This window comes from Borostomias antarcticus (genome assembly GCF_949987555.1).
Source record: "Borostomias antarcticus genome assembly, chromosome: 22".
Classification (NCBI taxonomy): Eukaryota; Metazoa; Chordata; class Actinopteri; order Stomiiformes; family Stomiidae; genus Borostomias; species Borostomias antarcticus.
In genome coordinates, this window is record NC_140255.1 from 1186948 (window position 1) to 1259036 (window position 72089).

General features: G+C 46.7%; 1 pseudogene across 1 annotated transcript; it reads left to right on the top strand.

The window, feature by feature from the left end:
• Positions 1 to 31929: 31929 nt before the first annotated feature.
• LOC311324154 (peroxiredoxin-like 2C) lies at positions 31930 to 33288 on the top strand (annotated as a pseudogene). The gene is made up of 6 exons: positions 31930 to 31950; positions 32172 to 32240; positions 32369 to 32422; positions 32518 to 32623; positions 32758 to 32892; positions 33158 to 33288. The product of its transcript is annotated as a peroxiredoxin-like 2C (transcript).
• The last annotated feature ends 38801 nt before the right edge of the window (positions 33289 to 72089 follow it).

Below are 72089 nucleotides of genomic sequence, written 5' to 3' on the forward strand. Positions count from 1 at the left end.
TGCACTGACAACAGGCTACTTGTATAGTGTAGCGTTCCTACCTCATAAGGCCCGTTGGCAGCAGCGCCAGTGGGTTATCCCTCTTGGCGTTTTTGGTAACGCGGCTGCTTGAGGAGCGGGAGACCGGAGTTCGAATCCCGCTCAGGGCGTTCCTACCCCCCGTTCGTTACACTATTATTCCGCTGCACAGGTGTTCTAATGATCGTCGTAGCCTAATCTAAACATTCAATTAAAGAATTAAAGCGTGTCCTACAACTGAATTGCTTTTGACACAGTTTAATAGAGTACAGTAGCCTAATGCTCACGCCATATCTCGCATATAGCCTACAACCCTATTTCAATTAGGCTAAGACAATTACAATTATCAAGAGTACATTCCTGAAGTTTTCACCATACCCTTACATTAATTTAGAGTGACTAGACCATGAAGTGTAATTTCATTTTGCAGGCTATTCCATGCAGATGGTGCCGCAAACATGATGGCCTACTTGACCAGCTCAACCCACACTGTCAGAACTCATAAGCATAGTATGTGGAAACAAAGTGAAACCATAACCCATAAGGTTTTCACGTGTTCTAGTTCCCGCTGGCCACCTGTTCCCCCTGGCCACCTTATTCTATGCTTTTTCTTAAGCATAGAATAATAATGCTTGTTTTCTTTATTCCACTTAGAAAAAACCTTGGTGTCATATAGGCTATAGACTAGCATCATACCATCAGCACATTGAGGGTTGTCAGGTGCTCTGTTGAATATTGAAAGCGGGTTAATGCAACTCACAAACAGACTGAGCAGAGCCAGGAGAGGTGAAGTATCAAGTGTCCCGTTTCAGCATTCATTTAGAGTGACTAGATCATGGAGTTTAATTTAATTTTGCAGACGGCGCAGAAAACATGAAGGCCTACTCTCCCAAATCAGTCCAAACTAGTATCTTGACACCATAACCCATAATTGCCATATTTTCTTTCTAGAAAGACATGACGTCTACCCAGAATGACCTTATAGATCACGCATACCAATGGCCAAGCCGAGGTATGGACAGAGCAGGCCATTGATTTTGGAATGCTACAGTAGAATACTAGACAGTATGGATTGAGGGCTCGACAGTTGAAACAACTTGAATGAAATGGGGGAAAAAGCCATCTAGTAGCCTATACAACTCGGGGAGACAAGTGATGCATTGTAGGCTATAGCAGATCACCAGGCAAGGCCATTGATTCAAATGTCTGACATCAGGAGAAAAACGAGACTTAAATTACAACTTTTTCACCAGAATCGGTATGGTTTAAAAGAGGTGGACATTTAGGCCCACCTAACGTTAGCTGGTTGTGCTGGACACATAAGTAGGCTATACCAGCGATTTAAATGAGCTGTCACAGAAAGTAGACACAGCTGTTCAATTTGCTTGACTGACTTACCTCACTAGGTTATACATGACTCCATGCAACTCTAATTACAGTAAAGGATTTACACTGTAATCATTATCTTGTACAGTCATTCGTTTCGTAGACCTTCCAACAATGGACCTTTAAAATAACAGGTCAGCTGGCTCAATTAGTAGCCTACTTACAGTAGTGTAGGCCTATGTTAATATACAAGTAGCCTGTTGTCAATGCATATGGTAGGCTAGTAATCAGCAAATGTAGGCCTACCCAAAGAACTAACAATTAAAAAGCAAACAATCATTGAGTGAAGATTTCTTTAATTATATTTCCAGGCGAAAGAGACAGAGAAAAACAACCCCTTATCAATGGACAGACCGGGTGGAAATCTGTCGGCAGCGTTATCTCAACAGACAGCAGTCAGAACTGGAGAGGGCACTGCGTTAGCACAATGTACCCTAACACAGGGGGGTGCTGATTGCTAATCAAGCTTAAAGATCAACTATTATCTGGAATGTAATGCTGACTTTCTAGTCAGCTGATATGCTAACGTTAACATGCTATTGCCCATTCAAAATACTCCCAAAGCTAGTTCAACGTCATGATCCTATTCAATGCCGACAGCTCTGGTTAACAGGTTTAGCTGACGTTAGTTAGCCTAACGTAAAGATAAAGAGAACCAGCTCACAACACAACGTTACTCACAAATCAATACATGTCTTTCCCAGTTACAGTAGGCTACCGATCATCTGGTTGATGTTAAAATGGCAAACGTAATGTCATTCACACCAGATAGCGGCTAGCAAAAGTTATTCAGCAGACCGGCGTACCCTTGATAACTTTTCAAACAACCTCCACTTCCAGCCTAGAATGATTGGCAGTCACCGGCCAATCAGATAGCGCCTTATAATCAGCTAATGAATATTACGAGTTACGAATCGAGACGGCCAAACAGGGAAATGTTTCTCTCAAAAATACATACGTAAATCCAAGCAGAGCAAGCGTGTCTTGCCAGTTTGCAAGCAAAGCGTTTGGGGTGTTTGCGTGTGGATTCTCTTTGCATATGTACGAAGAGGGGTGTTGAGCACGAATCGAAAGATGTTTACGGGTGTATAGCAAAACACGGTTCACGAATGGAGAGATATTTGTGGGTCGATAGCAAAACACGCTTGCGTGTGGATCTGTTTATGCACGTATGACAAGGGGGTTTTGCGCGTGGATCTGTTCACGCACGCATTAATTCTTTTTACGACACACGACTCGAGAGATGTGTGCGGATGGATAGCAAAACACGGTTGCGTATTATACTTTTGTACGTGTGTATTTATGATATAAATCTACCTCCATAGCTACCTGCTACATAGCAGGCGAGAAATGTAGCATGAGTCAGGTGACGGGAATGCGTGGGTTACGTCGTTATGCTGAGGTGAAAAGGCGTTCAGTTACCCAGACCTCGAACCTGTGGTTAATTTATATTCTGGTTATATTCTGTCAAATATATCGTATATTTGACAGAATGGTGATTTGATGGCAGGTACTCGGCCATGACAAACTCCGCTATTAGCCGTGTTCCGGTACCGCAACAGGAGCATTCTGTTCCGGCCGCTCCTCTGCTATGGCTACGGTTTGTGGAGCTCTGTAGCCTGGCTGTACGGTCGCGAAGTTGTGAACAGAATAAATATCACATACGAGCAAATATAACCTACTCCGCTATAATTAAACTGTTAAAACTAAGATGCCTGGATAAAGAAATTATTTTTCGAAAGGACATATTTCACAGAATCGTAATTTGATGGCAGGTACTTAACAATGCTAATGCACTGCTTACTGGCGTCGGCCATGACACCTGTCCTGAAAATTTCACTGAACAGTGACGTACCATCCGGAATAGCATGCTCTGGACTTTGCTACGTTTTTTGCCGTTTTTTCCGACAATATAGCAGGCGAGAGGTAGCATGCAACATTTTTGAAGTAGCATGCTACTTCTCGCCTGCTATATAGCAAGTAGCAGGCATTTCGGACACGGCCCTAGTTTTATCAACGTTTTGATCTGAACCATTATATATGATCATAAGTTACCTTAAAACAGCGCTAAACATGCATTTTCCCTTAACTACTCCTTTAAGTTCCATCCAAAACCAATTAGCGCAGAGTGGAAGTGGCTTATAACATTCTCGGTAGCGAGTCTGCACAGCTGTGTTTATTGTCCGAAATGGAAAATACGCCGTACAAATTTAAGTTCCTCACAAATTTTATGACATTTGCATTGTATTTCGCATCGGTAGATTACAGATGTGGGAAGTTAGAAATGTCACATGCTGCAGCATTTCACCTTTGCGGTATTTGGCAGGGAAATCCCGTTGGAAATCTCGTGGGATTTCAGACGGGTGTTAATTTGTTTTAGTGATGCACCACTGCCAGGTGGCGTCTTTGAGTAGATTAAGAATTTGAATTGTATTAAAATAAGCTAAAATTAAATTTCCACATATTCTGATTCCTTCTAGTCCTATATCATTTTATTTTTATGTGTAGCCTAGGCTATAGGCTTCTGCGATGAACAAAACAGCCACAATGTAGCCTGCTTAGCGAGCGAGAGGGCAGTCTACCATAAAGTGTAGGCTATAGCCTAACCATAATGTAATATATCTGTACATGCATTGTGGTCTTTCTTTATATAGCCCAGCCTGCCTATCAATTGTTTCTCAATAAACAGTTATGCCATCCTCTTGAGTCTGAATAAGCAGGCTAATAGACCGGAAGCTCTAAATGCCTTCCCAATCAATGAGACATGGTTGTTAAATTGATGTTTTATTGATGAAAAGGGTAAAACTGAAAAAAAAACTGAAAAACATGTTAAGATCGATGTAGTCCGTTCATATAGGCATCAAAAGATAAAGGCCCATTTAAAATGACCAATTACAACTTCAAATCCCTTCTAATCTTGGCCTTTGATAGGGTTTGTGCTTATTGTTTGCCTTGTCCACGGCCGTGTCCGAATATCCATACTAAGGTATGCGATTGATCATCCCCCCCACGCTCTCTAAAAAAAAAATTCAGGCACATGATTTTTTCCTGCTTTAAGCCCTGAATTTAAAGGAGTAGTTAAAGGAAAATGCATGTTAATCGCTGTTTTAAGGTTACTTATGATCATATATAATGGTTCAGATCAAAACGTTGATAAAACTAGGGGCCGTGTCCGAAATGCCTGCTACTTGCTATATAGCAGGCGAGAAGTAGCATGCTACTTCAAAAATGTGCCTGCTACCTCTCGCCTGCTATATTGTCGGAAAAAACGGCGAAAAACGTAGCAAAGTCCAGAGCATGCTATTCCGGATGGTACGTCACTGTTCAGTGAAATTTTCAGGACAGCTGTCATGGCCGACGCCAGTAAGCAGTGCATTAGCATTGTTAAGTACCTGCCATCAAATTACGATTCTGTGAAATATGTCCTTTCGAAAAATTATTTCTTTATCCAGGCATCTTAGTTTTAACAGTTTCATTATAGCGGAGTAGGTTATATTTGCTCGTATGTGATATTTATTCTGTTCACAACTTCGCGATCGTACAGCCAGGCTACAGAGCTCCACAAACCGTAACCATAGCAGAGGAGCGGCCGGAACAGAATGCTCCTGTTGCGGTGCCGGAACACGGCTAATAGCGGAGTTTGTCATGGCCGAGTACCTGCCATCAAATCACCATTCTGTCAAATATACGATATATTTGACAGAATATAACCAGAATATAAACTAACCACAGGTTCGAGGTCTGGGTAACTGAACGCCTTTTCGCCTCAGCGTAACGACGTAACCCACGCATTCCCGTCACCTGACTCGAGTGTAGCATGCTACATTTCTCGCCTGCTATATCGCTTTCTTGGAGTAGTAGGTACTATATAGCATGCTACTTCTCGCCTGCTATGTAGCAGGTAGCAGGCATTTCGGACACAGCCTAGCACTTTTGATAAAGGCCCTCCCCACTCGCACTCAGTCACCAAGTGCACTCCGTTTTGTAGTCCCCTCACAGCTGAATGTAGTTCCCTTGTTTAGGGTGTAGGGTATAAAAACCTTAGGGACGCACTCCCCTCACTCCAGCGGAAACAGGAAACACAAACCACAACGGTTACCATGGTTTCGCGTCAACAGCACTTTACAGTGGTAGAGGCATCGTTCGTATCTTCCTTGTTACAGGTTATGAGGGTTGCTTATATCAGATAGCCTACCTAGGTCCTAAGTGGAAAGATCCAAATTACAATATGGCCAAGGTATTCAATTATATTTATACATCATTTTAAGAACTCTTACCTATTCATTTCACCGTTACCCTAATTCATTATTATTATTATTAGGACTATTGTCAATAAAATCATTGTCATTTTTCCACCGCTGCTGCTTCAGCACGATTATTTGTAGGCTAATAGTGTATTCTTTGTTTGTATTTTGGTTTTTATTTGCATTAAAACAAAGCAGGCCTGATTTTGTTTGTCCTGATTTTATGCTCATTTCATCTTCACTGTTATGAAGCACTTTGGGCTGCAATTCGTTTTGTGTTGAAAGTTGCTATACAGTTTATTCAAACAAGCCCATAAAAACTGCACAAGCTGGCCGTATGAACCTGTGTTTGTCCTCTTGTCATTTTCTGCAAATAATGTCTGACATTCTAAATTTTGGGGAAAAGTAGTATATAGAAAGTGCACTTACTCAAAAACATCTATAAATAGTAAACCATACATGGTAAACCAGGATGTTGCTGTGATCTCATCCTTTCCAGAGCTGTGTTCACCTGTGGTCTGAAGTATAGGCTAGTTTAGATTGCAGACCATACCACTAATATGACAACCAGAGATTTCACATATTTGTCTCCAGATCCTGTATAAAGGATACACAGGGATTTCCACAATTCTTATTTATTGAAAATAAAATAATATTGAAAACTGAAAATTGGGCATCACCGATCACAACTGAAAATTATTAATCCCCATCAATGGACCCCTGTCTTTCTTGGCAGGGGAGGGGGGGGTTCAAGAGAGGACGCCCTGGATGTGTCTGGGAGGGATGGTGTATCGGACGTGGATGTGCCTGCAAGGGATGGTTGATCAGACGTGGATGTGCCTGGGAGGGATGGTTGATCAGACGTGGATGTGCCTGGGAGGGATGGTTGATCAGACGTGGATGTGCCTGGGAGGGATGGTTGATCAGACGTGGATGTGCCTGGGATGGATGGTTGATCAGACGTGGATGTGTCTGGGAGGGATGGTTGATCAGACGTGGATGTGCCTGGGAGGGATGGTTGATCAGACGTGGATGTGCCTGGGATGGATGGTTGATCAGACGTGGATGTGCCTGGGAGGGATGGTTGATCAGACGTGGATGTGCCTGGGATGGATGGTTGATCAGACGTGGATGTGCCTGGGATGGATGGTTGATCAGATGTGGATGTGTCTGGGAGGGATGGTTGATCAGACGTGGATGTGCCTGGGATGGATGGTTGATCAGACGTGGATGTGCCTGGGATGGATGGTTGATCAGACGTGGATGTGTCTGGGAGGGATGGTGGATCAGACGTGGATGTGTCTGGGAGGGATGGTTGATCAGATGTGGATGTGTCTGGGAGGGATGGTTGATCAGACGTGGATGTGCCTGGGATGGATGGTTGATCAGATGTGGATGTGTCTGGGAGGAACGGTGGATTGGACCTGGATGTGCCCAGGAGGGAAGATGGATCTGGACTGGCCTTGATGGTGGGGTTCGACATGCATGAGGCAATGAGGACAGGTGGAGTCAAAGATTGTTTTGACCCCACTGCCTCATGCATGCCATCATAGAAGCTCCAAGTAGCAGGGGTTTCCTCTCCCTGGTCAGTCCCAGAGCCAGTTGGTGGAGCTCTCAGCTCCTAAAACAAACAGTGGCATGAGATATCTGCAGCATCTAGAAGGCTATATTCATGTTATGTGAAACACATTTACTGTGTACTTCTTTAAATTCACCCATTTCTTTGAGGGCTGTTTTGGACTTGCCTGACCCTCCAGGTTCATTTCTTTTATGATGAAGCTGTTAAGAAATATGTCCGGGAAGATGGTTAAAATGTTTTGGTCAGAATGAGTGCTGTGTGACTCCTCCAATCACTCCACATCTTACCAAGTAGTAGTCCTACACATCATTTATCAAGTCCTAATAATGGGATACAATCACACAATTAATCTTCTTTCAAAGAATCTTAAACATTAAAGTCCCAGTTAACCAAAATCAGAGATTTGCTTGAAAACACATTCTATGTGTTAGTGATGCATTGCTGATAACATGTAAAAATGGGATGAACCATGTGTAGTACTGAATTGTGAAGTTAGACCAGTTTTGTGTTTTTGACCAGTTTTGATTTCTGGATTTTCTGGGCAGGCTTAAAACGGTACCGGATGACGTAGAGCGGTGTTCTTAGCATATCCCCGCCCTAACACTATATAAAGCTAGAATGGATTTGAATCTTCGGTTCTCCTGCTCAATCTTGAGTCTAGAATTAGCTAGTTTTAACCAACAGTCTAGAATTAGCTAGTTTTTCTTAGTTAGCAATGCCTATGCATAAAACTAAACGAATATGCATCCTTCCTGGATGCCAGCAGGAATGGGATGATAAGGTCTCCTTCTTTCACTCCCGAGTAAAGCTGAAATGAGAAGCAAATGGTTAGCATTTTTGAAGAGCCATGGTGTTACAGAGGAGTCTGTCACCGCTAGCGCCCGCCTCTGCAGCAAACATTTCACTCCCGAAAGCTTCTGCAATTATAATATGAGGCTTTTGGGTTTCACGGACTCACGACTGGTCCTGGTGAATTCGGCGGAGCCAACCATCTCCCTCCCCGGCCTCCATTCTCCTCCTGTCAACCATCTCCCTCCCCGGCCTCCATTCTCCTCCTGTTGCATCAACCTTTGGTGCCGACACCGCTGCCTTGTGTGCTTATAGCTAATTAACGTTATAACGTTAGCTAGGTAACGTAAGCAATAGGGAAATACACTGCTACGTTAATCTACAAAATGTGTCTTGACATTTATGTGGTAATGTCAGCTATGATGAATTATATTATATCTTAGGAGGAATTATAGCTAACATTAGCTATGTAGCTTGCAGATGGGAGTGTGTATAGCCTATAACCTTAGTCTAGCTAACATAGCTAGCAGCACCGACCAGGCGACCACCCACCAAATAACGTTACGGATGATATATTATGACTATAAGCGTTAACTATACAGAAACTGCCTGCCATATTTGTGGCACCTGATGTGCGTATGGGTTCACCGGTAATGGTTACAATATATTTCTCCAGCGGGAGACCGGGAGGCGGGAGCGAGGGGGATGGTTAGGTAGACCAGCTGGAGAAAGACGCACCCTCTCCCAGTGAAGCGGTGCTCGGCGGCTACTGGCTGAACATTCCAGTTCTGTTGGATATGTTTCGGGAAAGTTGAAGCCGAGTGCTCGTTATTCTCACACATAACATTGCCAACGAGAGTGGATGAGTCTGTCCCGATTATCAACTCCGGTAGTGTACGCTTCTTCGCGCTATCAGCGCTGTTCAAGCCAGTGACTAAAAGGTACATTTTAAACAACTTTTTCCATTGATCCCAAGGGACGACAGGATCGCCTGGGAGGGATAGGAATGGGTCCGGAGGTGGCGGGGAGAAAATAGGGACAGACTCATACATTCCTCGTTGCCTGTTTTTGTATTTTGCATCTAAGGGCAGTAACACTTGCGCGTTGGTATAGAGTAGCTACAGTTTTACCTGTGTTGTTTGTCAGGAGGTAGGTTAGGAGGAAGCATCTGTGTGTTTGACTCATTAGACAAGTGTAATTTCAACTCCTCTCTGTTTTCACAAAGCTGTGCCTTCCTACCACAAAAGAGACGGCGTGCCAGTGTGACAATATGCAGACCAGAGAACGGTACTATTTGACAGGTTCTTCCCTCCACACCCCCTCCCCACGCAATTGGGTGTGGCTTCGGTGCCTTCAGCAGACACGCCCCCACAGTCTCAGACCAGAGAATGCTGCTGATTTTTAACCGATTTTGAAGCCTTATTTTATATACTTAGCGACATTTTTAATCACTCAGATTTGGCTGGGTGGTTAATGACATGTTTTCCTGTGGTGTGTGAAGCTCATAACAAAAATTTGAACTGGGTTAACCTGGACTTTAAGGTGTTTTTGGTTGTAGGCCTAATCAGTGAAATCTGCCAATGGAACAAGTGAAACTTTGCTTAATGTTTGGAAGAAGATGCATTTATCTAAAGACAAATCACTTGTCCTATATCTCACTGAAATGTTGCTTGTTGGTTGAGTGTCTACATTACGTGTAAAAAGATGTGTTTTGTGGTGAGTGGCAGGCCATGGACTAAACCTATGAAAAAACTTACTCCCAAGCTTCTTTAGTGCTGTTTCGTTTTTTTGGGGACAACTTTTTATTTTCCATTCTCAGTTTGATCAGCTGTTTAGTCTGAACAACAGTCCTGGTAAATATCCACCAGCCACCACTTTACATTACAATCAAATGAACATAATCTAGCGTTTTCTGAACTGGAGAACGGAATTTGATGCGAAATACAATGCAAATGTCGTATAATTTGTGAGGAACTTACATTTGTACGGCGCATTTTCCATTTCGGACAATAAAAACAGCTGCACATGTGAATCGAGCCTGCATCGGTGCAGACTCGCTACCGAGGGTGTTATAAGCCACTTCCACTCGGCGCGAATTGGTTTCGGATGGCACTTAATATGGCGCGGCCTCCGCGTGAACGCGCAAACCGAGGGGGAGTGCATAGGGCGAGGGAAGAGGAGCTGGATTCGAAAAGGGCCAAAGTCTGATAATTGCTCTACCACCATTTTGGTCATACAATGGATGTGGGTGGGCATCTTGAAAAATCTTTCAAAAACATGTTAAACCTTAAAACAGGGCTAAACATGCATTTTCCCTTTACTACTCCTTTAACATCGCAACCGGCAGTTTGAAACACCCTCTGACCGGTCGTCAGCGGTCTAGTTTTCGGAATAGCGGACCCAGGGCCGCTTTTCCGATGTATGGAAATCAATATTCGGAATAACGGACCTTCGGAATAGCCGTTGGTTACCCTATCAAAGCCACCAGCATTAGCATTAGCCGTGAGTCCAACACGCTGCACTGCTTCTCATTTACCGAATTTGAAACTTATGGTTCATGAGTTTCTGATGTTACCCCCTTTGACACAACTAAATGTTTACATAAATTGCATTTAGCACTGTTGGTAGATTTGGAGAAGAACCGTTTTTCCCTGTCCACCACTATGCCTACTTCCTCAATTGGCCTATTAGAGAGAGGCAAACAATGTGACATCATCGCCCGTCACCAGCAGCTTCGTCATGATTAGGGGACGGATATCAGCTGTGTAGGCTGAGTTATGAAACGAACGTGTTAAATACCTATAGCAGCACCGTTTGTCCATGAGCTTATCGATATTTCGGTACTGACCCAATGACGTACCGGTTACCTGTCGTTATTCCGAAATGTCTTTATTCCGAAGGTTCGCTATTCCAAAAAGCTCAGAAAGGTCGCTATTCTGAAAAAGCTCTAACCCTACTAACACAGTGGGTTGCAGCAACATTGCACATAAGTTGTGGTTTGGTAAGTTGCAACATTCAGGCGATGTGACAACGTCCAACTATGGTCGAAAATAAATTACCCTCCTTACACTTTATGGCAACGTTGCTGTAACAGTGAAAATGGTGGTGCCTACAACTACAATTAAATAACGTGGCAGTGATGTTGTATTACAGTCCTGTAGGGAGGGAAAGTGAAAACATGCGCCCCTAGCGGATTTATTCCTATCAGAGAGGAGTTTCAATGTAGTAAACTCCATAGACCGGATTTTCTAATAATTGCTACAAAGCCATTTCGGTTAAGTAAACAAAACAAAAACTTGTGAGTGTGTTTACAGTAATAACCTACTAACCGTGATCATTTCAAACAGTATTTCACCTTCTTTCAAATTTTCGAAATTGCAGAAAAATATTTTCATAAATCGGATTGTGATTGAAAATCAACTGATAACCAGAATCAATAAAGTTTGTCTCCAAGTATTTGCAGTTTAAGGCATTCTACTAACTTTTCGGTGTCGACCAAGATATAATTTTTCAAAAGACATGTCTATGAGAAATCCCATTCATTCTCTCAGCATTAGGAACGCTACCACTATGGGGCGATGAGATTACTTTCCCTCCATATAGACCTTTTACAGCCATCGGCAGAAGTATGCGCGCACATTCTTGAAACAGCAGCAGGGGAAGACAGACGGATTCAGAACAAGGAACCCTAACCCAGAGCAGTATTTTAGTGCAAATAGATTTTATATGCCATCAAGGCTGTTGCGTCTACGTGTGTACAAATCGGCGCTCTAGTGGATTGAAACTGTATTCGATTCCTAACGTATTCGATTCGGCCCTAACCGGCGAACACTTTGGGGCTAAGGAGCGGCGTATAGATCCCGGTATACTCCGTTCAGCTACTGCGCCGCCCCTCTCCCCGAACCATATCGGTACCAAATCGAGTCCCTAACCGGCCAACAGTGATTGAAACCTTATCAACACCTTACATGGATGTTCACGACGCCTTAATGGTTCGGTAATGGAAAACTCGAACCGGGTATGGCAATCGTGTTTTAGTCTAGATTAGGCATGCCGAAGCACCTCAACATACTACCCGATCGACAGCGCTGTGTGAACAAGTCGAGGTTCACAACGCAGGGCAACAACCGACGCCAACAGAAAAACCGGCCAACACTCATTGAACCCGTGTTTAAGAAAACCGGCCGCGCCTTAGGATCGGGCCAACTGGGATGGCCTCTCAAGGTGGATCCAGCCGATGCCCTGAGCAGAAGTCTTTCAGGCCTCTGTCGAGAGTCGGCGAACGCCCATCAATACCGGCCAAACGAATGGGAACCTTAGAACGCTTCAACAGGAAACCGGCCTAGACCCAGAGTCAGAGGCTTAGCTCGTCCAACTCCTCAGTCCCGAGGTCAAATGGCCTAGTGAAATCGGCCAATACATCCAGAGAGTACAGGACGACCCTTCGGCTCAGCAGCCTCGCTAACTGTCCCATCCTCGTTCTGGACAACCCTAACGCAGACAACAGGCGGAAGTTCGATCCGGGCCATTTGCCTCTGGCCCCCATCGGGAAACCAAAGTAGCGCACACTCCTCACCGCACCCAGCTGCATCAGGATCTCTCTCGTGAGGGGAGAGTAGTACTCTACCTTTTCCTTCCTAGCATCCTCCAATGTGGACACCTCGTAGCGTACCGTGACGTCGACCACTAACGCCAAGTCGGCTTTCGTGAACACCAGGTCGGGAACGCGCAGCTCCCCGGAAGAGGAGCGTACACGAAACTCCCTGGCGACCTTCCAGCCGGCTCGAGTGGCTTCATCCGCCAAGAGGTCACACACTTTGTTGTGTCTTCTGATCCGACTAGACTGCACAGAAGGACACGTTCCCAGGATGTGTGAACAGGTTTCGCTCGGTCCTTGGCATCGGCGAAAGGTACTGATAACCTCCGGCCTACCTCTCGCCAACGCCTCCAGGGTCGGATACACGTTGGCCCTGAGCTGAAGCCCAGCAATATACTGGGCTTCCGAGAACCCCATCGGTGTGGGGCACGAAAGCCAGCAATTACAGAAACTATCATCCTCAAAGACCTCGATGCCCGACCCCTGGGTCATTAGCCCGCACCAGGACCTAAACGATTCCTGCCGCCAGTCACACGGGACTGGACACCTCGGCCGCATTGGCTCAGTGGTCGGATTCGCAGCTTGGGCGTTCCCCCCTACACCTGATATCCCGAGGGAGGGCGCCGTCCCCTTGCGACCACCTGCCTTCGACCATAGACTCTCGAAGTGCGATACGCTCACCGTTGCTAGGGTGGCCACCCGCGTCAGTTCATCTTCCGATGAACCTAGGCGGATGAGCCGACGGATTTGGACTGAAGGGATGAAGCGGGCTAGCTGAGAGATCCCCAGGCCGCCGTCCCGCGGCCTGGAGTACAGAAGCCCGTCACAAGTGCACAGCGGGAGGTGAAGCCACCCCTTCACTGCACACCTGATCAACCCATCCACCTGCCCGAGGACCGTGACACCCGCCCCGCCGTGATCCAGCTGGAAGACCAACCTCGGGATAGCATACACCTTGAACATCTTGACCTTCTGAGAAGGCTTCAGCGCCGCGCGCCCGATTTTGCCGATCCAATCACGGACCAATGCCATCGGTTCTGTGAAACTTAAGCCTGTCCGCGGGTTCACTATCATCCCGAGATACTTTGCAGATTCCTCTGGGCCGATCAGGTGGAGGGGCTCCCCGCACACCTTCCAAGGTGTGCAGACGTTCTCAACGACTGCCCCATCCACCCTCTAGATTAGGAACCCGTGACACTTCTTGGGTTGCACGCGCATCCCAGTCAACTGGCAGAAGGTTTCAAGAATAGCGATGTTCTTTGACATACCCGTCCACGTGCTGCTAACCAACACCAGATCATCAGCGAAAGCGAGCGCTGTCACTGAATGGCCCTTGAGAGTGGCGCCCTCACCCGCTCGTTCGAGTGCATGGATCAGGGGATCCAGCGCCAGATTGAAGAGGACCGGAGACATGGGGTCACCCTGTTTGACACCCACGTGCATTTCGATGGGGACGGAGACGCCCCCAGCAACCCTTACTCGCGTTACCGAGTCAACATAGGAGTGCCTCACGCACTCCACAACATGGCTGTCTAATCCCCTCTGCCTCAATACACTCACCAGGTGCTCGTGAGAGACAGTGTCGAAAGCTTTCGCAAAGTCAATCAGCACGACAGCCAGCCAAGCGCACCTCACTCTACTCCGTTTGATTAATCCCTCAAGGATCATCAGGTTCTCAGAGCAGCCAGGGGAGCATACAAACCCCCTTTGGTCCCACAGGCTTTGGTAAGCCTCACCGTGAGGATGCGCGAGTAGAGGCGGAGAAGCATGGATCCGATGGTGATTGGACGCCAATTCGATACCATCTTAAGTTCCACCGGATCCGATGACTTCGGCAGCAGTGTCGTCCGAGACTCCTTGATTGCCCTCGGTAGGATTCCTGTGACAAACCATGCGTTGAACACGGCCGCGAGACGCCTTCCGCTGGGATCCTATTTGCCAAGCGCCCTGGATCCGATACCATCGGGCCCCGCAGCACAGAAAGGGTTTATTCTCTTGAGGTTTTCGCGTACCTCGGAGGCTGAGACGAGCGAACAGAACCACCTGTTTTCAGCCGGCGCCTCAACAAGGAACTGACCGAGTCCACTGAACGGTCTCGCAGTGCCCCAACTATCAGAGAAAACCGAAGTAATCTCCGACAGCGGGACCCCACAGGGACCGCTCACCTTACCGTCCAGAAGAAGAGTGGCCAGTTTGGGGCGGCAGTCCTCGAACATCCGCTGATGCCGAAGGTAACTACCCCTCTTTGTCACCCCACTCCCAGACCGCAAGGCTGTGTGCCCGTGCTCAGTGTTGCCAGATTGGATTGACCAATCCCAGCCCAACCACAGTCTAAAACCCGCGAGATCCACAAAAAACCAGCCCAAAACGTATACTCCCAGCGAGGAAACGCCCCTAACTTGCCACAGCTCACCAGTGGGGCGATTTGGAACCCTCACAAACATAAACGTGCCATAGTGCCAACAACAGCAGCAGCCACAATAAGGCCAATACACAAATTAAAAGCCTATGAGGAACATCTTTCTCTCTCTCTCTCACAGACACACACACACACGCGCGCGCACACACACACACACACATTTCACAGACAGGAACACACTGACAGCTGCAGAAAATGTGGCTTACTACAACGGTGGCTGACACGTGAGCACAATAAACACCGGAATGCGACTAAGCCGAATTAATAACTCTAACATAGACAAGTGGCTTCTCTCTCTTTCTTTCACCCCCACACACACACTCAAAATAGTCATGTATAAATGATCTTACCTGTACGTAGAATTCCAACGCTGACTTGACAATTTTGAAGAACGTCAACAGAACTATATACATTCCACGCCAGCTCGACTGGCTAATACATAGATGCATCAAATCTCCCCAACAGCTGGCGGGGAGGTTTGAATGTTGCAGAAGTCCATCTGTTTCTGGCCAGACCAGTCCGCACATCCATAAGGCTAGATAGCAGCTGTAGTCCCATTCTGTTTCTCTGATCATCTTTTAGTAGCGTCACCATCGAAAATGCTCTTTCGACGTGAGCATTGGACACGGGCAGAATGAGAAGTCGGATGGCACCCTGTGCTAGTTCGTGAAAGCACCGCTGTCCTCCAGCATCTTCAAATGCCTCGACCTCCAGCCAAAATGTGTCTATGGCCTGATTGCTTGAGAAGCCACTGGGATTCTAGTTTGTCAGTCGGACATGTGAAAAACTCCTTGGGCAGGTCTCGCAATCTTGGCCTGTTGATGGACATCACAGACGTTGGGGACAGGAGCTCCAGTTTGCGCAACATTTCCATCGAAGCAGGGAGACGTGCTTGGTATTGCGCCAGCACTTCTTTTAAAAAGTCCATGCACCGTATTGCGATCCTCCCCTTAATTTCAGGAGCCAACATACTTTCCTCAAATCGTGTCATGAAAGCGGTACCCAAGTCTGCGTCCAGTGGTGAGAGGAAGAGACTGTCAGATTTGAGGTCAAGTTCATGGAGTTGTTTGTCGCTGTTCATGCGCAAAACGCTTGGCTTAACAACTCGCCGCAGAGTTGACATGTACAGTCGATCCAGATCCCTAAACATACCCAGTGAGTCTCCCGTTTCCAACTGAAAGTATTTATTCACAGTTTTGATTTCAGTCAAAACAGGTCGGAGAAAATGCATGTAGAGGCTGTTGGTTTTGTCGTTATACATCTCCTTCAATATGCGGGCAGAATAGCAGTGTTCTGCAATTGAAGCCATGTTAAAGTGAAGTCTGAGAGCATCCTCTTGTTCGACAATTCTATCGATGCAGTCTGCCATCACTAACCAACGGGTAGAGCTTGGACTTATCAGTTTCAATGGACAGCCCCCGTCGTTGAGTGTCTCGTAGATTTGCCTGTAGTCACACTGGCGCTTGGCAGAATGAGCGAACCAGTTGTAGGTTTCTCTGATCATATATTCAATGTTGCTGGGGAGAAGCTGCATTGCCTTATTTGCAACTATGTCGAGTGAGTGGCAAATACAGCGAATAAGCTGTAAGCTTGGCTGCTTTTCTTTCAGTAGGGTGAAAACCGAATGGTGTTTTCCCACCATGACGCTAGCACCATCTGTGGCAATTCCCACCATGTTTTTAATCTGCAGACCGTTCTTTTCTAGAAAGGCAACTATGGCATCCGTTATCCCATTAGCATCAGCATTCATGAGCTCCACAAGTCCAAGATAGGTACTGACAAACTTGTTGTGCTTTTTTGAGTGGTATTTCACACAGAGGCAAAGGAGCTTATTCACTGATATGTCGGTGGTTTCATCCAGATAGAGGGAATAAGGGGACTCACCAATATCCTCCATTAGTTCTTCTCTAAAATGTGGCGCCAGAACAGACTTGATGACAGCTGTACACTTTGTCCTGTGCATTTTGAATGCCCCCATCTCATCTTGTAATATATCAGACAACTCGTCCACCGCATTGATTGAAGTGTGACAAGCAACGTAGGTTGCTATCTTGATTTCACGGCGTTTCTGGTCAGCTTTTATTGTACACTGCCCAGCTGTCGCCACCGGTACAGCAAAACTTTGGACACTTGGTGCACAGCAGCGAGACCTATGTTTCTTGGTTTTGGCATGTTCTTTCAAGTCGTTTAGTTGTGCTCTGATTTCAGTATTGGGACAATACTTGCAACGGGCCTTCGTGGTATCTCCCACGACGGGTGCGATCCAAGTTTTGAGAGCTGGGTCGCTCTCCCACTCTTTGTTGTACTGCTTTTTATACTTTGCCCACTTCGGCATGGCGATATACAAAATGCTAGCTAGCAGTAGTAGGCTAGTACATGGAGGTATAATGTAGGTTGTAGGCCTAAAGGCAGAGCGCGAGGCAGAGACGAGCACCAAGTAGACACACACACACGCTGTCTTGATGACTGACAGCACAGGTCAAGGCAGCAAATCAAATGCATTGAACAGGGAGAGCTCCATCGCTCCTATTGGACAGGTGCACATCTCCCACCCTATTACTAACGTCATTGGATAAAATTGAAACGTCTGTCCCGACAGTTTAAAACAATATTTATATACAGTATACATATATATATATATGTAGATTTTTTTTTTAACGCCCGCCCAATGCTATTTTTTCCAGCCCAACCGCCCAATGCTATTTTTTCCGGCCAAATGTGATCAAAAGAAGCCCAATTGGGCGTGCACCCGCCCAATCTGGCAACACTGCCCGTGCTCCCCGCCAGACGCCGACCTACTTGTAAGTGGTTCCTTCGCACCCAGCTCCCGAAGAAGCTCCAGCGCTAAAGACTCCACCAGGATAGGATCCCTGATGACGCCCCTCAGAGAGAAGGTGGAAAGGCCGAGTCGGAATACCACATCATCCCCCTCCGCGACCGCATCAAGGAGTCTCTGCCTAACTCCTGCAACAGGGGGCGGTGTGCTTCCTGGGCGTGACAACCTCCTGACCAGGTCAGTCCAATCGGTGGTTACACCAGCCAATCCACTGTTCCCAAACTTCCGATCCAGCCGTCTCCTTTTCCTCACCTGTTCTTTGGTCCCGTCGTGGTGAAGCTGAGCCGCAATCTGCTCAAAAGAGACAGCAGCGGGCACAGCCCCAGCCGACGCATCTCCCCCACTGGCTCGGCCTGACAAAGGTCGGCGAGTTGACTCCGAGAGAGACCAGCTGCCCGTCCCATCTTTTCCCGGCGATAAAGATCTGTGTGGGCATGCCGCTTGTGTTCTCCTATAGTCTATGAATGAAGCATCATTAAATTTCACATTCATTAATTTAAATGCTTTGTTGTAAAGCACTTTGAGCTGAATTTATCTGTATGAAAAGTGATATACAAATAACATTTAATTGTTATTATTACCTTGTTCTCAAACACGTTTTCTCCATCTGGATGTAATTTAATTATTACGAACACATATATCTAGGCCTACAGTAGCCTATCTATCTCGGTAACTGTCGTCGGGTCAAGACGTGGTGGCTGTTAAGTCAAATGCGCAAAATAACAGTATTGTAAATATATTTGTTAGTAAAGATGTGGTGAACGTGAGGGTTTTGCATTTTGTTTCTGGAACGCACTCAACTGGTAGGCTACTCGTAAACCCCGGAAGTACATTTGAAGACGGGGCACCAGTTAATGTAGCCAAGTCTGAGCGCAGTAGGCTATATGGCTTCAGCACGATACAAAGAAAAAATAAGCTTGATCGGAGGTGTGGATCCATACAAAATTGACATAGACGCCATGAGTAAAGATCACTCATTGCCAATCATATCCTGACATTAACTATCTTGTGCATACGCGGCAGGTTTGACAGTGAGTGCGTTCACATGCACACTATATGCCGATCATAACCCGATAATTGTAATAATGCGATTATTGAAATGGTCTTGTGAACCCTTTATCTGATTTCCAAAATCGGGGTAAGGTCTTAACACTAGAACCGCCAAAGACGTCCATTGGACGATTGTGGGTTTTCATTTGCACATAACTATATTTTAATAAAACATTGAAGTCCACCTGTCAATAACTTTCCCTAAAATTGTGTTCTGTTGCACCCCCTATTGTTAAATTATAAAGGGCCTGGTCTAGGCGCTCTCGCATAGGCTATGATTTTGTTATTTCTCGTATCATTCCAAGCATGTGATGACGTAGTGTAGGCTATATGCATTAGAGTGGGGTGTGCACGAAAATACAGGACAGGTTCTTGCATTTTTCGCATATTCTCGCAATATTTGCAAGTTCCCGCAACTTCCGAAAATCCCCGCATTTTCAACGCATAAAATCACATAAAAACCCTGCATATTCCATTGCATAATCAAGGACTTTTGCCTGCATAATCAAGGATTTTTGCCCGCATAATCAAGGATTTTTGCCCGCGTTTTTCTGGAGGGACTGGCAGAGCCTCCAGGACTGGCAGACGCGAGTCATCCTCCAGTTGGCTGAAGAGCTGCGCGCTCTGGCGTCCAAACAGCCACCGGCGGCGCCCCTCGCAGTGTCCACAGAAGAATATCCCCCAAAATACCCGTATGGTGAAGACAAGCTGCAGCAAGAACAGAACTGTCTACCAATGCATGAAGTGCACCATAGCTGTCTGTGGCAGTTGCACTGCCAAGGTGCAGAGGATATGTGCGAAGTGTATTTGAATTGTATCTGCCGCCTCAACCGTGCGTAAGAGCAGAGCACATCAACTTGTGTATAGCCTACAACTAGTAGCCCATAGCTATTAAAACGGCTTATTCCCTACCAACACAATCAGGTTGCAGCAATGATGCAGCAACGTGCAATTTAGACTTTTGTATGGACCACTCAACGTCAAGTTAAACATGCATGCAACGCAAACGCGCAATCTGCACACAAGTTGCTGCAACGTGCAGGTCCAAAGTGCCCACAACGTGCCTGCAATGTGCACATAACGTTGTGATTTCCGTGATGATTTCGATGTATATTTCGCATGTTTTGTCGCCGTTGTGGAAACGTGGACAGGAAGTAACGTTGTAGTCGTACCTGGCTGCAACGTTGTATACACATCTATATATTACTGTGTTTATGTTGCTGCAACGTGGTCTACACTTCCATTGGCTACATTTATAATTTGCATTACAAACCAATCAGCTCTTTGCACAAGCTCCACTACTTCCTGACACTCTACAGGCATATTTCTTTACCGTCCTATACTATTGGATAGCAATTGTGATGAATCCGGTGTGCAGCACACCTGATCAATCACTTCCATCCACTAGTATAGGACAGGAAAGAAATATGCCTGTAGAGTGTCAGGAAGTAGTGGAGCTTGTGCAAAGAGCCTAGTAATGACATAGTCAATGCAGCAAGCAAAATTATGGTACAAAAGTTATGACACATCACCATTAACAGTTACGCGCGTAGTTTAAACTTTAGTTCATTCATCCATTGAAACGTGAAATAAAATGGGGAAAACGCAAAGAAACCGCAGAAAAACGTCTCGAAAAAGACATGCGCAATTAGGCATTGCCAGAAGAATCCGGGATCATAACTTTGATCAGAAAGTTGACGACGAGCCCGTCAGAGAGACACCGGCTGTCAGCGCCTCGGAGCGGAAAATCCGCGCTGTGGAGAAAGCGTCGATGGATGAAGCGGCCACACAACAGTGCCTAATAATGCATGTAACTCGTATAAACGAGCTGCTGGGTGATTTGATCTGTCCAAATTGCATGGAAAACGGCCTGCAAATACATATTGATCCTCAAAACCAAGGGTTTTGTAGCAGTGTGTTATTAGAATGCACCAAATGCAAAGACCAAGAGAATAGGTACAGGAAGAGCGTGTTCTCATCTTCGCGTCTTCAAGAGTCAACCAGGAGCGATGTAGCCTTTGACATAAACGTCAGAATGGTACTGTTAGCTCATGAGTTAGGACTGGGATATGCTGCCCTAAAGAAGATTGGTAAAGTGTTAGGAATTCCATCTCTTCACTTGAAGTCATATCAGAGACACGACAGGAAAGTAACAGGTAGGCTATTAGAGCTCTATCCTAGAATAATGCAGACCTAGAGAGAGAGAGATATATATCTTACTGTAAAGCACATAATGTTACCATTGTGTAGGAAATGCGCTATATAAATAGCCTTCCATTTGATTTGATGTATATTACATCAAATGTAATATGTATATTACATCAAATCAAATGGTAGGCTATTTATATAGTGCATTTCCTACACAAAGGTAACATTATGTGCTTTACAGTAAGATATCAATATACATGTCTGACAGCAGCACTACAGGCATATGCTGTTATACTCTACTTTTTCAAGCGTTGTTTCTTATGGGGGGATATGAAAACTATTCAAGGAATAAGAACTATTCTGGCAATGAGTAAAACGATTCAGTGAATAAGAAATAAGAATATCTATTACCCTATTTATTACTAAAATTGGGAATTTCAGATTAGGTGTGGGTAGTGGGTTTTATTTTTTTATATGAAAGGTGCTTGAAAGGTGCAATACAAATAAACGTACAGCATTATTGTTTTTTTATATTGCTTAGTGTACACAGTCTAGAAGCTATAACATGTACCAGTATGATGTAGTAGGCCTATCTTGGCTTTTATTTATTTTTTTGTGGCAGAGATAGAACGAGGACTGGAGTCAATGGACAGGACCAAAGAGCAGGTCAGAATGGCTTACGCTGACATAGATCCAGATGTAGCAGACCTGCTTAGGGAGGACTCAGACGCCGTCATTAACATCAGTGTGTCATTTGATGGGACATGGCAGAAAAGGGGTTTCACCTCAAACTACGGCATTGGTGTGTGCATCGACATCATCACAGGGCTAGTGATAGACTTTGAAGTTTTATCTTCATATTGTCATGCATGTTTGTTGAAAGAGTCAGTGAGAGACGGTAAGATTAGTGAGCAGGAGTATAAGAGCTTGAAGGAATCACATGATGATTGTGCAAGGAACTTCAATGGTTCAATCAAAGCCATGGAACAGGAGGCTGCAAAGCGAATGTGGGCAAGATCAGTGAATCGCCACCATCTGCGTTACACTGAAATGCTTTCAGATGGTGACAGTGCAGCATATAAGGCTGTTGTAACATTGAGATGCCCCAAAACCGTTTTTGAAGGCAAAGGCAGGATTGAGGCTGCAGCCAGTATGGCTATTGCCACTTTCAATGAGGGAGCCTCTTCCATGGCAGCAGTGATGAAGAGGCTGTGGCTTGAGAGCACAGTCATCACAGTGAATGCAGTTAGAGAGGAGGATGATGATAGAATATCAAAAGCTGCTGCATTCACTACAGCAAGTAAGCATAAGCGAAAGGCCTCTGATACAGCCAAAAAGGTCAAAAGGCACCATCAACAACTAAAGGAAGGTCCTACATATGGGGCAGGCATGGCAGATTAAGTTTGTATATGGTCAAATAAACCAGTTTTCCTGAGAACATGTGACAAACGGGTATTGCACAAAAGGGTTGCGCAGTATAGGTCCTGTGACCACATAGTGCTATGATTATATACCTGTGCATAGTATCAATCAACAATGTATAGAGTTTAGATGTGTTCAGCAATGTTATAGGGCACTGGGGGATGTGATTGACTGGGTTATTGTTGCTATAAACAGTGATGATTAGTCAGGGAATGTATGAATTCATAATACAATCTTGAACGGCCATTTTCTCAAAATGAGTTGTTTTCAATACTCTGAACGAAAAATAGAGCACTTACATAAACAAATCTTTCCATGTTCATTCAGAGCACTATTTTGAAGATTATTACAGAAGGATTTGTCCATATGTTGCTAATTGCCTGATTTTTTGTACATTTTGTTCTTAAAAACAGCCCGAAAATGCATTTTTAGTACCTGTACATAGTATTTTTTAATTAAAAAGTGAAAAAAAGGATCTATCCAAAATCTGTTCTGTAATAACCTTTGCCCCTAATATGTTGTCAAAATAAAATAAACATTTTATGTCTGGCTCTCTCCAATAACTAGATTTTTGGTTTGTAAGTATATGCAAATGTAAGCATAATTAACTAGATACACCCTCATTTGCATTTTTAAATGTAGATTTATAGAAAACTTGTAATACAAAAAATATTTGTAATAATGTAGATAATCAACTGACAAAGTTTCATGGTGATATCCTGTAGTTAACTTTTTTGCCCTATTCACCTGTAGTGTCTCGCCTTAATGGCATTCTCTGGCTTTTTTCCTAGCTTAGTTAATTCAAACTTCTCAAGCTGTCCCTTAACTTTTCCTAGCAACTTAACAGACAGTGTACCTGACACAGGTGGAAATCACTGTGTTTAGCCCATGATGCAATTTGCTCACACACAGTAGGATCACACCTCAATGCAACTATCTTGGCAGCGCCAAGAAAAGGTTCACGTTTTGGTGCACTAGAAGTAGCTCCCATTTTAAAATAAAGTATGAGGACTATACAAACAATGTCAAAAGTACAGTAAAAAACAATAACTGCTGTGCTGAGAGATTCTCTTTTCTTTTTCCTCTTTCCTGTTATTATTATTTTTTCCCAAAATGGCAGACTTCAGAAGCCAAAATGGTGGACCACAAGGGAAAACAGGAATTCTCTAACTTTTTTTTTTCACACAAGCAGCAAAACAGAAGTCAAACCATGTGGTGGACTAGTTAACATGCGGTGAACTACCTAGCACATGGACACTAGAGTCCTGAAACAATAGAACAACAAAAAACACAACAATAGAACAACAAAAAACACGCTAACAGAGAAGATAGGTAGCTTGGAGCAGAACCAAAAGAATAAAGGCTGAGCACAGAGTGCCGTAAAAACCAAAAATAACCCCAAAACTTAACACAAAACAAAGCCAGCACAACAACAGACACTTAAATGCAAAACCAAACCGTTGCTAGCATATACAGAAGTACAACACTAAACAAAAACCCAGAAAACAGGATCTGAAATCTCAAGACAAGACTCAAACAAAACGAAACAAAACAAGGCCTTCACGTCTAACTTAGCCAATCACCCGGGGTTTCAAATAACCTCTCGAACTATCACAGCCATCCCCGTTGTTGTGCCCTCACAACTGGAGTAAAAAACCCACGTTGAGTCGCGCAACCCCACGACACAGAACCAGGCTTTTCCGAGGTAACAGAAACGCCTGAAAACCCAACCTAGGACAGGATTCCGTAAACAGTCATGCGGCCAACAGCCTACGTAACCTCCCTGTATAATGCAGAACAAAACAACCCGATGTAGTGCAGAACACAGAATCATATAACCGGTGCGAATAAAACTATGGTCAATGTCTCCAGCTGAAAAACACAACGTACCACTATGATTAAGATTCACAACGTACCAGTCCTTTAGCGAGCTGCAGAGGTGAAGGGCCCCGAGAAAAAAACAGCCAGCCTACGCTGGCCGCTCGGAGTTGTCTCCACAAGATCGAACTTGCCACGGATCCACGCTTCGCCTCCGGAGCACGCAAAAAAAAAACGTAGTTGACCCAAAAAACGTCCTTCGTTTTTCTTCTCGTCGCCAGATTATGAAAGTATTTTTATACTTGGTTTAAAAATAAGAGCACGCGAGTGGTCGATTCAAGCTGGTTTAAAACAAAGACAATAGATTGATTCTGAAATACGTTTGCAAGCGGTCCCTCACACAGGAAGTGATTCCATAGTCAGAGCAAAGATACTGAGAAGGGAGAACCCTTTTAAAGGGGGGTACAGGGGATGAGAGACGTGACCAACTGGTCTGGACAAACAAGATTACTTCTGTGGGAATGGAGTTAACTTCTGGTTTCCACAAACGTTGTAAAACAATAAACTCAGAGAACTTCAGGAACATCAATCAAGTAGGAAAACAGAAAAACTATTTTTGGAGTGAACACATGGAAACACACTTGAAATACTTTAACAAGAGTCAGAGGAGAGAGTCAGAGGGGAGAGTAAGAGGGGGGGAGTCAGATGGGGGGAGTCAGAGGGGGAAGTCAGAAGGGAGAGAGTCAGAGGGGGGAGTCAGAAGGGAGAGAGTCAGAGGGGGAAGTCAGAGGGGGGAGTCAGAAGGGAGAGAGTCAGAGGGGGAAGTCAGAAGGGAGAGAGTCAGAGGGAGAGAGTCAGAGGGGGAAGTCAGAGGGGGGAGTCAGAAGGGAGAGAGTCAGAGGGGGAAGTCAGAAGGGAGAGAGTCAGAGGGGGAAGTCAGAGGGGGGAGTCAGAAGGGAGAGAGTCAGAGGGGGGAGTCAGAAGGGAGAGAGTCAGAGGGGGGAGTCAGAAGGGAGAGAGTCAGAGGGGGGAGTCAGAAGGGAGAGAGTCAGAGGGGGAAGTCAGAGGGGGACACAGGCTGAATAGAACAGAACGTTTATTTCACCATATGGAACAAGTAGCCCTACAGGTACACGTACATTGGAATTGTAGTTATTGCTTATCCTTACAATATCTTATCCTAACAATATCTTATCCTTAAAATATCTTATCCTTACAATATCTTATCCTTACAATATCTTATCCTTACAATATCTTATCCTTATAATATCTTATCCTTACAATATCTTATCAGCACTCATTATTTCCCCATTACAGTCCTAGGTATGCAGCTAGATATTATAAGGTTCCCAATTTGGCAATTGACTATCCGTAGTCTAGCATGGCCTTGTTTATGAGGCTGGTTGCAGCCAATCACCCTCTGAGCAGAGCGGATGATACTCAGCTGAGCCTGGTCTGTGGTGGTGAAGTACCAGGTGGTGATGGAGGAGGTGAGGAGGGACTCCATGATGGAGGTGTAGAAGTGTATCATCATCACCATATACAAACATGTATGCTTTAGAACAGATTAAGCTCACTTGTCATCATTCAATAACAGCATATCAGTTCTTTATCTTGTGTAGCGTATTAGGCTACCCATATCAGGGCTTTATGGGTTTAGTTCATGGCGGGAAAACGCCAGAGAAGCGGGTATAAGGATTAGGATTATCCCATTAATTTGGTTTAATGCTCTTTTCATCCCCTTAGTGATGCACACAGCACATGGTGATTGTGGCACTGCTATAGAATCCCGGTGCAGATATTAGAGGTATAGATTAGATTATAGAGGTAACTGTGAAGGAAAGAAGGAGTAGTCTGAATTAATCTTTTTGGCTTGTGCATTTCATTTTAAATTCCTCATCTTTTGATATAGGCAATATCACTTGTTTATGTGTTGGCTGATGGGGCCTCAAATGATTCCTGATTGAAGTACAGACCGCAAATCTTTTTTGCCAATAAAATATGCTGTTTATTTATAATTTGCAGTCTCCCTTAGTGAGAGAGACAGTCATGCTGGTCTTCCCTGCAGCTGAAGGGCTGGTGGTCACATGGTCATCAGCAGGCCCCTTGGCCCCTCCTCTTTGACTGTCTGGCTCTCTTGTTCGGGCAGCGCTGAAGGCGTGGCACCAGTGGGCTTTCAGCAACACAAGTATTGCTCTTCTGGTCTGGCATTCTGTCCTGTCCCAGTCCCTGGTCCACTCTGCTTTTAACCTGAGGAGAGGACACAACTATTATTAAGGAATTACATTACTGCAATGTTTAATCATCCATCTCCTCCCATTGCCTTGTCTGCCCCCCCTGGGTCCTCAAAGCCCTTCCATGGTGCCCAGTCTACCTGGAGGACTGCCCTGATGGTAATCCCAAAGAGCAGGCCGATTCCTCCAAGAAGACAGCAGATTGCTGCTAGGGCCGATCCTCCCACAACAGAGGATATTCCAGCCAAGGCCTTAGCTGAGAGGTCCCAGAACATGCTGGTGTCCATCTGTGTCCCAGCGCCCAGAGCCCTGGTCCTGCTGGAGGAGACGGGCAGGGTCTCCATCACTGCTTGTTCCTCAGAGCTTCTGAGCTCAGTCTCCTGGGCCAGGGATGTTTCAGTGACCAGGGCTTCTCCTGTCCTCTGGTGGGTGTTGCATGTCTTCGTGTCTGTCTCTGTCAGGCCGATGAAGGTGGAGAAGTCCAGGAAGTCAAAGTGGAGGGTGATGAAGACCCGGTCCGCTCTAACCGGTGGAGTAGCAGCCCATTGTTTAGGGACCATAGGAGGCATCAAGGCGTCTCTGAAGGCCTCAATATCTGGAGGCTCAGTCTTGATCAGCGCCACTAAGAGAACAGCTGCAATGAGAATCTTTAAACGGCCAAAAGCCATCGGGGAAGTCAGAAAAGTTCAGAGGAAATTCAATAGTGTCTGCACTTTGGTGAGGTTTGTGTTATGAATCTTCAGAATGTTCCAAAAACCTATGGTTTGTTGTCATTGTTATGGCAACAATTATTATGTCATAGGAGAAAGCTGTGACATCATCTCTAGAATCTTCATGACATTCTAGTTCCTTTTCTCATAATATTAGAATATTATGGTGTGTGTTCTATCTGTGGGGTGCACACAGTTGGATAATGTGAGATTAATTTGTTTTTGTCACCAAAAACATTCCCTTTCGGAACTAACACCACACTGTGGCTTTATTTGTCTGAATTTTTTTTCTCTATTTTTTGTCACAACAAACATACAGTACCTCACCTTTACCTACAATATTTTTTCTAATACAATTTTTTTTTCATACAGGGACAAAGAGACCTCATGTTCCACCTTTCATCCTTATGAAAGCATAAGCAATAATTCTGAATTTATAAATATAGTAACATACAGTAGTCATGATAATCTCTAGCATGTTATTAACTGGATGATTCACTTTTGAGTAGAGCCAATGAATATTTGCTTACTTACTTACTTACTTTTTGCGGCTTTGCCTGCAGCCTCCAATCACAGATCTAGGACCAGGTCAGAATCAGAATTCATTTGTTGCCATTTGTACTATACATAGCCTAAATATGATTTTTTTTTTGCAACACTGTGGTGCTTTAAAACAATACAATAATGGACAAATGCAAGGACAGGACAGGACAGTGCAAGATACAAACACAGTGCAATTGGACTACAAATGAGTGAGTGCAGTAGTCAGTATACTGCAAAGATGCAGGGGGCGGGGGAGAGAGTCAGAGGGGAGAGAGTCAGAGGGGAGAGAGTCAGAGGGGAGAGAGTGAGGGGAGAGTCAGAGGGGAGAGAGTCAGAGGGGAGAGAGTCAGAGGGGAGAGAGTCAGAGGGGAGAGAGTCAGAGGGGATAGAGTGAGGGGAGAGTCAGAGGGGAGAGAGTCAGAGGGGAGAGAGTCAGAGGAGAGAGTCAGAGGGGAGAGAGTCAGAGGAGAGAGTCAGAGGAGAGAGTCAGAGGGGAGATAGTCAGAGGAGAGAGTCAGAGGGGAGAGAGTCAGAGGGGAGATAGTCAGAGGAGAGAGTCAGAGGGGAGAGAGTCAGAGGGGAGAGAGTCAGAGGAGAGAGTCAGAGGGGAGCCATGTTGATGAGGCTGATGGCCGAGGGGAAAAGGCTGTTCCTGTGTCGGACAGTTTTAGGCCCAATCCCAAACCACCCTCTACCCACTCCCACTCCGCCACCGAGTGTCCCTCCAAATGAAGTGTCACTCACAGCTGTGGAGGGCACTCTCAATCGATGAGGAGGGGATATAAATGGAGAGCCAAATGTGGGACGGACTCCCCACTCCACCAGAACCGACCGGGACAGGGCCGTCACCATGGCATGTTTAGGTGATTCATGGGAAAGAAATATAAATCACTATCAAGAATCACTATCAAGAAAACCACATCAAGAATATTACAAAGACATCCTTTTACCACCTAAGGAACATTGCCAAGGTGCAACCCTTTCTCTCTCAGGCTGACACCGAAAGATTAATGCATGCTTTCATCACAAGCAGGCTGGACTACTGCAATGCTCTACTATCAGGCCTACCTAAGAAAGCAATCTCTAAGCTTCAAATAATACAGAATGCTGCAGCAAGAGTCCTCACTAAGACTAGACGAAGGGCACACATCACACCAGTGTTAAAATCACTACACTGGTTACCAGTCAACTCTAGAATAGACTTTAAAATACTATTACTAGTCTATAAATCTCTCCACAGTCACTCACCAGAATATATGTCAGACATGCTTGTTAAGTACATGCCAAACAGACCACTTAGATCCTCAGGCACTGAACTTTTAACAGTTCCAAAAGCCAGGACCAAGAAACATGGAGAGGCAGCGTTTAGTTTCTATGCCCCCAACCTCTGGAACACCCTACCGGAGTGCCTAAGAAGGGCTGAAACAACGGAGGTCTTCAAGCGAGACCTCAAGACGTACCTTTTCGACCTAGCCTACAATCACTAGCTAGGACCTTGAGACACAGAAAGGCAGCCTCAAACCTACCTGTGAATCCTCTGTATACATTGATACTTGTCCTGCTATGCAATGTATGTATATCAAGTAGTGTACAGAAGCTGGTTATCCTGAAACAGGCTTGTTCTGACTGTTGTGTTGCTTCAATGACACAGTGTGCTACTAACCGTTTTCTGTCTCCCCTAGTGTCTCTCTCTCTCCCTCCTATCCTCTAACCAGGTCCAGTGTCAGCTGCGGAGCTGTGGATATCGTAGTATTTAGTACACACACACACACACACACACACACGTACACACAAGACACACATCAGTCCACATCCGGCTTAGGCCTGGACATGATGCTCTTAGCCTTTCTTGCTCCGAAAACTTAATTTAAACTTAATTTAATATTATTTATTGTTCTTTAAATGTTCTTAGCCATTAGACAAATATATTCCAGGAGCCTGCCCCAGGTTGCCTGTTTCAATATCTGTGTGGTCTGAATGGCTCTATGTGCTACTAATCCTGCTCTGCCTTCCCTCTGCCTTCCCTCTCCCTGGTGCCTCTCTCTCTCCCTCCTATCTTCTAACCAGGTCCAGTGGATGCCCCACTGTCACCAGCAGACCTCACGAAGTCCGATAGATACCCCTGGGTCTACTGTGGATGATGTAGCATGTCCGTAGAATATTCTTTCTCCTATGATGCTTTTAGCCTCTCTCACTCTGAAATGTAATTCAATGCAATGTATTGCTTCATAAATGTTCTTAGCCGGTAGACAAACATACTCCTGGAGCTTGCTCGATCGCCTTGTTGAGAGGGGTCAGGGAAGAATTTTTACAGCTCACTTATCCGGCCCCCGGGTGATTACTGTTTTTTTGCTTCCCTCTGGAATATGTAGAGAGTGGGTCGTATGCCCACCTCCCTTGTTCTCTGTGAAGCGCATTGTGTTGCCTCTGGGTATGAAATGCGCTATACAAATAAAGCTTTGATTGATTGATTGACTATAATTAAATCAATGTATGATGAGAAATGGTCAAAAACCCAAACGCAAATATGTTTTTGCAAATGAACTCTAAGTAAATGAATACTATAACACTACATATTATATATACAGATCACATATACATATACATACTATAACACTACAATACATCAATCAATTAATAACTTACTCCCATGCCTCTTTGGCAGCATTCCTTCTTTTGTGAAGAGCCATTTGCATATCGCGGCCTAATGGAATGGAATATATGTATGTAGGCTACATTTGACGTAGACCTAGGCCTAGATTTGTTTTATGTCGGCTATGAATACAGGCTTGTAAGAGTTTGCTACAAGTCAAGTGATATAGGGATAAAGTGATGCTCTCCTATTTTTGGTTGTATCTTTTGACACCACATTCTGCGATTTTGTTTGAGGCAGTGAAATCAGTGTGAGAAAAACAAATGTTTGAGTGCTGTAAAATAATCTAAAATAATTGACAGTGTAGGAAGACGGAACGTTATTTATATGTGGTTGCCTGCAGCATCTCTTTGGCACGTGCACTTCCTGCTTTGGCTATCGGGAGCTTGCACCGATGCAGGCTTGCTATTTAAGGAGTTGACAGCCCACTCGCACTCCCAGCGCACTCCGCGCTAATTGGTTTGGGACGGCCCTTAACATGGCGAAGCTCGGCGTGAACGCGCAAACGGAGGGGGAGTGGATAGGGCGAGGGCTTAGGGGGTGGTTTGAGATTGGGCCTATGTCTGTGAGGACCGCAGCCTCCTGCCAGAGGGGGGCGGTGTGAAGAGTCCATAGCCCGGTGGGAGGGGTCGGCAATGATCTTTCTGGCCCGCTTCAGCACCCTGAAATCATGCAGAGTCTGGAGGGAGGGCGGGGCCTTGAGGGAGGGCGGGGCCTGGGGGAGGGCGGGGCCTGGAGGGGGCGGGGCCTGGAGGGGGGTGGGACGTGGAGGGAGGGCGGGGCCTGGAGGGGGCGGGACCTGGAGGGAGGGGGGGCGGGGCCTGGAGGGAGGGCAGGGCGCAGCCTTCTCCCACCCCCCTGATCACCCGCCGTTAATAACTCTGGTCCTTGACTGTAGCGGTGGGGAACCAGGTGGTGATGGAGACGTGAGGATGGACTCGATGATGGAGGTGTAGAATTGAACCATCATAGTCAGAGTCGAAACGAAATAGCTTCCTCACTTGCTCCAGCACGCATGCGCACAGCGTGCTAGAGCAACGATTGCGCGCTGTGCGCATGCGTGCTGGAGCAAGTGAGGAAGCTATTTCGTGTCTAAAGATGTTTCTAAAGATCATATTACAGAGGCATGTGAAAAACCACAACAGGCCTACGCTCTATGTAAGCACAACTAGCGATTCATAAAGACAGATTGATGAAAACAACCGTTTTGCGGCAGAAAATAGATTTTTAGAAGCTGCATTCCCGGTGCCCCCACCACCGCCATTACATGGATATACTGGCTCGCGCTGGATTTTACATTTCTTCTACATGCCTCCGAACTACACCAAAGTGATCTCGGTGAGTCAAACGTCTTATAATATGTCGTAAATAAGGTCCAGGTTGTCAAAAACGAGCATTGTCCTTTAAGCTCCAGGTTGTTCCAGCTGCACCAGGACAGCAGCTGCTCATTCTCCCACCTGCAGGCAGACTCGTCCCCATAGAGATGAGTCCTATGAGGGGTGTCGTCTGCTAACTTCAAGAGCTTCATGGACTGATGGCTGGAGGTGCAGCTGTTCATGTGCAGTGAGAATAGTAGGGGGAAAGAACTGAGGCCCCTAATTAGCCTTAGACCATCCTGATCTTGCAAGCTTATATTATTTTTCTCTACACAGATCTGGTGCATCAGGTTAATAGCAAGGCTTTTAGAGAATTTAAGGAGTAAAATCAATTACTCTCTTTCAACAGAATTTCTTGTGCTATACTTGTAAGGAATATGTGGATGACTTGAGCAGAATACCTCGGGAGGTTTTGGAGGTGAGCACATGCATTTTGGGGACCATATGGCACCTGGACATAGAGGTTGGGGAAAGATAATTATTAATAAAAGGCTGTTAATCTTGCTCCCATTATGAAGTGATCCTACCTCTGATGTCTTTATCCAGGAAGCTGGCATCAGACTGATTGTGATTGGACAATCTGGCCATCGCCATATAGAGGTATCTAATATTTGCAACAGCTCAGTTATTTATTTTCCTGTTTGTTATTTTGGGTGTCATATCCCTTTAATGGTGCCTTGCCTGATGTCTTGCAGCAGTTCTGCTCACTGATGGGATACCCTCATGAAATCTATGTGGACACAGAGAGATGCATTCACAAAAAGCTTGGCATGCGATGAGGGGATGTATTTGTGGAATCAGGTGAAAAAGTCAGCACTTGATTGTGACTACTACACACACAATTGTGTGCTGTGTACCACTATACTGTAACAATGTAATTATGGTTACACATTTATACATTGTGTGTGTGTGTGTGTGTGTGTGTGTTTGTTTAGCCAACCCGAGCCCTCATGTGAAGTCAGGCATGTTGGTGGGCCATATGAAGAGCATGTGGAGGGCCATGACCAGTCAAGCGTTCGACTTCCAAGGAGACCCCCTTCAACAAGGGGGGGCCCTCATAGCAGACCCAGGTAATGCCTTACTACAAGTGATTATGCCATTGCAAAGTTGTGTACGATAAGTGTGCAACGAGCAATTCTCCAAAAATGGCCCAGCGTGTGCTGTGCAAGGTCATTGATCAGCCTGCTGACCTCTCCTCTGCTCCTTGTGCTGGTGCTGTTCCTCTCTGACCCGTACGACCCTCCTGGTTCCACAAGCTCACGTTCTGTGTGAGCGAAGCAGAGTGTGAGTCGGCGTGGTTGGCTGTGCTGTGACTGGCTGTCTCTCGCTCCGCAGGCTCTGAGGTGCATTTTGCCCATTTTGACATGAACCGTCTGGACCACATGCCCATCCCCTGGCTCCTACAGATGGCCGGAGTGCAGCGGACTGTGGACCTCAGCGCCAGGCCAAGGATAATCCATGTGTAGCCCGCTTGTAGCCCATGCCAAGCTGCCCCCCGCCCCTGGCCGGCATCAATAGCAGTGTGCCTCGGCTCTCGCCATCTTTGTTGTTATGGTCTGTCTTGCTTGGCAAGGTAGGGTAGCGTAGACTTGGCATCACAGAACACATTACAGGTCTACGGCTGGGATGGGAGTGACACGGTAGTGGACGTGAATCGGGATCCAGTTTAGGACTATTTGGGGTAATACTGCAGGACTAGACTGCTTTTGTTGACTTTGTGACCATTGGCGGCTTTTGGAATATAATGATGTAATCTGCTGATTTGCCATACTGATGTGTATGCCATTGTCCATAACTGATATTGTAAATAAAGTTTCATATCTCGGATTGTTCGGGAGCCTGCATAGGCAAGATGCAAATTCAGTCATCGTCACTATATTTGTCATGCAGACGCGACTTGCTTTAATCGGAGGCAAATAGAATGTTTTTGCAGTAAAGTAGAAGCAGAGGGGTGGCCGAACCATTAGGCTACGTCACAGAGGATCAGAACTTGCCCTGCTCAACGTCACCATTGGAAAAACTGCTGCCCTGGAATACAGCTGTCCCTCGGATGACACGCCAGCTCAACAACCCAAGGAAGTGGAATTAATGCTCTGAAAAGCTCGGGCATTCCGCACTGCAGACCGGAGATCTCGCCACTCGATTTGGGAATGTTTGCGATGCATGCATAAAGTGAGAATGAAGCGCAAAGGCGAGAGGAGGCAACCGGAGAGAGTCAGAGGAGAGAGTCAGAGGGGAGAGTAAGAGGGGGGGAGTCAGATGGGGGGAGTCAGAAGGGAGAGAGTCAGAGGGGGAAGTCAGAGGGGGACACGGGCCGAATAGAACAGAAAGTTTATTTCACCATATGTAACAAGTAGCCCTACAGGTACACGTACTGTACATTGGAATTGTAGTTATTGCTTATCCTTACAATATCTTATCCTTAAAATATCTTATCAACGGTCATAATTTCCATGGGGAAAGCCTAGGTATGCAGCTAGATATTATAAGGTTTCCAATTTGGCAATTGACTATCCGTAGTCTAGCATGGCCTTGTTTATGAGGCTGGTTGCAGCCAATCACCCTCTGAGCAGAGCGGATGATACTCAGTTGAGCCTTGTCTGTGGTGGTGAAGTACCAGGTGGTGATGGAGGAGGTGAGGAGGGACTCCATGATGGAGGTGTAGAAGTGTATCATCATCACCATATACAAACATGTATGCTTTAGAACAGATTTAGCTCACTTGTCATCATTCAATAACAGCATATCAGTTCTTTATCTTGTGTAGCGTATTAGGCTACCCATATCAGGGCTTTATGGGTTTAGTTCATGGCGGGAAAACGCCAGAGAAGCGGGTATAAGGATTAGGATTATCCCATTAATTTTGTTTAATGCTCTTTTCATCCCCTTAGTGATGCACACAGCACATGGTGATTGTGGCACTGCTATAGAATCCCGGTGCAGATATTAGAGGTATAGATTAGATTATAGAGGTAACTGTGAAGGAAAGAAGGAGTAGTCTGAATTAATCTTTTTGGCTTGTGCATTTCATTTTAAATTCCTCATCTTTTGATATAGGCAATATCACTTGTTTATGTGTTGGCTGATGGGGCCTCAAATGATTCCTGATTGAAGTACAGACCGCAAATCTTTTTTGCCAATAAAATATGCTGTTTATTTATAATTCTCAGTCTCCCTTAGTGAGAGAGACAGTCATGCTGGTCTTCCCTGCAGCTGAAGGGCTGGTGGTCACATGGTCATCAGCAGGCCCCTTGGCCCCTCCTCTTTGACTGTCTGGCTCTCTTGTTCGGGCAGCGCTGAAGGCGTGGCACCAGTGGGCTTTCAGCAACACAAGTATTGCTCTTCTGGTCTGGCATTCTGTCCTGTCCCAGTCCCTGGTCCACTCTGCTTTTAACCTGAGGAGAGGACACAACTATTATTAAGGAATTACATTACTGCAATGTTTAATCATCCATCTCCTCCCATTGCCTTGTCTGCCCCCCCTGGGTCCTCAAAGCCCTTCCATGTTGCCCAGTCTACCTGGAGGACTGCCCTGATGGTAATCCCAAAGAGCAGGCCGGTTCCTCCAAGAAGACAGCAGATTGCTGCTAGGGCCGATCCTCCCACAACAGAGGATATTCCAGCCAAGGCCTTAGCTGAGAGGTCCCAGAACATGCTGGTGTCCATCTGTGTCCCAGCGCCCAGAGCCCTGGTCCTGCTGGAGGAGACGGGCAGGGTCTCCATCACTGCTTGTTCCTCAGAGCTTCTGAGCTCAGTCTCCTGGGCCAGGGATGTTTCAGTGACCAGGGCTTCTCCTGTCCTCTGGTGGGTGTTGCATGTCTTCGTGTCTGTCTCTGTCAGGCCGATGAAGGTGGAGAAGTCCAGGAAGTCAATGTGGAGGGTGATGAAGACCCGGTCCGCTCTAACCGGTGGAGTAGCAGCCCATTGTTTAGGGACCATAGGAGGCATCAAGGCGTCTCTGAAGGCCTCAATATCTGGAGGCTCAGTCTTGATCAGCGCCACTAAGAGAACAGCTGCAATGAGAATCTTTAAACGGCCAAAAGCCATCGGGGAAGTCAGAAAAGTTCAGAGGAAATTCAATAGTGTCCACACTTTGGTGAGGTTTGTGTTATGAATCTTCAGAATGTTCCAAAGACCTATGGTTTGTTGTCATTGTTATGGCAACAATTATTATGTCATAGGAGAAAGCTGTGACATCATCTCTAGAATCTTCATGACATTCTAGTTCCTTTTCTCATAATATTAGAATATTATGGTGTGTGTTCTATCTGTGGGGTGCACACAGTTGGATAATGTGAGATTAATTTGTTTTTGTCACCAAAAACATTCCCTTTCGGAACTAACACCACACTGTGGCTTTATTTGTCTGATTTTCTTTTCTCTATTTTTTGTCACAACAAACATACAGTACCTCACCTTTACCTACAATATTTTTTCTAATACAATTTTTTTTTCATACAGGGACAAAGAGACCTCATGTTCCACCTTTCATCCTTATGAAAGCATAAGCAATAATTCTGAATTTATAAATATAGTAACATACAGTAGTCATGATAATCTCTAGCAGGTTATTAACTGGATGATTCACTTTTGAGTAGAGCCAATGAATATTTGCTTACTTACTTACTTACTTTTTGCGGCTTTGCCTGCAGCCTCCAATCACAGATCTAGGACCAGGTCAGAATCAGAATTCATTTGTTGCCATTTGTACTATACATAGCCTAAATAGGATTTTTTTTTTTGCAACACTGTGGTGCTTTACAACAATACAATAATGGACAAATGCAAGGACAGGACAGGACAGTGCAAGATACAAACACAGTGCAATTGGACTACAAAAGAGTGAGTGCAGTAGTCAGTATACTGCAAAGATGAAGGGGGCGGGGGAGAGAGTCAGAGGGGAGAGAGTCAGAGGGGAGAGAGTGAGGGGAGAGTCAGAGGGGAGAGAGTCAGAGGGGAGAGAGTCAGAGGGGAGAGAGTCAGAGGGGAGAGAGTCAGAGGGGAGAGAGTGAGGGGAGAGTCAGAGGGGAGAGAGTCAGAGGGGAGAGAGTCAGAGGGGAGAGAGTGAGGGGAGAGTCAGAGGGGAGAGAGTCAGAGGGGAGAGAGTCAGAGGGGAGAGAGTCAGAGGGGAGAGAGTGAGGGGAGAGTCAGAGGGGAGATAGTCAGAGGGGAGAGAGTCAGAGGAGAGAGTCAGAGGGGAGAGAGTCAGAGGAGAGAGTCAGAGGGGAGCCATGTTGATGAGGCTGATGGCCGAGGGGAAAAGGCTGTTCCTGTGTCGGACAGTTTTAGGCCCAATCCCAAACCACCCCCTACCCACTCCCACTCCGCCACCGAGTGTCCCTCCAAATGAAGTGTCACTCACAGCTGTGGAGGGCACTCTCAATCGATGAGGAGGGGATATAAATGGAGAGCCAAATGTGGGACGGACTCCCCACTCCACCAGAACCGACCGGGACAGGGCCGTCACCATGGCATGTTAAGGTGATTCATGGGAAAAAAATATAAATCACTATCAAGAATCACTATCAAGAAAACCACATCAAGAATATTACAAAGACATCCTTTTACCACCTAAGGAACATTGCCAAGGTGCAACCCTTTCTCTCTCAGGCTGACACCGAAAGATTAATGCATGCTTTCATCACAAGCAGGCTGGACTACTGCAATGCTCTACTATCAGGCCTACCAAAGAAAGCAATCTCTAAGCTACAAATGATACAGAATGCTGCAGCAAGAGTCCTCACTAAGACTAGACGAAGGGCACACATCACACCAGCGTTAAAATCACTACACTGGTTACCAGTCAACTCTAGAATAGACTTTAAAATACTATTACTAGTCTATAAATCTCTCCACAGTCACTCACCAGAATATATTTCAGACATGCTTGTTAAGTACATGCCAAACAGACCACTTAGATCCTCAGGCACTGAACTTTTAACAGTTCCAAAAGCCAGGACCAAGAAACATGGAGAGGCAGCGTTTAGTTTCTATGCCCCCAACCTCTGGAACACCCTACCGGAGTGCCTAAGAAGGGCTGAAACAACGGAGGTCTTCAAGCGAGACCTCAAGACGTACCTTTTCGACCTAGCCTACAATCACTAGCTAGGACCTTGAGATACAGAAAGGCAGCCTCAAACCTACCTGTGAATCCTCTGTATACATTGATACTTGTCCTGCTATGCAATGTATGTATATCAAGTAGTGTACAGAAGCTGGTTATCCTGAAACAGGCTTGTTCTGACTGTTGTGTTGCTTCAATGACACAGTGTGCTACTAACCGTTTTTTCTGTCTCCCCTAGTGTCTCTCTCTCTCCCTCCTATCCTCTAACCAGGTCCAGTGTCAGCTGCGGAGCTGTGGATATCGTAGTATTTAGTACACACACACACGTACACACAAGACACACATCAGTCCACATCCGGCTTAGGCCTGGACCTGATGCTCTTAGCCTTTCTTGCTCCGAAAACTTAATTTAAACTTAATTTAATATTATTTATTGTTCTTTAAATGTTCTTAGCCATTAGACAAATATATTCCAGGAGCCTGCCCCAGGTTGCCTGTTTCAATATCTGTGTGGTCTGAATGGCTCTATGTGCTACTAACCCTGCTCTGCCTTCCCTCTCCCTAGTGCCTCTCTCTCTCCCTCCTATCTTCTAACCAGGTCCAGTGGATGCCCCACTGTCACCAGCAGACCTCACGAAGTCCGATAGATACCCCTGTGTTTACTGTGGATGATGTAGCATGTCCGTAGAATATTCTTTCTCCTATGATGCTTTTAGCCTCTCTCACTCTGAAATGTAATTCAATGCAATGTATTGCTTCATTAATGTTCTTAGCCGGTAGACAAACATACTCCAGGAGCTTGCTCGATCGCCTTGTTGAGAGGGGTCAGGGAAGAATTTTTACAGCTCACTTATCTGGCCCCCGGGTGATTACTGTTTTTTTGCTTCCCTCTGGAATATGTAGAGAGTGGGTCGTATGCCCACCTCCCTTGTTCTCTGTAAAGCGCATTGTGTTGCCTCTGGGTATGAAATGCGCTATACAAATAAAGCTTTGATTGATTGATTGACTATAATTAAATCAATGTATGATGAGAAATGGTCAAAAACCCAAACGCAAATATGTTTTTGCAAATGAACTCTAAGTAAATGAATACTATAACACTACATATTATATATACAGATCACATATACATATACATACTATAACACTACAATACATCAATCAATTAATAACTTACTCCCATGCCTCTTTGGCAGCATTCCTTCTTTTGTGAAGAGCCATTTGCATATCGCAGCCTAATGGAATGGAATATATGATGTAGGCTACATTTGACGTAGACCTAGGCCTAGACCTAGGCAATTCAAGGTGCTTTACATGAGACATTAAAAGCATTAAAACAAAAAGCAAGACATAATAGACATTTAAAACAAAAGGCAGGACAAATTAAAAGCATTAAAACAAAAAGCAAGTCATTATAGACATTTAAACAAAAAGCAGGACAAATAGAATACAGGAATAAAAGTTACAGTGCAGTATACTGATAAACATAGCTCCTCTTAGAAAGCAGTGGCAAAAAGAAAAGTCTTCAGGCTTGTTTTAAAAGAACCAAGAGTTGCAGCAGACCTGCAGTTTTCTGGAAGTTTGTTCCAGATATGTGGAGCATAAAAACTGAATGCTGCTTCTCCATGTTTTGTTATAACTCTGGGGACAGAAAGCAGACCTGTGCCAGACAACCTGAGGGGTCTGGATGGTTCATAGCATATGAGCAGATCAGAAATATATTTTGGCCCTAGACCATTCAGTGCTTTATAAACCAACAGCAGTATTTTAAACTCAATTCTTTGACAGACAGGAAGCCAGTGTAAAGACCTTAGTACTGGTGTGATATGCTCCACTTTCTTAGTCTTAGTGAGGACTCGAGCAGCAGCGTTCTGAATCAGCTGCAGCTGTCTGATCGATTTTTTAGAGAGACCTGTATACATGCCGTTACAGTAGTCGAGTCTACTGAAGATAAACGCATGGACAAGTTTTTCCAAATCCTTCTGGGACATAAATCCTTTGATCCTTGATATATTCTTCAGGTGATAGTAGGCTGACTTTGTAATTGACTTAATGTGGCTGTTGAAATTCAGGTCTGAGTCCATGACTACACCAAGATTTCTGGCTTCGTTTGTGGTTTTTAGCATTACTGATTGAAGTTGAGCACTGACTTTTAATCGTTCTTCTTTGGCTCCAAAGACAATTACTTCAGTTTTATTTTTGTTTAGTTGGAGAAAGTTCTGGCACATCCAATCATTGATTTGTTGAATGCACTTACTCAGCGCTTGTATGGGATTATAGTCTCCTGGTGATATAGTGATATAAATTTGTGTGTCATCTGCATAGCTATGGTAACATATTTTGTTGTTTTCCATAATTTGAGTTAGTGGGAGCATGTAAATGTTGAACAGAAGAGGCCCCAGGATGGAGCCTTGGGGAACTCCACAGGTCATTTTTGTCAGCTCAGATTTGTAATTGCCTATAGACACAAAATAATCCCTGTCCTTTAAGTAGGATTCAAACCAATCTAACACTGTACCAGAAATTCCCAACCAATTTTCCAGTCGGCCTAGTAGTATGTTGTGGTCTACCGTGTCGAACGCAGCGCTGAGATCCAGTAATACTAAGACTGAGATTTTGCCATTATCTGTGTTTAAATGGATGTCATTAAATACCTTAATTAGAGCAGTCTCGGTGCTGTGATGTGGTCGAAATCCTGACTGGAAGACATCAAAGCCATTACTTAGTGCCAGGAAGTTATTCAGTTGTTGGAAAACAACCTTTTCAATTATTTTGCTTAGAAATGGGAGGTTTGATATGGGCCTATAATTGTTCATTTGTGAGCTGTCTAGATTATTCTTTTTTAAGAGTGGCTTGATGACTGCAGTTTTCAGGGTATGTGGGAACACACCTGAAAGAAGAGATGTGTTTACAATTTGTAGTAAATCAGAGGCCATGCAGTTGGATACAGTTTTGAAGAAGTCTGTAGGTAGAACATCAAGGCAACAGGTGGAGGATTTCAGATATTGTATAGTGTCCCCCAGGGTTTTATGGTTGATCGGATTAAATTGTGTCATGGTACAATTATTGATTTTAAGTGGACACTGTGACGACACATGTCCTGTACCTGGAATGGAGGCACTAACTGCTTGTCTAATTTTCTGAATTTTGTCAGTGAAGAATGAGGCAAATTCATTGCAGGCCCTGGTGGATAGAAGTTCAGAGGCTACTGACACAGGAGGGTTTGTCAGCCTATCAACAGTGGCAAACAAAGCACGCGCATTGTTATGGTTTTTGGTGATGATGTCAGAAAAGAAGGTCTGTCGTGCATTTCTCAGCTCCATATTATAAATGCGAAGTCTCTCTTTATAGATGTCATAATGAACATGGAGATTTGTTTTTCGCCATCTGCGTTCAGATTTTCGACACTCTCTTTTCTATTCTGACACAGACATAACTATGAGTTTTTCAGCTTCTACAAAGATAGCTCTTGTCTGTGGATGGAGCTTGGATATACATACTGCTACATCTTGAACTGTGCTACAATCAGACCCTTTGGTGACATTGCCAAGCATTTTGAGCTGCAGATCTAGGCGGCCTGTGTCCAGCTCCTTGGGGAGGTGAAGGGGCTCGAAGTCCACTGGTTTCCCCTCTGCTGCTCGGATTACTGCCCTCTCTCTGGTTGCTGCTATTTTCATAGCATCCTGATCAAACCTTCTCGTCAGCTCCGCTGACACCAAATCAACCGCCTCATAAAAGTCACGTCTCCAAATCACCGTTGCTGTGTCGTGCAACACGGCCTCTGGAACCGTGGTTTGGCGATAGCGAACAGGGGTTTTGCTCACCCTTGGGGCAGTGTCTGGCATCTTCAGGCCCATTTCTGGAGCACACCTTTCCACTTTACGGACCATCTTCTCCACGATTTTGTCATCTCTCAGTGACACTACGCGCTCTTTGAGCACATTTGCGCATTCGAGCGCGCCGAGGGCACTTGCTTTGGGGCTCTGCAAGCTCTTGGCCACTGCCTCGCAAGGCTCGAACAGGGCTTCACTGCAGAGAAAACCGAACAATGTTCTCCCTTTTAGAGCCTGTTTGTATAGTCCCCCTATCTTTGCCCTTGCATCCCCTCTGACACTCTTGTCGTCTTTCAGCGTTTGCAGGCTGGCCAGAAGAGTGCTGTATGAGGAGCAAACGCGCTTGATGGCTGTCGTGCGGACGCACCACCTTGTCGGGCACAGGCCTAGGATGGTGACAGTCACCTCGTCACATCCGAAGAGCGATTCGTAAAGTTGTTTCCGCTTTGCTGATTCTCTGATTACAACCGCAACACCCTGTACAAAGTTCAAAGTCTCGGCCACAAGACTCACTTCGCGTGTGACTTCTTGTAGAACCAGGTCCAGCGAGTGGTTACTACAATGTACATACAGTGACTGGGGGCATTCTTTTTTAAGACGAGCCTGAACTCCAGAAAAACATCCAGACATGTTACTTGCTCCATCAAAGCAATATCCTGTAAGGCGTTCAATAGGAAGGTTCAACCTTAAAAACACATCCTTAATGCACATGAAAAGAGTTTCTCCAGTGCTGTCTGGTGCACTATAAAATACCAAAAATATGCAATGAGATTGGAGGCTGTTCCTGTCAACAAACTGCAGATTACACGAGAACTGCTCTGTACTACTTGCGTCGGTGGTGCCATCGGCTGTAAGCCCATAAAAACTGCACCCCGCTGCACGGACGACAATATCCCTCTGGATGGCATAAGCAAACTGTTGGATTATCTCATTCTGAATGGTGTTGGACATCCAGTTGTCTCGTCTCGTGACCCACTCACGTTCTTTCGGGAGATCATAGGTGCGTTCAAGCATTAGCTCATAAAGTATTCCATCATGTAGTGTGTCACCCCTGAAGGCTATTCCCTTGCTGCCTAGGAATCGAATGGTTCTGAACAGTAGTTCCAAGACGTTTCGTGCTGTTTGCTGCTGTTTGGCAGCGGCATCAGACAAGAGGGCACTGATAGGAATGCTCCCCAAAGCAGCATGTCTCTGGACTGAGTCTGTGTGCAACTTGGATTTCTCGTGCTCTTTGAACTTTTCAATGGCTTTCCGCCAGTTCGCAAATCCCCCTTTAACAAAAGTTGTAGCTTGTTCTCTCAGACGATCATGGTTTATCAGCTTTCACGCACAAAAAACACAAAACACGGTCACTCTCTGCCTCGTAATGTAGCCACCTCCATTTTGTAAACCACACTGCTTTGAAGGTACGACTAAAAATCTCTGAGCCAAAACGCCTGCCTGGAAAATTGAAGTCTGTTGGCTGAAAGGGCTCCTTAATTCCTGTTAGGCTACTGCTGCTAGCCTCTCCTCCCGCGTACGCTGCTGCTGCTGGAGTAGGTACGTTAACAGGCCCGGCTTCGATCTCGGCGGCAATGGTGCTAGTAGTAGTAGGCCTACTAGGCCGCAAAGTGAGAGTGGCAGTGCTGCATTCCTCATCCTCAGGACGCTGGACTTCTTCAGTTCTTGTGCTTTTCTTAGGTGGTCTGATAAAAAATTCTGAAATTCGCTTCTGAGTGGCCATTGCGATGCTTCGGTTTGATCTCCACTAACGTATCGTTCATTTGAAACGCACCAACGGATGTAGGCTAGGCTACGTGCACAGCGTCAGCGTTTATTGGGTATTAATAATTATTAAATTATTCATTGCACATTTTCCCCAAATCTTCCTCAAACAAACAAATCTTCCTCAAACAAACTACCTTTAGATCAGTAACAACAGACACATTATGTAAAATGTTTTAATGCATTGATTAAAAAGTGTACAACGTCAATCCGCCCCCCAAACATTTTTTCACTCCAGCTCGCTAGGGGGTGCTGCAGCATAAGTAGGAGTACTACAAGTAGACCTGTAAACCAAGGTCCTGAGGCGACGCCCTTTCAGACCCGGTTCCTGGAACTTGAGGTGACACACCTCTTCACGGGAGTTTTGATTGTGCTCTATGTGACCCTGATCGCGCTTTGGATATTAGCAATCATCAAAAGTCATTTTATTTTTTGGAATCCCAAAAGGGCCCGGCTGGACAGAGTGACAGCCCGGTGCATGCATGCATGCGAGCCATTGGGACTGCATGCGAAGATGCATGCGAGCTATTGGGACTGTCCAGGACAAGACGATCCAGGTTCTGACTCCTATGATCCGGGGGGCTGTGGACAAGACATGGTGTCTGAGATGAGTTCATTTCACACGGCCCCGTCTGTCACCGGTTCATTTGACACAGCCTCGTCTGTCACTGGTTCATTTGACACAGCCTCGTCTGTCACCGGTTCATTTCACACAGCCCCGTCTGTCACTGGTTCATTTGTCACAGCCCCGTCTGTCACCGGTTCATTTGTCACAGCCCCGTCTGTCACTGGTTCATTTGACACAGCCCCATCTGTCACTGGTTCATTTGACACGGCCTCGTCTGTCACCGGCTCATTTGAAACAGCCCCATCTGTCACCGGTTCATTTGACACGGCCCCGTCCTCCTCCAAGTTCTCTCTGCGTTGGAGGCTCTTTCGCAAGAAGTGGGAGGGAGTCTATCAAGGGGCGGCCATTTCCACCTCCGACTCTCTGATGAAGAGGGCACCTGACAAAGCCCCATCTGACCCAGTCCCTTCTGTCACAGCTCCATCTGTCAGTCCAACACTCTCCATGACCAGGACCAGTAGAGGAGACAGCCCCGCTAGCGCCTTATCCACCCCTATGGCGTCTAGTGGTGTGTTGGTAAAGGACCAATCTGAGCTAAACGTTCCACGATCACCCGAGCCCCACTGGAGATGCAATCTGGAGCTCTCTCGGTGTCAGAGGCTCATTCGTAAGAAGTGGGAAGACGTCTGTCAAGGGACGGACACTTGCACTTCGGACTCTCTGATGAAGAGGACACCTGACACAGCCCCGTCTGTAACAGGTCCATCTGTCAGTCCAACACTCTCCATGACCAGGACCAGTAGAGGACACAGCCCCGCTAGCCACCTATCCACGAACAAGGTGTGTAGTGGTGTGCTGGTAAAGGACCAATCTAACCCGGACGTTCCACGATCACCCAAGCCCCACTGGAGACGAGATCTGGAGCTCTCTCTGCGTCAGAGACTCTTTCGCAAGAAGTGGGAGGGAGTCTTTCAAGGGGCGGCCATTTCCACCTCGGACTCTATGGTTAAGAGGGCTCCTGACACAGCTCCATCTGACACAGCTCCATCTGTCAGTCCACCACTTTCCATGACCAGGACCAGTAGAGGACACAGCCCCACTAGCGCCTTATCCACCCCCATGGCATCTAGTGGGGTGGCGCTAAAGGGACAATCTGAGCCGGACACTCCACGATCACCCGAGCCCCACTGGAGACGAGATCTGGAGCTCTCTCGGCGTCGGAGGCTCATTTGTAAGGAGTGGGAAGAAGTCTGTGAAGGAGCGACCACTTCTACTTCGGACTGTCACAGGTCCATCGGACCCAGTCCCTTCTATCACAGCTCCATCTGTTAGACCACCATTCGCGATCACCACCCCCATGGTGTCTAGTGGGGTGCTGGTAAAGGGACAATCTGACGCGGACGTTTCACGATCACCCAAGCCCCACTGGAGGCCATGTCCGGATCTGACTCTCCGTCGGAGGCGCATCCGTGGGCTGTGGAGACGAGCCATCCTGATGGTCCGCATCATTGGGATGCTGCTGCCGGACAGGCTGAAGGAGGTGGCTCGCAGTGAAGAGTCCCGTCAGCACATGTCACCTGATTGTGTCCAAGACCCGCTTGTCAGAGCGAGTTGCCCCTTTGTTCAAGCGTTCAAAAGAAAGCTTGCAGTCTTTGAACGTGGGCTACCGGCTCTGAACCAGGAAAAATCCAAGGTCACATCCTGCTAACAGCCTGGCCGGAAACAAGACGTTCAAGACACAATACATAACAAATAACCCCACGATGACAGATAATTTCCCACGGCACACCTGACGATCTCTCACGGCACACTAGTGTGCCGCGGCACACTGGTTGAAAATCACTGATCTAGACCATCACCATCTACCCCATTGGCCTCAACATTTGGTTTGTTCAGTTTGGGGTTACTTGTTATGTCTTGTGCTTGTACTGATGTCATTCATGAATAAAGTCTCTGAACATTCTCTGCCTGTGTTTGGGTCCTATCTCCACTGTATCCCACGACTGTGCTCAGTGAGCTGCCTGGACTTCCTGTCACACACACATACACACAGACATACACCAGCCCACTTCCGGCTTTAGGCCTGGGCCATAGCAAACACACACCAGTATTTGCCATGTCTCTCCTATGTCGTTTTTAGCTTCTCTTACTCTGAAAATGTAATGTATTGCTTTATAAATGTTCTTAGCTGGTAGACAAACATACTCCAGGAGCTTGCTCCATCAAAGCTTTATCTATATAGCACATTTCATACCCAGAGGCAACACAATGCGCTTTACAGAGAACAAGGGAGGTGGGCATACGACCCACCTCTACATATTCCATAGGGAAGCAAAAAAACAGTAATCACCCGGTGGCCAGATAAGTGAGCTGTAAAAATTCTTCCCTGACCCCTCTCAACAAGGCGATCGACTCCCCCAAATGGTTCTATGTTGCTCCATATCTGAATGTCTGTGTGTCATGTGACATTACTGTTAATGACGTACTGTATTTGTGAAACTGTATAAATGTACATAACCTTTAAAGTTGTCTCATGTTTCTTTCATGCGTTATGTTGCCCAGATATGGATAAAAGACGGTTAGCTCTCTCATACTTGGGCCTCAAACTCAGAGATAAATCTAACGCACCTCAAGTCAAATGTACAGTGTGTGTACTTGACCTAGGTTCTCAGTATGTGACTCACAATTCTCACCACTAGAGGGCGTCATACTCCAATTAATTTACCCATTCCCCCCTCTTTCTCATTCCTGCTGTGCAGCGCCCAGGAAGAGACGGGAGTGGATGGAAGTATACCAGCCGTGCATGTTTTGAGCATGGATTGAGAAAACTAGGCTTTAGGCACAAACTTCTATAGTTGATCAGATGGTGGGGAACAGGCCACAATTAAAGACTGTTTTCAAAGCAGTCAGCTTGTCACAGAGGTGCCAGGTGGTGTAGACTGAAGGAGGACTGCCAGGTGGTGTAGACTGGTGAGGGGGACTGTCAGGTGGTGTAGACTGGTGAGGGGGGCTGCCAGGTGGTGTAGGCTGGAGAGGAGGGCTTGGTTTGGCTACACTCTTCCATCCTGCCAGGCCAAACTGCCCTCTGTGGTGCTCTCGTCTTCAACTCAAAGCTCATTGAAGAGCCGGGGTTCCAACCAACACCCTCTCAGATAATACATCTCAGTCCTAATCTATAAAACAACTATTGTATGGTATAGTGATGCATCTCATCAGGTGGTCTCTGGACAGTGTGTTGTGTTCTTCAGGTGTACTTCCTTTGCTCTCCCGCCGAGAGGGACTGCATCGCTGCTACATCACACACCTGACCTCTGACCTTCTCATCCTGGGACTGCATCACTGCTACATCACACACCTGACCTCTGACCTTCTCATCCTGGGACTGCATCACTGCTTCATCACACACCTGACCTCTGACCTTCTCATCCTGGGACTGCATCGCTGCTACATCACACACCTGACCTCTGACCTTCTCATCCTGGGACTGCATCACTGCTACATCACACACCTGACCTCTGACCTTCTCATCCTGGGACTGCATGGTGTACAGATCGTCTTTTTGTTACTCGGTTAATCAATGTACATATAATACTCCATCTGCCTTGCCTTTTTTTCTATACATGAGCACAATAAAAAAAAAAAATATTACAAATAAAGTATATCCACAACATTGGTCTGTGATGTTTATCCTCAAGCACTCATTCAATCACAGACAGACAGGAGCCGGCGTTAAAGAAAAGAAGCACTTAAGAATGTTTATTTTTTCAACAACTGGCCAAGATACTCAGTAGAACAACATTAGAATACAGCCATTTGTAACAGGACGGAAATACTTGGATTACAGTGTAACAAACGTACAAACAAGCGTTTGGAAAAATCTCTACCGGCTATTTTTGTCAGATGACACAAACTGGCGAGTCTCTCGGCATCATTTGGTCACTAGAAAAGCAGCTGTCTGCACTCGAGGTCCTCGGGATCAACTGCTTGTGCAGCCAAAGCCTTGATTATTACCACAGGCTGCCGGCCTGTCGCTTCACTCAACAGCCATTCTGGGGAGCAGGAAGGGGATTCTCTCAGTGTAACGACACCCTGGCCCGTCTCAGTAGACACATGGCCGGGCCCTTCTTATAAACGGACTCCCGGAAGGCCGAAATAAATGCATTTTTATTTGCATAATACAACTAGGTTCACTTCTTTATGTGGCCATCAACAGCTGTTATGACGTCATAGTGAAGCTAGCATGCTAGGCTATACAATACAAAAATAAATGATTGAAGGTAAAATGCACAAAGCCAGCCAATTTACTGACCCCTGTGGAATGGATTCATAGAAACACGATGCCCTTCTGGTACGAACATGGAACACAGTCCTGAGACTATTCTGGTTCACACCAGCTGACCATGCAAATCACACTCAACTACTTAACAGTAAACATCCCTTGTGGGTCCACACTTCCTGTGTGAAGCAGCAGTGAAAGCAGCAGGAGAAGAAGAAACGCGGGCGGGGGACCTCCATTCAAGTTTGCATTAAACGTTGCCAGTGGCTGCACTGGTTGGTCCTCCTCCACACCCCTCAGCAGATGGGCTGGCTGTAGTGGACCGGCACCCCTCGCTCGCTCCTCTTTATCTCCTTCATGAGGACGGCGGCGCACGCCGACGCTGTGACCTACGGGAGGGGGAGGGGGAGGAGGGGGGGCAAGGTCGGGGGGTTAAGCAGAGTGGGAGGGGACCAGGAGGTGCGGGAACTTTGACCCTGAACACTTTCAGGACTAGGAGGAGACAGAGAGAGGGTTAAGTAATGGAGATTCTCTGGAGTGAAGGTCATGGTGTGAAGGTCATGGTGTGAAGGTCATGGTGTGAAGGTCATGGTGTGAAGGTCATGGTGTGAAGGTCATGGAGTGAAGGTCATGGTGTAAAGGTCATGGTGTGAAGGTCATGGAGTGAAGGTCATGGTGTGAAGGTCATGGTGTGAAGGTCATGGTGTGAAGGTCATGGTGTGAAGGTCATGGTGTGAAGGTCATGGTGTGAAGGTCATGGTGTGAAGGTCATGGTGGTGCAGGAGAGTGTGAGTAGTTGCTCAGCCTACTACAGTCTGAAACCCTCACCCAAGCCCTAACCCTATAACCCTAACCCTCACCCTATAACCCTAACCCTATAACCCTAACCCTAACCCTAACCCTATAACCCTAACCCTAACCCTAACCCTCACCCTCACCCTAACCCTAGCCTACTACAGTCTGAAACCCTCACCCAAGCCAAGGACAGAATGAAAACATTATCCAGTCACTAAACAGTGAAAAGAAGCCAGAGGATTGAGCTGAACACAGAGGATTGAGCTGAACACAGAGGATTGAGCTGAACACAGAGGATTGAGCTGAACACAGAGGATTGAGCTGAACACAGAGGATTGAGCTGAACACAGAGGATTGAGCTGAACACAGAGGATTGAGCTGAACACAGAGGATTGAGCTGAACACAGAGGATTGAGCTGAACACAGAGGATTGAGCTGAACACAGAGGATTGAGCTGAACACAGAGGCAAACAAAGCCGGTAGTGTGCAATATGGGAAATCAGACCTGGGTATTGTATTATTTACAAATACTACTGAAATGCCCCTAGACTAATGAAACTGCCCCTAGACTAATGAAACTGCCCCTAGACTAATGAAACTGCCCCCAGGTCTGCAGACAGAGGGGTTAGATGCAAGCGGAGGCAGTGGTCATGGAGACGGTCAGAGGGGTGAAGACCACGGGGTCCTGGTAAGGGTCGGGCTGGGGGGGGGAGAAGGGGGCGGGGGGGGGGAGAAGGGGGTGGCGGGGTGGGAGAAGGGGGTGGCGGGGGGGGAGAGGAGCACGTAGGTGGCGGAGGAGGAGGAGTGGGAGCGCCAGATCTCCTTCCTGAGGATTGAGCTCAACACTATGGCTGCGACCTGGGGGGGAGGGAGAGAGACGGAGGGTCATGGAGGAGGAGAGGAGGGATGGGGGGAGGAGGGAGAGAGACGGAGGGTCATGGAGGAGGAGAGGAGGGATGGGAGGAGGGAGAGAGACGGAGGGTCATGGAGGAGGAGAGGAGGGATGGGGGGGAGGGAGAGAGACGGAGGGTCATGGAGGAGGAGAGGAGGGATGGGGGGGGGGGAGAGACGGAGGGTCATGGAGGAGGAGAGGAGGGATGGGGGGAGGAGGGAGAGAGACGGAGGGTCATGGAGGAGGAGAGGAGGGGTAGGGGGGGAGGGAGAGAGACGGAGGGTCATGGAGGAGGACAGGAGGGGTGGGGGGAGGAGGAAGAGGAGGAGGTGACAGACAGAGAGAGCAAGGAGAGATTGATTGGTGGAGAGAGGACAAACGGATAGGAGATAGAGGTGATGGACAGAGAGAGCGAGAGGAGAGATGGAGGGAGGGAGAACAGAACGGAGGAGGAGGAGACGGACAGAAAGAGCAAGGAGAGAGAGAGAGATGGAGGGAGAGAGAGATGGAGAGAGAGAGAGATGGAGGGGGAAAGAGGCAAAGAGGGAGACAGAAAGGGAGCGAGGGAAGGAAGTCATTAGATGAGGAGTTGAGATGTAAGCGACACACAGGTAGGTAGGGGTCATCACACACAGGTAGGTAGGGGTCACAGGTCATCACACACAGCTAGGTAGGGGTCATCACACACAGGTAGGTAGGGGTCACAGGTCATCACACACAGGTAGGTAGGGGTCATCACACACAGGTAGGTAGGGGTCACAGGTCATCACACACAGGTAGGTAGGGGTCATCACACACAGGTAGGTAGGGGTCATCACACACAGGTAGGTAGGGGTCATCACACACAGGTGTCACGGGGTCACGGGTCATCACACACAGGTAGGTAGGGGTCAGCACACACAGGTAGGTAGGGGTCACAGGTCATCACACACAGGTAGGTAGGGGTCAGCACACACAGCTAGGTAGGGGTCATCACACACAGGTAGGTAGGGGTCACAGGTCAGCACACACAGGTAGGTAGGGGTCATCACACACAGGTAGGTAGGGGTCACAGGTCATCACACACAGGTAGGTAGGGGTCAGCACACAGCAGAGGAGAGGAGAAGGGGGAACAAAGAGATGTTAACAATCTTGAGGTTTGGAGTTGATGTCTCTCGTCCGGGCGTCTGTAGCTCAGGAGGTAGAGCGGGTCACCCGGTGATCGTAGGGTCGGCAGTTCGAATCCCGGCTCCTCCTGACCACATGTCGAAGTGCCCTTTTGAACCCCAAATTGCTCCCAGTGAGCAGGCTGGCACCTTGCATCTTGCAGCTGCCGCCATTGATGTGTGTGTGAGTGGGTGAATGAGAGGCCTTCGCTGTAAAGCGCTTTGGGTAAACGTGCTCTATAAGTGCCGTCCATTTAGCATTTCCATCTGCTCTGCTCCTCACTGGTTCTTTACACCATTTACCATTATTTAACCACCTGGTGCCTTCCAAACTGACCTTTCCCTCTCTTTCTCTCTCTCCCTCTCTCTCTCTCCCTCTATCTCTCTCTCTCCCTCCCTCTATCTCTCTCTCTCTCCCTCTCTCTCTCTCTCCCTCCCTCTATCTCTCTTTCCCCCTCTCTTCCTCCCTCTCTCTCTCCCTCCCTCTGTCTCTCTCTTTCCCTCCCTCTATCTCTCTCTCCCTTTCTCTCCCTCCCTCTATCTATCTCTCTCTCTCCCTCCCTCCATCTATCTCTCTCTCTCCCTCTCTCTCCCTCCCTCCATCTCTCTCTCCCTCTCTCTATCTCTCTCTCTCCCTCTCTCCTCCATCTGCTCCATAGTGAACAGGTCAGTAGTTCATAGTGAACAGGTCAGTAGTTCTCAGAGCTGTGTGTTGTACCGTGGCTCTAACAGACAGTGTGGAGTGGTTTATAGTGTGCAGTACGGTGCTGGGTGTTTATAGTGTGCAGTACGGTGCTGGGTGTTCGGTTGCCACCAGGGGGCAGTTAAGTACAGCAGTGTCACCGGTGGAATGGGTCCTCTGTGATTGACCCAAGGAAGCTAGGAGCCGTGGGCAGGCTCAAGGAAGCTAGGAGCCGTGGGCAGGCTCAAGGAAGCTAGGAGCCGTGGGCGGGCTCAAGGAAGCTAGGAGCCGTGGGCGGGCTCAAGGAAGCTAGGAGCAGTGGGCAGGCTCAAGGAAGCTAGGAGCAGTGGGCAGGCTCAAGGAAGCTAGGAGAAGTGGGCGGGCTCAAGGACACTCCGACATGCTGCTGGGAGCTGCCATCGAACCGGGAACCTTCCACTCAGCAGACGGCTGCTCTACCTCCTGAGCTACTGTGTGTTTGTGTGTGCGCGTGTGTGTGTGTGTTCTATTGTGCTACTACACTAGTATAGTGCGTAGTGTATAGTATGGAAGTGCGTAGTGTATAGTATGGAAGTGCGTAGTGTATAGTATGGAAGTGGGCCCACCAGCAGGGCAGCCGTGCCCAGGAACAGACCCATCACCAGGGGGGCTTTCTCCTGGAACAGGTTCATGATGACCGTGGGACAGGCCTAGAGGAGAGGAGAGGAGGAGAGAGGAGAGGAGAGGAGAGGAGAGGAGAGGAGAGGAGAGGAGAGGAGAGGAGAGGAGAGGAGAGGAGAGGAGAGGACAGGACAGGACAGGAGAGGAGAGGAGAGGAGAGGAGAGGAGAGGAGAGGAGAGGAGAGGAGAGGAGAGGAGAGGAGAGGAGAGGACAGGAGAGGAGAGGAGAGGAGAGGAGAGGAGAGGAGAGGAGAGGAGAGGAGAGGAGAGGAGAGGAGAGGAGAGGAGGTTAAAGTATTAGGACAGTTATTCTGTAATCTTCCATGTTGAATTTTAATTGATATAATAATAATTAAGGTGCAGTCTGTTTACTCTGAGAGTTAGAATTGAGAGTTTTTTCATCTATATCTGGTGAACCATTTAGAGAAATAGATATTTAATCACAACTGAAGGCATCTTTGGTCATCCATTTTGTTGTCTTATGTGGTATAGAGAAGACAGACCTACTGTAGTTAAGTGTGACTAATACAGCTACAGTCATTCTGAGTATAAATCCTTGAGAGTAGTTGGCTGACAGTTCATATTATTATACTCACAGGTACAGTGAAGAGAGTTTATATTATTATACTCACAGGTACAGTGAAGAGAGTTTATATTATTATACTCACTGTTACGGCTCGCATGCCCTCGCCTCCACAACCGCCTCCCTCTCTCCCCTCTGGGCCCGCTGCGCGCTCGGGGCGTCCTACGCGCTCTACCGCACGTCGCATCGGCCCGGGCATACAACGCTCTGACTCTCCGGAGTTTCCCCCCACTGCCGGGCGTTCCCCGTCTCCGGCCAGCTCCGCGGACTCGGCAGTCTCCTCCCTCTCCGGTGACGAAGAGTCGGATCCCGACATGCCCAGCACATCGGCCCGTGCGCAAAGACAAGAACGGCGCGCTCGTCTCCGACGATGACGCGGGCGCGGCTCTACTCACCGGTTTCCATTTATCATCACCACACCTGTCCCTCGTTCTGCAATCACCTTCACCTCTACAAGAACCTGGTCTACACTCCACTCATCGCCAGATCTTACCATAAACTCATGTGGTAAAGTATAGCCTAGCCTACATCTCCTTACCTGTGTTTTGTAGTGTTTTTTTCCCGTTCCCCGTTTGTGATTACTCTCACTCACCCTGCCTCCCCTCCTCATCTCTCCAGTTCCTGCCTGACCCACGCTTGTCCGATTACCCCGCTCCTGCCTGACCCACGCCTGTACGACAACCCTGCTCCTGCCTGACCCACGCCTGTACGACAACCACGCTCCTGCCTGACCATCGCCTGTACGACAACCCCGCTCCTGCCTGACCATCGCCTGTACGACTACCACGCTCCTGCCTGACCATCGGCTGTACGACTACCACGTCCCCCTTTTTGTTATCTCATTAAATCGCCCCTCCGGGCTTTACCGTCCCTTGCCTCCTCCTTTCCTGTTGCGCCTGGGTCCCTAACCAAACCCTCATAGTAAGATCTGGCCAGTTTGGACCCAGCCAACATGGAGGAGAGACCTGCACCTCCCGGACTACTCCAAGCCCTCCCACAGACCTAAGCTGTGCAATTGCAGCAGGTATCCGCCCAACAGCAAGCCCAGGACGAGCGACTGAGGGGCCTCGCTACTCTGGTCTGCACCCTGTCCGACCAGGTCACCGCGCTCAGTGCCCACCTGGCTCCGTTCCTGAACCCCACCGCTCCACCAAACCGGGAGCCCCATCTCGCCTCCCCGGCCCCCTACGACGGGACGTTCACCCTCTGCCGGGAGTTCCTCATGCAGTGTGAGTACGTGTTTGACCTCCAGCCAAGTATGTACTCCACTGCGTCGGCTCGGGTAGCCTACATCGCCAACCTAACCACGGGACGGGCTCGCCGTTGGGTCATGGCGGGTCGCGAGGGCGCAGCTGCCTACATGCAGGACTACACTGCCTTCGTGGCTGAATTCAGGGCCGTGTTTGACCACGACGTCCACGGACAGGACGCGGACGCTGCTCTCTCCGCCCTCACCCAGGGTTCCAGCTCAGTAGCGGACTACGCCACGGAGTTCCGCATCCTCGCTGCCCGTTGCTCCTGGAACGAGTCTGCCCTGTACAGCGCCTTCCGACGGGGACTGGAGGACGCCATGAAGGACAGCCTGGCTGGAGGAGACAGACCAGCGACCCTGAACCAACTCGTCTCTCTCTCCATAGCCATAGACGAGCGCCACCGGGAACGCAGGCGCGAGCGGGCGCACCAACACCACAGCGCACCCAGACCGTCTCCGCCTCCCTCTACCGGTCTCTCTCGGCCTGCCCCGGCCTCCCTCGCCCCCCCAAACACCGCTGGAGAGGAACCCATGCAACTGGGTTGGACCCGACTGTCCCCTGCAGAGCGTGAGCACCGGAAACAGAACGGACTGTGCATATACTGCGCTAGCCCAGCGCACGCCGTCGACTCCTGTCCCTCTGCACCTCCCAGGGCGGCTAAAAGAGTAGGCTCACTCGCCAGGGGGTACCGAGTAAGCCGGCTCATCCATCCCCAATCCCGGACCCGTGCCGCCAGGTTCACTGTCACCCTCGCCTGGCAGGGGCACACGCTCTCCGTCCCTGCCCTCATCGACTCCGGTGCTGACGAGAGCTTCGTGGACGTCCAGTTCGCCCACAAAGCGGCGCTCCCTCTCTCCCCTCTGGAGAGGCCCCTCTCGGCTTTCGCCCTGGATGGCCATCCCATGGGCCCCATCACGCACCGGACCCTGCCCCTCACCCTCACGGTCTCGGGAAACCACGTGGAGGACATCCGCCCCTTCGTCATCCACTCTCCCGACGCTCCATTCATCCTAGGGAGGCCCTGGCTGGAGCTCCACACCCCTCATGTCTGCTGGAGCTCGGGGCACATCCTCGGCTGGAGCACCACCTGCCACGCCCGCTGCCTCCGAGCTGCTCAGACCTCCACTCGGGTTGACCGGCCCCATCCCGCTCCACCGGACCTCTCCACGGTCCCTTCGATGTACCACGACCTCGGAGAGGCCTTCAGTAAGGAGCGCGCCCGCACACTCCCTCCTCATCGACCCTACGACTGCGCCATCGAGCTCCACCCTGGCGCCCCTCTCCCAGCCAGTCGTCTCTACAACCTCTCCCTCCCGGAGAAAGCAGCCATGGACACCTACATCTCCGAGTGCTTGGCCGAGGGTCTCATCCGACCATCTCGATCCCAGGTGGCAGCGGGGTTCTTCTTCGTTAAGAAGAAGGGAGGAGATCTGAGGCCGTGCATCGACTACAGGCTGCTCAACAACATCACGGTCAAGAACAAATATCCACTCCCCCTCATGAGCTCCAACTTCGAACCCCTCATCGGTGCCACCATCTTCACCAAGTTGGACCTCAGGAACGCTTATCACCTGGTGCGTATCCGTGAGGGGGACGAATGGAAGACCGCCTTCAAGACCTCCCGTGGACACTACGAGTACCTCGTCATGCCCTTCGGCCTCACCAACGCCCCCGCCGTCTTCCAGGCGCTTATGAATGACGTGCTCAGGGACATGCTGGACGTTTTTGTGGTCCTCTACCTGGACGACATCCTGGTATTCTCCAGGAGCGCTGAGGAGCACGTCCAACACGTCCGTATGGTCATCCAGCGTCTCCGGGAGAACCGCCTGTATATTAAGGCGGAGAAGTGCACCTTTCACTCCTCATCAGTGGAGTTCCTGGGGCTCATTGTGGAGGGAGGCCTGACGCGACCCGACCCCCGCAAGATCAAGACCGTGGTCGAATGGCCTCAACCCACGACCCGGAGGCAACTTCAGAGCTTCCTTGGCTTCGCTAACTTTTACCGCCGTTTCATACGGGACTACAGCCGGGTAGCAGCTCCCCTCACCCACCTCACCTCATCCCTGCGTCCGTTCGTCTGGACACCGGCTGCCAGCGCTGCCTTCTCCGCGCTCAAGGAGTGCTTCACCACCGCCCCGGTCCTTCTCCATCCTGACCCCTCCAGGCAGTTCGTGGTCGAGGTGGACGCATCGGACACAGGCATCGGTGCTGTTCTGTCCCAGCGGTCAGTGGAGGACCAGAAGTTGCACCCCTGTGCCTTCCTCTCCCGCCGGTTCACCCCAGCTGAGGTGAATTACGACATCGGGAACAGGGAGTTGTTGGCGGTGGTGGGGGCCTTGGAGGAGTGGCGCCACTGGCTTGAGGGCGCCGAACACACCACCCTCGTCTGGTCAGACCACAAGAACCTGACCTTCATCCGGGCGGCCAAGCGCCTCAACTCCCGCCAGGCGCGGTGGTCCCAGTTCCTCGGGAGGTTTGATTTTACCCTCACCTTCCGGCCCGGCTCCCGCAACGCCAAGGCCGACGCGCTGTCCCGCCTCCACGCGCCCGAGGCGCCCCCCGCGGAGCCTGAGACCATCCTGCCGGTCTCGCGTGACATTGGGGTGGTCACCATGAACATCGAGGCAGTGGTGAGGCAGGCCCAACGCGCCCAACCCAGTCCGGCCAACGTTCCTCCTCGCCGGCTCTTCGTGCCTGACTCGGTCCGGTCCCGGGTGCTCCAGTGGGGCCATGCCAGCCGGTTTGCGTGCCATCCCGGGGTTCACCGCACCCTCTCCATCCTGAGTCGACGGTTCTGGTGGCCCTCCATGAGGTCCGACGTCCGGGAGTTTGTGGTCGCCTGTCCCGTCTGCTCCCGCAGCAAGGCGTCCCACCAGCCCCCGGCTGGCCTCCTGCGTCCTCTCCCGGTCCCCAGCCGTCCCTGGTCCCACATCGCCCTGGACTTCATCACCGGTCTTCCCCCCTCCAGGGGCAACACGGTCATCCTCACCGTGGTGGACCGGTTCTCCAAGGCGGTCCATCTGGTGGCGCTCCCCAAGCTCCCGTCCTCTGCGGAGACAGCTGAGCTCCTCGTCCAGCATGTCTACCGGCTCCACGGTCTCCCCGGAGACATTGTCTCGGACCGTGGGCCTCAATTCACCTCCCAGGTCTGGAGGGCCTTCTGCAAGGAGATAGGCGCCACCATCAGCCTCTCCTCTGGCTACCACCCGCAGACCAACGGCAAGGCCGAACGGGCCAACCAGAGCCTGGAGTCCGCTCTCCGCTGTGTGTCGGCTCTCCACCCCACCTCCTGGAGCAAGGACCTGCCCTGGGTCGAATACTCCCTCAATGCCCTGACCAGCGCTGCCACTGGCAGGTCTCCGTTCGAGTCATCCCTCGGGTACCAGCCCCCGCTGTTCTCTCTCCAGGAGTCGGAGGCCTCCGTCCCCTCCGTCCAGGCCCACCTCAGCCGCTGTCGCCGTGTCTGGAGGGAGGTCCGCAGGGCCCTGCTCCGCTCCAACGAGCGCTCCTGCCGCGGGGCCAACCGCCGCCGCACTCCTGCTCCGGCGTATCGGCCCGGTCAACGTGTCTACCTCTCCACCGCTGATCTTCCGCTCCAGGTCCCCTCCAGGAAGCTGGCTCCGCGCTTCGTTGGGCCCTTCGAGATCGACCGTGTCCTGAACCCAGCTGCGGTACGCCTTAAGCTCCCTGCTTCCATGCGGGTCCACCCTGTGTTCCACGTGTCCAAGGTCAAGCCCGTCTCCTCGAGTCCCCTCATGCCTTCTGCCCCGGCTCCTCCGCCTCCCCAGATGGTCGACGGGCATCCCCAGTGGACGGTTCGGCGGCTGCTGAAGGTGCGCCGCCGGGGTCGGGGTTTCCAATACCTGGCGGATTGGGAGGGGTACGGCCCCGAGGAGTGCAGCTGGATCTCCAGGCAGCTCATTATGGACCCGTCTCTCCTCCGGGACTTCTACCGGGCCCATCCTGACGCCCCCGGTCGGTCGCCAGGTGGCTCCCCTCGGGGGGGGGGGTCCTGTTACGGCTCGCATGCCCTCGCCTCCACAACCGCCTCCCTCTCTCCCCTCTGGGCCCGCTGCGCGCTCGGGGCGTCCTACGCGCTCTACCGCACGTCGCATCGGCCCGGGCATACAACGCTCTGGCTCTCCGGAGTTTCCCCCCACTGCCGGGCGTTCCCCGTCTCCGGCCAGCTCCGCGGACTCGGCAGTCTCCTCCCTCTCCGGTGACGAAGAGTCGGATCCCGACATGCCCAGCACATCGGCCCGTGCGCAAAGACAAGAACGGCGCGCTCGTCTCCGACGATGACGCGGGCGCGGCTCTACTCACCGGTTTCCATTTATCATCACCACACCTGTCCCTCGTTCTGCAATCACCTTCACCTCTACAAGAACCTGGTCTACACTCCACTCATCGCCAGATCTTACCATAAACTCATGTGGTAAAGTATAGCCTAGCCTACATCTCCTTACCTGTGTTTTGTAGTGTTTTTTCCCGTTCCCCGTTTGTGATTACTCTCACTCACCCTGCCTCCCCTCCTCATCTCTCCAGTTCCTGCCTGACCCACGCTTGTCCGATTACCCCGCTCCTGCCTGACCCACGCCTGTACGACAACCCTGCTCCTGCCTGACCCACGCCTGTACGACAACCACGCTCCTGCCTGACCATCGCCTGTACGACAACCCCGCTCCTGCCTGACCATCGCCTGTACGACTACCACGCTCCTGCCTGACCATCGGCTGTACGACTACCACGTCCCCCTTTTTGTTATCTCATTAAATCGCCCCTCCGGGCTTTACCGTCCCTTGCCTCCTCCTTTCCTGTTGCGCCTGGGTCCCTAACCAAACCCTCACACTCACAGGTATAGTGAAGAGAGTTTATATTATTATACTCACAGGTACAGTGAAGAGAGTTTATATTATTATACTCACAGGTACAGTGAAGAGAGTTTATATTATTATACTCACAGGTACAGTGAAGATAGTTTATATTATTATACTCACAGGTATAGTGAAGTGAGTTTATATTATTATACTCACAGGTATAGTGAAGTGAGTTTATATTATTATACTCACAGGTATAGTGAAGAGAGTTTATATTATTATACTCACAGGTATAGTGAAGTGAGTTTATATTATTATACTCACAGGTATAGTGAAGAGAGTTTATATTATTATACTCACAGGTATAGTGAAGTGAGTTTATATTATTATACTCACAGGTATAGTGAAGTGAGTTTATATTATTATACTCACAGGTATAGTGAAGAGAGTTAATATTATTATACTCACAGGTATAGTGAAGAGAGTTCATATTATTATACTCACAGGTATAGTGAAGTGAGTTTATATTATTATACTCACAGGTATAGTGAAGTGAGTTTATATTATTATACTCACAGGTATAGTGAAGTGAGGTCATATTATTATATTATTATACTCACAGGTATAGTGAAGTGAGGTCATATTATTATTATACTCACAGGTATAGTGAAGTGAGGTCATATTATTATATTATTATACTCACAGGTATAGTGAAGTGAGGTCATATTATTATATTATACTCACAGGTATAGTGAAGTGAGTTTATATTATTATACTCACAGGTATAGTGAAGTGAGGTCATATTATTATATTATTATACTCACAGGTATAGTGAAGTGAGTTTATATTATTATACTCACAGGTATAGTGAAGTGAGGTCATATTATTATATTATTATACTCACAGGTATAGTGAAGTGAGTTTATATTATTATACTCACAGGTATAGTGAAGTGAGGTCATATTATTCTATTATTATACTCACAGGTATAGTGAAGTGAGGTCATATTATTATATTATTATACTCACAGGTATAGTGAGGTCATATTATTATATTATTATACTCACAGGTATAGTGAAGTGAGGTTATATTATTATACTCACAGGTATAGTGAAGTGAGGTCATATTATTATATTATTATACTCACAGGTATAGTGAAGTGAGGTCATATTATTATATTATTATACTCACAGGTATAGTGAAGTGAGGTCATATTATTATATTATTATACTCACAGGTATAGTGAAGTGAGGTCATATTATTATATTATTATACTCACAGGTATAGTGAAGTGAGTTTATATTATTATACTCACAGGTATAGTGAAGTGAGGTCATATTATTATATTATTATACTCACAGGTATAGTGAAGTGAGGTTATATTATTATATTATTATACTCACAGGTATAGTGAAGTGAGGTCATATTATTATATTATTATACTCACAGGTATAGTGAAGTGAGGTCATATTATTATATTATTATACTCACAGGTATAGTGAAGTGAGGTCATATTATTATATTATTATACTCACAGGTATAGTGAGGTCATATTAGTATACTCACAGGTATAGTGAGGTCATATTAGAATACTCACAGGCATGGTGAAGGTCTCCAGAAAGCTATGGTTAGGACACGTCTTTTTCACTAGGATGTCCAACGCACCCACCAGTCCACAGCACCGCAGCTATAACACAAGAGACAGAGAGAGAGACAGAGAGATAAAGAGAGAGATAGACAGAGAGAGAGAGAAAGAGAGATAGAAAGAGAGAGAGAAAGAGAGAGAGAGAAAGAGAGAGAAAAAGAGAGAGAGAGAAAGAGAGGCAGAAGATGTCAGGCAGTGAGTGAGTACGTGCGTGAGTGAGTGAGTGAGTGCGTGAGTGCGTGAGTGAGTGAGTGAGTGAGTGCGTGCGAGTGTGTGTGTGTGTGAGTGCGTGCGTGAGAGTGCGTGCGTGAGTGCGTGCGAGTGCGTGCGTGAGTGCGTGCGAGTGCGTGCGTGGGTGTGTGTGCGTGTGTGTGTGTGCGTGCGAGTGAGTGCGTGAGTGAGTGAGTGCGTGCGTGAGTGAGTGCGTTCACCGTATTGTGGAAGATGGTCAGCGTGACGGCCATCGCCGGGTCTCCTTTGTCCACATACACTGTAAAAAATGGCTGTGAATTTCACAGTAATTTACTTGGTTTCTGCACAGTTACTTACTGTGAACATTATTTAAAGTACAGTACTGTGTAATAAGCAATAATCAACATGGTACTGTGGAAATCACAGCAATAAAAACACTATTGTGTAAATTCACAGTAACTATTATATTACTGTAGACATTCACAATAACCACTATATTACTGTAGAATTTCACAGTAGCCATTAGAAATTCACAGTAACCATTATAGTACTGTAGAAACTCACAGTAACTATTATATTACTGTTGAAATTCACACTAACCATTATATTACTGTGGACATTCACGGTAACCATTATAGTACTGTAGGAATTCACAATAACTATTATATTACTGTAGAAATTCACAATAACCACTATATTACTGTAGAATGTCACAGTAGGCATTAGAAAGTCACAGTAACCATTATAGTACTGTAGAAATTCACAATAACCACTATATTACTGTAGAATTTCACAGTAGCCATTAGAAATTCACAGTAACCATTATAGTACTGTAGGAATTCACAGTAACTATTATATTACTGTGGAAATTCAAACTTACCATTATATTACTGTGGACATTCACAGTAGCCATTATACTACTGTAGGAATTCACAGTAACCACGGTAATACTGTATAAATTCACAGGGTTACGGGCCGTTGGTTGGAAATTTGAAAGGCGCTCCACTTTTTCCTAGTCAGACGGAAACTTTCCGTCTTTTCCATCCTTTCTTTTGAGAGAGAGATCTAGCGTACACAAATAGCGGTATGTTTGCATTTTCATTTCATTTTTTCATTTTCATTAAATTTCAGTTCAATCTAACTTAGTTCCAGTGGGGAGCAGTCTACAGAAACAGACCTGCATCCGTTGGCTTTTTTTTTTCTTCAAGTGGACTGCAACAAGTGGCTGTGGACGCGCCGGGTCTGGGAGTGGAGCAACGTTACTGAACGCCTCCTGTAAGTGACTAAATCCAGCTTCATTTTTCAAAATTCAGTTCCAGTTCGTTTATGAAAGTTATGTTTTAGCCTACAGTCCGACGTCAGGCTGCTTAACTAACGTTCGTGGAAAAGGTTAACTCAGACGTCCTTCAGAGTTAGCTAGCTGAGCTAGCTAGAATCTCCGGTTAGCTAGCTAGCTTTCTAACCTTTTCGTCGTGTTCGTGTTAGCTTGTCAATATGTCTTACACGTGTAACATTTGTGAGTTAAGTACAGCATCATTGTATGCATTCATTTGGCATGCTAAAACTCATAGAAATATACCAAACATTAGCTTTCAGTGTGGACATGCAGGATGCCCTAACTTGAATGGTTTTAGGACAGTTGCGGCACTTAAAACTCATATGTACAGATTCCACACAGTTGAACGAGTGCCACAAACACCCATGGAAGGACATGCCTTAGCATGTACAATCGAGGGTTGTAGCTTTGAGACAACACATTTGCCAACCTTATGTGAGCATCTAAAGTTACATATTAAAGACGGTAAACACGTGTTTTGCCCCTATGATAATTGTTCAAAGTATTTTAGTGTCTGTTCGTCTTTCACCTCACACATGACTCGGAAACATAAAATAAGATCCTCCACCTTTAGTAATGTCAGCAGCACAACTAGCTCCAGTGAAATGACCCAAACGTCTCAAGCAGATTTGGATGGTGCTAATGTAAATGATGATGGAGTGGAGGAGATGGATGATGGAAGTACAAGTAATGAAATCAATGAGAACGATTTTATGAAAAGTTTGGCTTTGTTTTATCTTAGAATGCAGGCTAAAATGCTGCTACCAGCCAGTGTTATTCAGACTCTAATTGCGGAGTTCCAGGAGGTGCACAGTGAAAGCACAGACCATCTTTTGTATAAATTGCATGATGATTTAACAAAGTTAAATGTGCCGGAAAATGATATTAGGGAACTAGTTGATGATCTAAAAAAAAAAGACCTCCTGAAAAGGTGCAATGAGGGAGTATTTAGAACTGATCAAACAAGAAAACTCTCTTCAAGAGTGAATTTGATTACGTTGAGCCAACCCAGATTTACTTGGGTATTGATGCTAATGGAAAAGAGAGATTTTTCCAGTATGTGTCCATTAAAGATACAGTGAAGGCATTACTCAGTCAGTCCTCAGTTCAACAACAATATCGCCAAGCAAAATTAGACACACCAACTCCTGATGTGCTGGAAGACCTGAGAGATGGGAAAATATTCAGAAACAATAAATTGTTAAAAGAATCACCATCCTCAATATCCATAATCTTGTATCAAGATTCATTTGAGGTTGCTAACCCTCTAGGATCTGGTAGAAAGAAACATAAGATTTTAGCAGTGTATATGACACTAGCAGAGATCGCAACACACAACAGGTCTGCCGTTGATCCAATGCAGCTAGTTTTGTTGGGGGGAGGAGGACTTCAAATTTTTTGGCCAGGAAAAGGTATTTTCTGCTGTAGTTGGTGACTTGAAGGAAATGGAAGAAACTGGAATTCAGGGCCCTGATGGGAACATGGTGAGGGGTACTGTGATTGCTATCACTGGGGATAATCTAGGATCACACTGGATTGGAGGTTTTACTGTAAACTTCAGTTCAAGCAGATACTTTTGCAGATTTTGCCTCATAGACAGGGAAACCTTCCAGCGAACACCAACAAAATCAGGTCCTGTTAGATCAGTAGAGACTTATAACAACTGTGTGGCACAGGCATCAGTAACTGGGGACATTATCAATGGGGTAAAGTTTAACTCAGTTTTCAATCAGCTGAAGTATTATCATGTGTGCCAGCCAGGCCTCCCTCCCTGTTTGGGTCATGACCTGTTTGAAGGTATTGTTTCTGTTGATCTTGCCATGTACATAAAGCACTTGGTGACGGTCGAGAAACAGTTCACTTATTGCCAGCTAAACAGGATAATATCACACTTCCCATACAAAGGCAGCGATGCTAACAACAAACCATGTGAGGTTAGACCAAATGGGGAAAAGCTCGGAGGGCATGCTGCTCAAAACTGGTGCCTCTTGCGTCTCCTTCCTGTAATGATTGGGGACAGGATCAAAACTCCGCTAGAAAACAATGTTTGGCAGTTGTGTCTAAAGCTAAGAGAAGTTGTTGATCTGATAAGTGCACCGAAGATCCATGCCAACCAAGTAGCATATCTGAAGACTTCTATTGAGGAGTATATCCAACTAAGAATCACTTTATTTCCCAGAAAACCGCTGAAACCCAAGCACCATTACCTTGTCCACTACCCTGACCTCATCCTCCATTTTGGTCCACTTATTCGATTGTGGACATTGCGCTTTGAGAGCAAGCACAGCTATTTTAAGCAGTGTGCTCGGAAACTGCACAACTTTAAAAACCTCTGCAGTACTTTAGCCGAACGACACCAGTTGCTACAAGCGTATTTATATGCTGGCAGCTTATTTCCTCCAATGCTCCAAATAGGGGAAGCAACAAGGTTTAATGACCAACTGTACCAGCATGACATTCAGAGGGCTGTCAGTCTCAAAGGCCTTCGTCCAGAGGAGACTATTGAAACACCCTCTGTCACATTCAAGGGGACACTGTACAAAAGAGGCATGGCTGTTGTAGTTCACCAAAGTGAAATGGGCTACAAGTTTGGAAAAATAGTGCTCATATTGATTAATCAGTCATGTGTGCACTTTGTTGTTGAACAGCATCAGTCAGTGCCTGTTGTGGATCTTGGTGTGCACTGTCTACAAAGCACTTATGATGCTCATTATGAGTGTGTGACAGTGGACAGTCTTGCAGATTACTATCCATTGCCAGTATATAATCAGTTTGATCTCCACCTGATTGCCATGCACCATTCTGTGTGTTACAGGTAAAGGACCATTGCATAGTAGTGCATGTCTGCATGATTCAAAGGGTTAACATGCATGGCTGGGTGTTAGGACTCATTCAATAAAGTCAAGGACTCATTCAATAAATAAATACAATCAATCAGTACAATCAATCAATCAATCAATAAATACAATAAATAAACAGGTTAAAGTCCAGGTTAACCCAGTTCAAATTTTTGTTATGAGCTTCACACACCACAGGAAAACATGTCATTAACCACCCAGCCAAATCTGAGTGATTAAAAATGTCGCTAAGTATATAAAATAAGGCTTCAAAATCGGTTAAAAATCAGCAGCATTCTCTGGTCTGAGACCGTGGGGGCGTGTCTGCTGAAGGCACCGAAGCCACACCCAATTGCGTGGGGAGGGGGTGTGGAGGGAAGAACCTGTCAAATAGTACCGTTCTCTGGTCTGCATATTGTCACACTGGCACGCCGTCTCTTTTGTGGTAGGAAGGCACAGCTTTGTGAAAACAGAGAGGAGTTGAAATTACACTTGTCTAATGAGTCAAACGCACAGATGCTTCCTCCTAACCTACCTCCTGACAAACAACACAGGTAAAACTGTAGCTACTCTATACCAACGCGCCAGTGTTACTGCCCTTAGATGCAAAATACAAAAACAGGCAACGAGGAATGTATGAGTCTGTCCCTATTTTCTCCCCGCCACCTCCGGACCCATTCCTATCCCTCCCAGGCGATCCTGTCGTCCCTTGGGATCAATGGAAAAAGTTGTTTAAAATGTACCTTTTAGTCACTGGCTTGAACAGCGCTGATAGCGCGAAGAAGCGTACACTACCGGAGTTGATAATCGGGACGGACTCATCCACTCTCGTTGGCAATGTTATGTGTGAGAATAACGAGCACTCGGCTTCAACTTTCCCGCAACATATCCAACAGAACTGGGATGTTCAGCCAGTAGCCGCCGAGCACCGCTTCACTGGGAGAGGGTGCGTCTTTCTCCAGCTGCAGCTGGTCTACCTAACCATCCCCCTCGCTCCCACCTCCCGGTCTCCCGCTGGACAAATATACTGTAACCATTACCGGTGAACCCATACGCACATCAGGTGCCACAAATATGGCAGGCAGTTTCTGTATAGTTAACGCTTATAGTCATAATATATCATCCGTAACGTTATTTGGTGGGTGGTCGCCTGGTCGGTGCTGCTAGCTATGTTAGCTAGACTAAGGTTATATACACACTCCCATCTGCAAGCTACATAGCTAATGTTAGCTATAATTCCTCCTAAGATATAATATAATTCATCATAGCTGACATTACCACATAAATGTCAAGACACATTTTGTAGATTAACGTAGCAGTGTATTTCCCTATTGCTTACGTTACCTAGCTAACGTTATAACGTTAATTAGCTATAAGCACACAAGGCAGCGGTGTCGGCACCAAAGGTTGATGCGACAGGAGGAGAATGGAGGCCGGGGAGGGAGATGGTTGGCTCCGCCGAATTCACCAGGACCAGTCGTGAGTCCGTGAAACCCAAAAGCCTCATATTATAATTGCAGAAGCTTTCGGGAGTGAAATGTTTGCTGCAGAGGCGGGCGCTAGCGGTGACAGACTCTGTAACACCATGGCTCTTCAAAAATGCTAACCATTTGCTTCTCATTTCAGCTTTACTCGGGAGTGAAAGAAGGAGACCTTATCATCCCATTCCTGCTGGCACCCAGGAAGGATGCATATTCGTTTAGTTTTATGCATAGGCATTGCTAACTAAGAAAAACTAGCTAATTCTAGACTGTTGGTTAAAACTAGCTAATTCTAGACTCAAGATTGAGCAGGAGAACCGAAGATTCAAATCCATTCTAGCTTTATATAGTGTTAGGGCGGGGATATGCTAAGAACACCGCTCTACGTCCTCCGGTACCGTTTTAAGCCCGCCCAGAAAATCCAGAAATCAAAACTGGTCAAAAACACAAAACTGGTCTAACTTCACAATTCAGTACTACACATGGTTCATCGCATTTTTACATGTTATCAGCAATGCATCACTAACACATAGAATGTGTTTTCAAGCAAATCTCTGATTTTGGTTAACTGGGACTTTAACATGCATGGCTGGGTGTTAACATGGGCATGCATACAAGGACATACATACAATGACTCATTCAATAAATAAATGCAATAAATAAATAACAGGACTCAATGAAGGACAGCATGCATGCTGGCAGCAAATGTGCATTATGAGTGTGTGAAAGTGGACAGTCTTGCAGATTACTATCCATTGCCAGTACCCAGTATGTAATCACTTTGTTCTCTCCACCTGATTGCCATGCACCATTTTCTGTGTTACAGGTAAAAGACCAAATAATGGACTCCATTAAGAGAGTCATACAGACTGTGCTACCACAATTAGACACAGATAAACTAGTTGAGGAGTTGGTGTCGTTAGGGGTGGAAGGGCCAGATGATCTACAACTTATTAAGGAGGAAGACATTAGACATCTGGTCACACCTATTCAGTGCAGAAAGATTCTCCGTGCCTTCAAAAGTGGTAAGAATGTCAGTGTAGCTCAATTTTAGTGTGGTAAGAATTTCATTACAGTAGGTGCATTTTACAGCTATCTCATTTAGCCTATATGTTTTAATATGCTGATTATATCTTCATGATAGTGATTCCAATTAACACTGCAAAATGTAGGCAAACTATTTTGTCACTATTAAGTACTAAGCTGTACTTTTTCTTATGTGCTAATATTTGTATGCAGATCTAAGAAGTCCCCAATCGGCCGCCTCTTCATCTGAGACAGAAGCGTTTTTTTCCTCCAGCTCTTCCTCCACCCCTGTGTCTTCCCCCAGGCAAATAGCCAGTGAGAACAGTAGTTTGGACAACTTCCAGGTGCCATGGGACAAAATTAGGCCCACTCTCAAAAGAGCCATTGAGGCTGGTAAGAGGCCAGAGGCAGAAGATCGCAGACACATGGTGAAAGTCACCATCAATTCCATGAGAGAGAAGTCCTTGAACCCGACACGCCAAGACTGCGCAGCAGTAGCAAAGGCTATAATCCAGAAGCATCCAAGCAGTTTTTTAGATAAAACGGAGGAGGGAGAAATAATTGGATGTGGCTACTATAGTCTACAGACTCAGCTGAAGACCCGAGTTGAATATCTCAACAGAGGCAACACACTTGCCCGTCTGAGGAAACCCAGACGCTCTCTGATAAGTGATGACAACCAGCTCTCACCTGCCAAGTGTGCTAAGGTTGATAGTTATGGGTGTGTCAATTGGCAGCCACAGGAGTATCCAGAGGGGGAAACGTCCGCAACAATTGAAGAAAAAAGGAAGGAGATGGTGGATATTTTCAGTCAAGAGGGGCTAAGGGCAACTGGCAGAGGGAGGGTAAAGGAGCTAATGGCAATTACTTACACAAAACAGCGAGAGGATATAAATGCAGACCCACCCCCCAGCATTCTGGACATAAGTAAGCAGTGGCCATTTCTCCTGTCTTGGCCACTTTTACTTTCCCACTTCACCAACCTCACTGGTATTGACCTGTGCACCAGACTAAACGAAGATCTCGACCAAAAAGGTAGGCTATCAGCCTGGCAACTAGTTGACATACTTATGAGATGCTATTCTACTGTAGCCTTTTAATCCATTGCTATTTTATTATTATGTTCTGCATTTCTCTTACTCTTGTCATTTTATGCTTATTTTATGTCTTCATACTGCAATTTGTGTACTGTATGAAAGGTGCTATATACTAATGGAAGTTTTTTTTAAATTATCACTGAAAGGGAAGAGGCTCCTGGAGTTCTTCAGAAGTCAGCTGATGAAGTGGAGTAAGGAAGTCAAAGCTGTCCTGAGAGAAGCGTTGAAGGAGGACCGAGAGGGCACCAATGGTCTTGCAGCGATTTTGGTCATGATGACACATTTCAAAGAGGCAGAGGGCGCCCTTTTTGTCCTTGCTGATGTACGTTTTTTTGTCACTATTCTTTCTGTAATTAATGTTCTCTACCCTGCAATCAAATAATAGGTTTGTATACACTCTAACCAGGGGCCCTTAAATATGCATTTATGTTTTTAAACTATTGCTTGTTGGCCTGCAAATTATTGACAAATTATCATATTGAGACCAGGCTGAAGACACACTTACCCTTGAAGCAGAAACTATTAAGTTACAGACTATAGTAATTGCTTGGGAGTGTTTCTATTAACATCTAACTCTAATACTGACAGACGACTACAACTCCTGCCGAGGCAGAACTCTCCCTTCCCATCACCCCGAGGCTCATTGTGCTAGGTAAAACTCATTCAATAAAAGTAGTCTTTTGAAGATTAATACAATTATGTGGACATTGATACATCTATACAAAATACAGTGGGGTAATGTGTGGCGGCTCTGTTTTCTAAATACAGTACCATTTCAAAGATGTCATAGGGTCCCACTCCCTTTTCTGTTCTGCATAGGACAAAAATGAAGAGGGTCTGCGGACATGTTAATTGAATTGTTTTTTATGTTTGATTATTGCAGGAGACACTGTGTGGTCTGCGAACAAGTGGATGCTGTCCATAGAGGGCCGAGTTGTGATCCCACATTCACCTCCCATCCCAGACTTCGTAACTGCCTTGGCCGTCTTGTTCGCCAGTTTCTACATATTCAATATTGAATATCAGGTAGAAGCTGCCACAACTCTGGAGTTTGTTCAGAGGTAAGGCTAACAAAACATTATTTTACATTTCTTTTACATTTACTTAAATAGAAGGGTTAGGGTTAGGGTTTGGCTTTCAGTGCACTATTTACCTTCTAGTGTGGGAAACTACACACACACACACACACACACATCTGACTGACCTCTGACCTCCTAACTGGCGTAACTGATTCTAGAGTCAGGTTATTTGATTACCTTCCATTTTAATTTCTATTAGGTTCCTTGTAAGGATTAATCCTGACTCCAGCAAGTGCACTGCTAAGGTCCAGACAAGCCGGAAAACTGGAAGAGTTGTGAAGCGGAAGACATCGTACATAAACCCACACGTCCTTTCGTTCATGAGGGACTTCAATGCCTTTGACTGGCAAAATAACTAGGTGGAGGTGAGGTTCTGATAATGAAGAGGTCTTGTGGATTTATCCATGAAGATGCGTTTTGTTTTCATCTTAAGTTTTTACAGTATTAGTCTCTAATTAATCTCTTAAGATCCTGGAGATTTAAAAAGCTGTTTTCCATTTTGTATTTGATTCACAGGAGGTGCACCCTACAAGCAAGAGTGATCTGAAAGAGACGCAAGCAAGAGTGATCTGAAAGAGACACATTAAGAGTCATGTTATGCACGTCATGTGAGTAATGATGAATGTTAGTCATGTTAGAGCCATGTTAGAGTCATGTTAGAGTCATGCTAGAGTCATGTTAGAGTCATGTTAAGGTAAAAAGTAGTATTTGGCTTCGTCAAATAGTTTAAAAGTTTGTTTGTCATCAAAATTAGGTCATTAGGTCTGGGAGTTGCTTGAACATTTTTTCTCAGGCATTTTGTATTCATGTGGTTGGCAATATTATTTTTTTGTGTGGAGTTAGCGCGGGAATGGTAAGAATAGAAACAAGCTCACCGTGCTTTACAGCATTGTTCCCATGCAAAAAATGCGAAGCTGCTTTGACGTGGTTCACTTCTCTACCCCTTGTTGAAGTAAGCGGTTTAATATTCATGGATGTTCATAGCCCGCTAGTATATTGTGACAGCGTTTAGATGAGTATATACAGCCCTTTCTTCTCAATAGCCACAGATCTCTCTGTTTTTTCATCTCTATTTTAGTCAAGTTAGAGTCATGCTAGAGTCATGCTAGAGTCATGTTAGAGTCATGTTAAGGTAAAAAGTAATGCGTCATGTTAGAGTTGATGTTGCTGATGTTAATGATGAAAATAAAAATACAGTATGAGGAAATCACTGTTTTTTTTACAGCCCTAAAAATATTTTAGTTAGCACACACCTACTGTAACAAAAAATACAGTACACAGTAATTACTGTTTTATATTTTACAGTTACCACACTACTACTGTAACAAAAAATACAGTACACAGTAATTACTGTTTTATATTTTACAGTTACCACACTACTACTGTAACAAAAAATACAGTAGACAGTAATTACTGTTTTATATTTTACAGTTACCACACTACTACTGTAACAAAAATACAGTACATACTATTTACTGTTTTATTTTACAGTATGATACTGTTGTGTTTTAAAAAAAAATACACTGAATTTCACAGTAATTAACTGGCAGCCAGTGGCCAGCGACTTACTGTAAAATAAAACACAGTAATTAACTGGCAGCCAGTGGCCAGCGACTTACTGTGATTTTTTTTTACAGTAAGTCGCTGGCCACTGGCTGCCAGTTAGTTACTGTGAAATTCACAGTGTATTTTTTACAGTGCAGGTTATCTCCCATTATGCATGCGACAGTACCCGTATAGGTCTTACCCTCAAAAAAGATGCCCTTGGTCTCCAGCTCACACAGGTCTGACATAAGCGCACTGAAAACGTTATCCACTCCAAAATATTTACAGTCTTTCTCTTTACAGAGCAGTACCAACTGTAATTGATCAACAGTTGATCGATGGTGTGGATAGACATTTCCCAGAGTGAAGTAGACCGCTAAAACTTTGTGCTTTTGCTTGGCAGATCCAAGAGGATTAGCCACCTCAAAAGCGTCTTGGAAAAGCATCACCTTTAAAGAATCTGGGTCTGAGGCAAACATAGCATTACATCTAATGACATGCCCATCAGTGAAATCACGGAGTGTACCATCTTCAACAAGAGGGTTCAAACTCTGCTGAGCTGCACTTCCCTGTTTTAGCATTGCTCTGAGGCTTTCCAGTATTGGAATGTAATGATAGTGCCTCTTCTGCCCCTCAATGTACCGAAGTGAGACTTCAACTGGCTGAACATAATTATAGTGCGTCTTGTCATATTGCA